General features: G+C 36.7%; 5 protein-coding genes across 5 annotated transcripts; 3 read left to right on the top strand and 2 right to left on the bottom strand.

Annotated features, from left to right (window-relative positions):
• The first annotated feature begins 1,564 nt into the window (after positions 1-1,564).
• LOC137739733 (golgin candidate 5-like) lies at positions 1,565-11,713 on the top strand. The gene is made up of 20 exons (XM_068479418.1): positions 1,565-1,729; positions 1,885-2,039; positions 2,488-3,470; positions 4,463-4,534; positions 5,223-5,297; positions 5,454-5,568; positions 6,650-6,711; positions 6,800-6,847; positions 7,193-7,477; positions 7,560-7,619; positions 7,731-7,814; positions 7,954-8,019; positions 8,095-8,193; positions 8,278-8,496; positions 9,238-9,352; positions 9,435-9,655; positions 9,877-9,936; positions 10,016-10,129; positions 11,200-11,274; positions 11,377-11,713. Exons 2-20 carry the CDS (start codon positions 1,886-1,888, stop codon positions 11,407-11,409), a joined length of 2,940 nt encoding a protein of 979 aa, XP_068335519.1. The 5' UTR covers positions 1,565-1,729; position 1,885; the 3' UTR covers positions 11,410-11,713.
• Positions 11,714-14,069: 2,356 nt separating this feature from the next.
• LOC137740931 (probable plastidic glucose transporter 3) lies at positions 14,070-21,938 on the top strand. Its single transcript, XM_068480737.1, has 16 exons — positions 14,070-14,233; positions 14,817-14,985; positions 15,200-15,305; positions 15,412-15,479; positions 15,565-15,697; positions 16,254-16,353; positions 16,462-16,574; positions 16,721-16,814; positions 17,472-17,625; positions 17,720-17,863; positions 17,977-18,050; positions 18,242-18,330; positions 18,780-18,894; positions 19,947-20,131; positions 21,234-21,339; positions 21,784-21,938. Exons 2-14 carry the CDS (start codon positions 14,871-14,873, stop codon positions 20,127-20,129), a joined length of 1,488 nt encoding a protein of 495 aa, XP_068336838.1. The 5' UTR covers positions 14,070-14,233; positions 14,817-14,870; the 3' UTR covers positions 20,130-20,131; positions 21,234-21,339; positions 21,784-21,938.
• A 22,226-nt stretch (positions 21,939-44,164) lies between these two features.
• Positions 44,165-47,934, bottom strand: LOC137739314 (protein CURVATURE THYLAKOID 1C, chloroplastic). Its single transcript, XM_068478867.1, has 7 exons — positions 47,797-47,934; positions 47,599-47,730; positions 46,415-46,503; positions 45,892-45,978; positions 44,584-44,646; positions 44,464-44,501; positions 44,165-44,297 (listed from the first exon to the last, which is right to left on the bottom strand). Exons 2-7 carry the CDS (start codon positions 47,705-47,707, stop codon positions 44,243-44,245), a joined length of 441 nt encoding a protein of 146 aa, XP_068334968.1. The 5' UTR covers positions 47,708-47,730; positions 47,797-47,934; the 3' UTR covers positions 44,165-44,242.
• A 16,851-nt stretch (positions 47,935-64,785) lies between these two features.
• LOC137739051 (homeobox-leucine zipper protein GLABRA 2-like) lies at positions 64,786-70,754 on the top strand. The gene is made up of 11 exons (XM_068478527.1): positions 64,786-65,016; positions 65,153-65,445; positions 66,087-66,204; positions 66,308-66,502; positions 66,608-66,982; positions 67,085-67,186; positions 67,307-67,516; positions 67,810-67,984; positions 68,085-68,356; positions 68,450-68,536; positions 68,637-70,754. The coding sequence occupies exons 1-11, from the start codon at positions 64,936-64,938 to the stop codon at positions 69,015-69,017; spliced, it is 2,289 nt and encodes a 762-aa protein (XP_068334628.1). The 5' UTR covers positions 64,786-64,935; the 3' UTR covers positions 69,018-70,754.
• Positions 70,435-71,042, bottom strand: LOC137739052 (small ribosomal subunit protein uS17c-like). Its single transcript, XM_068478528.1, has one exon. It carries the CDS (start codon positions 71,021-71,023, stop codon positions 70,562-70,564), a length of 462 nt encoding a protein of 153 aa, XP_068334629.1. The 5' UTR covers positions 71,024-71,042; the 3' UTR covers positions 70,435-70,561.
• Between the last annotated feature and the right edge of the window lie 1,047 nt (positions 71,043-72,089).

Genomic DNA, 72,089 nt, shown 5'->3' on the forward strand with positions numbered 1-72,089 from the left:
AGTAAAACTTGAGTAGTGATCAGATTTGACAAACTTCAAAACTATATTCTTTCACAAACTTAAAATCCTGGAAGCGTAAATGTTGCCAGTTGTGTCTTGTTTTAGGCAAGAAGACATTTCTTTGATAATCAAAACGCTCTTCTAGAGCAAGCCATAAAGCTTGCGGGTCCTCTTCAGCAAGTTACTTGGTATGCAGTGCATTCTGCATATGCCTTCGTATAAAAATCATAGAGGTTGCTTTATCAGCTTCGTCCGCCAGGATAGCTGTCTTTGCTTCAATGATAGCCCTAAGACTCTTTCCGGTGAAGCGGAACTTCACATCTTAGACCCACTTGAGGTAGTTTCTTTCATAGACTTCCAAATCGGTAAAGTTGAGTTTGTCCAGATTTGACATGTAGGGAACAAGATTGTGGTTAGTATTATGGAGAAAAAGTAATCCATACACAAGGCGTAGAACATTCAGGTTCTATTAAACATGTTTTGGCTTAAATTTTCATAAAAAACTTTGGGTTTCATACGTGTAGTGTTTTAAGAAAACTTCAGGCTTTTATGGAACTTACTCGAAACTTCAAGTTTGAATTATGTGAACCACAAGTTCATAGGTAAAGCAAACACAATATATATACAATAATAATAGCAAAATTTCTTTCTTTTGCCTATTTATAACACTCTATAAGCACAAAGTTCTTACCTTAACCATTTTCCATTTCCTTTGAAGTAAAATGTTTTCCATAATTTGTGATCCCTCGCCACCACAATGAAGATCTTTTACCACCATGCCTTATGCATTATGTATTCATTTCTCACTTTTTTCTTTGTATTCATTTCTCACTTTTTTTCTTCTGTATTCATTTTATTTATTTAACACAAATAAAAAGAACAAGACAAAATGATACATTAATCCTACTCTACTTCGATCTCTAACAAATTTTCTCTCTTTTAACTATTTATAATATGAAAGTTATTTTCTAGTATTAAAAAAATGAGGAAATTGTACCAATGGTTCCTTAACTTTAACCCAATTGGAGTAATGGTTATTCAACTAAAAATTCATGACTATTGATCTCTTAATCCATCAAAACGTGCAGCTATGGTCATTTTTGTCAATTCCTTTATAACTTTCGTCAAAATAGTCACATGTCACGCACATGAGGCTAAATTAAGGGCCAAATATGGAAAACCAAATGAAAACCAATTGGAGTAATGGTCCTTTAACTTTAACCCAATTGGAGCAATGGTCCTTCAACTTTAATCCAATTGGAGTAATGGTCATTCCAACATGAGTTATTTTGACAGAATTCTGACGGAGTACGAAAATGACCATATCTGCACTTTTTGATGAGTTAAGGGACCAATAATCATGAATTTTTAGTTAAGTAATCATTACTCTAATTGAGTTAAAATGGAGATATCAATGCTACAATTTTCTCTTAAAAAAGTTTTTTTTTTTCCTTCAAAGAAAATTCTTTTCACAATTTTGTTTTATGTCGGGCCGAAACGGCGCCGTGCATCTTGTCATGGAACTCAGTACTTCGAAATTTTCTAGTTTTTCATGAGCAATCATAATTCGGATCAACCGTCTCTCTCTCTCTCTCTCTCTCTCTCTCTCATTTTATTGGTCCTGAAACTAAACCCGAATCACAGAGAAGCTTCTTCCTTCAGCTCAACTAAGCATACCACCATGATTTGATCCCCAAATCCGCCGGCATTAATTTACCCCCACAACCAGGTTCCTTTCTCTTCCGTTCCTCTCCGATTCCACCCGTTTCGAATCGGATCCTGATCAATTTTTATGTTTTATTCCAATTCCGATAGGCTTTTGTTTGTTTGGTTTTTGGAAATTGAATGTGAATTTAATCTGATTCGGTTTGTTTTTGTTTACAGAATGGCGTGGTTCAGTGGGAAAGTCTCTTTGGGGAATTTTCCCGATCTCGCCGGGGCCGTGAATAAGCTCCAGGAGAGCGTGAAGAACATCGAGAAGAATTTCGATAGTGCCCTCGGATTCGAAGAAAGAGAGAAAGCCAAATCCGGCCATGAAGGTGGTTCTCAACCTCACACATTGTTCATATTTGTATCACTTCGTTTATTATTATTATTTTTTTGTATTCTATTACATGAGAAGTATGGTATTGCTTATCGGGTTGAAATATGAACTACATTCTATGTTTCGCTAAGTAAAATGGTGTTGTGTTCGTGTTGAGCAACTTAAAACTGCTTTGCTCAACCAATCCAAAAGGAAAATAAAGACCGTTTAGAGCTTATATAGATTGCATATTTGGTTGGTAGTAAATTATGATTTCTCCCAGTCTATTTAATTGCATTGTGTTTCTAGGAGATGGGTTTTGTTTTTGGTTGGAAGTCGTGCACGCTATAAGTGGCTAAAAGAGATTTTAAATAATAAGAATTATTCGGTAGTTAGTTATGTTCTCCGAGTCTCTGTTTTGGATGGAAATTGAAAACGAGATGTCCTCTCTATATGTACGACAGCTTCAGGATTATGGCCTTCATCTAGTGAGAGGATTATGTCCTTTATGGGGCAACAAAATGAGGAAAGTAATGTTGAATCATCAGAGAAAGCCGAGTCTTCTGATTCTCCACCTAAGGTTGACATATCACCTGGGGAAACTGAATCTCTACAGCTAACGTCTACGGTTGAGGATAAAGAAGGGGTCAAGGCTGAAACTTTGCAACAATCTACAACTGAACAGATGGCTGCTAGGGAGGAAAATGAAGTTGTAAAGGAAGAAAAAGATGATAACCCTGCTGCGGTTGTGGGGGAAACAAAGACTGTGATAGCAGAGTCTGAAAAATCTGAATCCGAGTCACCTTCAGTGCTGGTTGAAGAACCTGAATCCACTGTTAAGAATGCTGGCCCATCAGATTCTGTTTATTCTCAAGAAGACAACAAGATTTCTGTAGCGGGACCCCCAGATAATTCAGAATCATTGCAGGAAAAGTCAGGATTTGTTGACGTAGATCAAGTTGAGGAAGGTAGTACTGCTCTGCTGGGTGAGGAACATTATATAGTCGATGTGCATGAGAATTTGGATGAACATAAACCACAAGTAGAGAAGGATGGACGTATGACACAGGTTGAAGAGAATGTTGATATGATTTCTCCAGTCAAAGCTGAGCCATCGACTGATAGTCAGCCTGGAGGTTTGGATGAGTCCTCCGTTGAGATTCATACCGTTGGTAGATTATCTACTAATCAACTATCCAGTGTGCATCCTTCTGATGATGCTTCACATACCGTTTCTGAATTGGCTTTGAAAGAGCATAATGCTGTTGTTCAGGAACCTGAAGTTGATCAACGAGCTGATGAGAATGAAGCTGATGTTAAAGAGCAGCATTTGAGCTCAGGAGAAAATGCATCTGACTCATCAGAGGCTTTGATTGAATTGGAGAAGCTAAAGGTGGAGATGAAAATGATGGAAGCTGCATTGCAAGGTGCTGCAAGACAAGCTCAGGTACACAATGAAATGAATAGGTAGCATCTTATTTGAGAGCTTTTAATACTTTAACCATTTGTTTATTGTTGCTGTCATTTTAGTGGATAGACACTTCAGACGCTGCTACTGAACTTCTTGACTGAATCTATTTAAATTTAGTAGTGTCGTATAATGTCGATACGCGCACACACATATAGGGTGGTGCCATCCACACAACCCTTTTTACCGTCCACTCACCCCCTGTTAATTTCTGTCATTTGATCCTCTTTAATTCATTCGAGACGACTGGAAATTGAGTGGGCTGTGTGGAAGGTAAAAAGGGGTGTGTGGATAGAACTACTCTCTATATATATATATTGGTTAGGATCCCGGGACACATGCTTTTGACACACATTTTTGTGGGGCCCATTTCATAATGTATTTCAACGATCCGAACCGTCTATCTTTTAGATCTTCCCTCTAAGATCATATGTACCAAAAATACTCAAATCCGAACCATATAACCGTTGGATTAAATTTAGTGTTTCTTTGTAGAACTGTTTTCTTTCATTTCTTCACTACAAAGGAATGTCTTAATGGTTTTGGATTTGCCTAATTTTTTGCAAGGATGATCTATGATGTACTAAAATATAGACGGTTCGATCGTTGAGACTCATTAAAAAGTGGGCTCTACGAAATGTGTGTCAAAAGCATGTGTCAAAATGTGTGTCAAAAGCATGTGTCCCCGGATCCAAACCCTATATATTTATACATGTTTATGAAAGTTGGATAGTTAACCTGAACACCTCGTAGTTTTAGCTACGTGTCTGTGTTGCTTTAGGGAAAAATAAACATTACCTAATCCTGTATATGGGAACTAGATAAGGTACCTAAAATATGAAAAGCAATAGTAAAATCTCTAATGTTGTCTATATTCTGTGGTTCTCTTGGCGTGCATTTATGTTTCATTGTTAATGTTCATTTCATTATTTGTCTTCTGTTATGACATCTCTATTTTATTCCTTTTCCAGGCAAAAGCTGATGAGATTGCAAAGTTTATGAACGAAAATGAGCAATTAAAAGCTGCAATTGAGGATTTGAAGGTATAAGTATTTGTACATTTTTAATCTTTACGATTGGGTAGATTTGATAAGTACTGTTCATGTATGCTTTTGCTCTGATTTGTTCAGACTTGGTGTATAATGCACTTGTATTCGCTACCATCTTCCATATATACCCTTCTCTTCACATTTAGTTTGGCTGCAACTGTGGGCAATTAGGGAAATTCCCACAAAGTGGCAGTTGCCCCCGTGGCTTGTTACTGAAGCATTTATTGAAAAATGATGGGCGAAATTGTATCAGCCACATTATGCTAATTCTTCTTATCATTACTTATGTTGATTTATTATTTTAAAATTAAATGCATTATTCGTTCAATTATGGTTTATTTATTTTTATGTAAATGAAACTTAAACGCATATATTTATTTTGATTGTTCATTTTGTGTATTGGGAGGCATTCATGATGCTTTATCATTTTCAGCGTAATTATCATGTTATGGATTTATAACTTACCAATTTTTACATACAATCTCATGGTTGTCCTTATTTATATATTTGATGTTTGGACAAACTTCTGGTCTTTCTTGAAACCAACCATGGCTGACTGATTCACCTTGTCATGATCAATTTATTATTTTCCCCCTTGAATTGCTTTATCAGCCTTGCAACAATTATAATAAAGTACTTGTTATAGTTTTTCACATTTTAACTGGTGAAAGTAATTGAACAGAGAAAATCCAGTGATGCAGAAGTTGAGTCTCTGCGAGAGGAATATCATCAAAGGGTTGCAACACTTGAAAGGAAGGTAAGTCTTCTCATAAGTTCTTGTTTATAGTTGTCCTGGGATTGATCTAAAAGTTAACTGTGCCCTTCATGTTTTTGATGATGTGCTAACTTGGCTTCTGTATTGTTTGTTTAAAATTTTGGATTGATCCTTTTTTTCTCCATTGTATGATTGCAGGTTTATGCTCTTACTAAGGAAAGGGACACGCTTCGGCGGGAACAGAATAAGAAAAGTGACGCTGCTGCTCTTCTGAAGGAAAAGGATGAAATAATTAATCAAGTTATGGCTGAAGGTAAGATATTATTTTCCCTCCATATTTGGTTCATTTTACTACACGTTATATATATATTTCTTGACAAAAATGTATTGGAAATATTTATTTTTTGTTTAATATATATGAAGCTATTTTGTTTATGTTTAGGTAAATGTTCCCTTGTTAGTTCCCAGATTTGTCAACAATTTATACCCGTCTGTTAAGTTTTCTTGTACAAGATGGAAATTTATGGTGGTCTTTGTCAAAGAAAAAATAATTGTTAAGTATTCTGGGGAACTGATAATACTCTGGTTCGTATGCTTGGTCAAAGTGATTTGGTTAAGGTTGCTGCATTGGTTATTATGAAAATTTTGAGTTTTTCCAATGATTTACAGTTGCTTTCATGATATTTCTTGAGTAAGATTGGTAAAGTACAGTTTTCAATAATTTTTCTTTTCTTAGTTAGATATTGCTCCATGGATGACTTGATCCGTGTCAGTAGAACAAACAAATTACAAAGTTGTAAGGATGTGAAGGGCGACTTGGCTTTAGTTTAGGGTAGGTATCATAATACAGCGGTTTACAGTTGCTTTCATGATGTTGCCTCAAGTAAGTTTGGTGAAGTACAGCTTTCAGTCAGTTTTCTATTCTTAGTTAAATATGGCTCCATTCTATGTTGGCGGAGCAAGCAAATAACAAAGTTGTGAAGGATGAGGGGGGCCAGTTCGCTTTAGGGTAGGGTAGGAAATGATTGCATAAAATGTAGACAAAGAGCAAATGACAAATCAGACATTAAGTAGGCTTGGGTTGGAAAGATTGTGAATCGTTGCAACACTGATTGAAAGGCTAAAATGATTTGTCCTTGGAGCATTAAGAATTTTTACTGAACTGACTTTTGTTGGAGTCTTTAAGAACATCTCTCTCTCTCTCTCTCTCTCTCTCTCTCTCTCTTTATATATATATATATGTGTGTGTGTGAATCTTTGCATCATATATGTTCGACATATTATATGTGTAATTCCTGATATTGTGTGTTATCTGCTAAACCAGAAGACTTCTGACTAGATTTTATATTTCAATCTTTATGAAATTCTTTCATATATGCCTTCTTACATACCAGGCGAAGAGCTATCAAAAAAGCAGGCTGCTCAAGAAGCTCAAATTAGGAAATTAAGGGCTCAGGTATGACAGCTTGTCTACTTATTGTCTGATTGGTCATTCTTTTATCCTTCATTTCTAGCTATTCTTATCTTTTTCTACTGAATACTAGATCAGAGAGTTTGAAGAAGATAAGAAAGGGCTGAGTACTAAACTTCAGGTAATTCAAGTTAACATCCTTAAAATTGTGGTTCTCTGATTTAATTGATGCTATGCTATGATACTTAGATTGGTCAGCCCTTAAATTGTGGTTCTCTTTCAGTCATCATAAAGTTTGAAATTTCATTGATGCTGTGCTATGACACTTAAATTGGTCAGCCCTTGTTTTTCTTTCAAAGCTGCAAGGTTGAAACAATCAACTATTTACAAAGGAACGTTATTTTTTTAACTCTTATGTTTATATGGTGTTATACATATGGATAATGAGTTTGCATCTAGTGAATTGGTTTTCGTTCTTTGGTGAAAATGGCTGTCATTAGTAATATGTATGTGGTTCTTCCTTCAGGTTGAAGAGAACAAAGTAGAGAGCATTAAGAGGGACAAGATGGCTACAGAAAAGTTGCTGCAGGAGACCATTGAAAAACACCAAACGGAACTCGCATCACAGAAAGAGTATTATACTAATGCTTTGGCTGCTGCCAAGGAGGCAGAAGCTTTGGCCGAGGCACGTGCCAACGATGAAGCCAGATCGGAACTAGAGAGGCGTCTAAAGGAGGCTGAGGAACGTGAGGCTTTGCTAGTTCAGGCACTTGAAGAATTGCGGCAGACTCTAACTAGAAAGGAGCAGCAGGTTTTTGATTTGTCTATTGTCATTGTTGGTTTAAGCTGACCTACCGAAATTCGTTGCTTAAGTTATGTACATATATTTTCAGGCAGTATTTAGAGAAGACATGCTTCTCCGTGACATTGAGGATCTTCAGAAACGTTATCAAGTACGTAAAGCTTCCTTTGATTGTCATTCACTTTTCTTATATAATTTTTTAGCTCCAAGTGTTGCAAATATATTGCAATTTATTCGATTTCTATTGTTTTTTTTTTTCTAGGCAAGTGAGCGCCGATGTGAGGAGTTGATTACCCAAGTACCAGAATCTACCAGGCCTCTTCTTAGGCAGATTGAAGCTATGCAGGTGAAGGAAGAGTTGAATGCTTCTTTGGGACATCTTCTGAGGATTTTAATGCACTTTGGATGCTGGTCTTTAATTTGCTTGAGTCAGGATAATGGAGTTTGATTACAGTCTTGACTCTTGTTTGTTTCCTTGGTAACAGGAAACAAATTCAAGAAGGGCAGAAGCTTGGGCAGCTGTTGAGAGGTCTCTTAACTCTCGACTCCAGGTTTGTGGAATGTCTTAACAAGTTATGATTTAGAATTTGAAATATGCATGTCATTTATCTTTAGTGCTTCTACAGGAAGCAGAGGCCAAAGCTGCAGCTGCTGAGGAAAGAGAACGATCTGTTAATGAGCGCCTGTCTCAAACATTATCTAGAATTAACGTCCTTGAGGCTCAGGTTGGATTTCTTTGGGTTGTATCACTGAGAATTATCAGTTTTTTTGTTATCAATTAATTAACTTATACCAGAAATATATCTCAGATTTCATGTCTTAGAGCTGAGCAATCCCAGTTAAGTAAGTCTGTTGAAAAGGAGAGACAAAGAGCAGCTGAAAATAGGCAGGAGTACCTTGCAGCAAAGGAGGAAGCTGACACTCAAGAAGGCCGTGCAAACCAGCTTGAAGAAGAAATTAGGGAACTCAGGCGAAAACATAAGCAAGATTTACAAGATGCGTTGATGCATAGGGAACTGCTACAGCAGGTGATACTTCTTGGTTCATTGATAAATATTTTATGTCAATTCTATGAAAGTGGCCTTGCTTCTGATATTTATGTCTGATTGTTAAGTGAAATTGCTCCTTTAATATTTGTAATAGCAAGAGTTGATGGATGTATCTAAATTCTAAATGAGGAGTAAGGCAACTGAAAGGAAATTGTTGAACCATATGTGCTTAAATTGTTTAGAGAACTCTCATTGTTTCGGTTCGATTGATTCCTTTCCTAGGTCGCAATCTTTTGATCTTGACAGTAAGAAACAGCATCCATTAAAAAAAAAAGGCATTAAGAAACAGGAACTTCTCCTGATAGTGTTAGACGTAGTCTATTGTTATTACTATTCTCTTTTCGGTTACTAAGTTATGATTAGTATTTCATATTACATGCAAACTCCCATTGTTTCGGTTTGATTGATTCCTTTCCTCGGTCACAATCTTTTGTTCTTTACAGTAAGAAACAGAATCCACTAAAATAAAAAGGCAGTAAGAAACAGGAACTTTATCTGATAGTGTTAGAAGTAGTCTATTATTATTACTATTAGTATTTTCTTTTTGTTTACAAATTATGATTAGTATTTCATATTCGATGCAGCAAAGGAGTTATTCATGCTATATAGACAAAAGCCGTTGATCTAAAACTTATATGAGCATACAAAATTGAGTTCCTTATTCAATATACAATATTAGTGATCATTAGCTTTCCTGACTTAGGCTTTTGATTTTGACAGGAGGTAGAAAGGGAGAAAGCTGCTAAGTTAGAGTTGGAAAAGACAGCTTGCGTCCGCTCTGCTACTGTATCTGAACAGACTACTATAACAAGGCACAATTCGGCTCTAGAGAATGGTGTGATGCTTTGGTTTGTGTAAATTATGTTACATCTGTCAATTGTCTGTCGGCTATGGTATAATTTTGTAACGTTTTGCAGGAAGCTTGAGCCGAAAACTCTCAAGTGCTAACAGCCTGGGGAGCATGCAGGAAAGCTATTTTCTGCAAGCATCTTTGGACTCATCCGATGGTTTCTCTGAGAGGAGAAATGCTGGAGAGGCAACTATGAGTCCGTACTATATGAAGAGTATGACACCTAGTGCTTTTGAAGCTTCTCTTCGTCAGAAGGACGGTGAACTTGCATCTTACATGTCTCGTTTGGTGCGTATTAATTTCCAAGCTCTTCATATACAATAATGCCACTGAAAACTACATCGCATTTATAGTATTGTTTGCTATTATAACTAATATTCCAGATTAATTTAGGCTTTACACCTTAAAAAAATAAAATACCAAATGAACTAGCATGGACTCTTAAGTTCCCTAGAAAATGTTTATTACTGTGCTTTTGTCTAATACGTTTTTCATCAATGTTACTTCAGGCATCCATGGAATCTATTCGTGATTCTCTTGCTGAGGAGTTAGTCAAAATGACAGAACAGGTGAGTTTGAATCTGTAATAAATATTGTGTGGAGGTTTCTTGCTTGTAACTGAGCTTGAGATTGATTATGTTGCTGCAGTGTGAAAAGTTACGGGCAGAGGCTGGCATGTTGCCTGGTATGCGAGCAGAGCTAGAGGCATTAAGGAGACGGCACTCTGCTGCACTGGAGCTAATGGGCGAACGCGATGAGGAGGTACAATTAAGTTTCAATTTGTTTACCTATAAATTTTGATGCTCAGCCTTTAGCCCTCGTTAAAATTCCTTTAAAACTTGAAAATGTAGCTAATGTGTGCATTGACGGGTTAATAAGCTTTCTTGAGGTGTTAGCTTTATCCAATATAGCAGCAGCTGAATTTCCTGAATTATGATGTGGATTTAGTGATCCAAAACTCCTAGGTGATAGAACTCTGAATTCCTAATGTTTAGATAAGGAGTCATACATAAGCCATAAAAAGTTGGTGTCGTAAAACCAATTCACATGTAGTTTTTTCAGTTTATAAACTGTTATTATTATCATTTAGATTCCCTAAAACTGTAGATCAGTGATATGCAATGGACACGTCTCTGCCTTCCAAAGTTACTGTATTGGCATGGAGAATGAATAGGGAAGCAGTTTATTGGTCTCCTGTGGTGCTGTAATATGATTATGTTATGTGTGTGTATACATATAATCATATTATATAGCCACTCTCTCTCTCTCTCTCTCTCTCTCTCTCTCTCTCTCTCTCTCTCTTGTTTTCAATGTTTATAGGTTGGATGGTAACTAGAAGAGAGACAGTGTGAGTCTGAGAGTGCTAAATTTTAGCTCTAGTCGGTTTTTTCTGTTCACTTATAATCTATTCCTACTTATGCTGCTTCTGTTTTACTCTCTAACATTTTATTAATCAGAGAAGTTAACATAGCCTCCTTTGACAAACTTAATTGAGTTGAGACTTGTGCTGTATAACTTGGAGAACGAAAAGAAAAAAAAGGTTTAGATTGGATAGATGGAGGCCTTATTTAATCTACCATCGTATTTGTTTGTATGCTATTTTCTTTGTCGAGAGAAACCCCTTTCAATTTTTATTATTTGAAATATTCGATAACAGTCCACATGAACCATTTTCCTTAAGCATGTATGACTAGTTGCACCAAAGTGAAGATTTCCCTATTCCCATTCCTTAATTATCATTTTCCAATTATTCTGTTTATCTACTTTTAATTTGGGGAGCATGAAAATTGACTCTACGGCCAGTCCTGATTTTAAAGTGGCTGCATGTGTAGCTGGAGGAGCTTCGTGCGGATATTGTGGACTTGAAGGAGATGTACAGAGAGCAAGTGAACTTGCTTGTCAACAAGGTAATACTTTGCACATTGAAGTCCAATTTTTCTCCACCTAAAAAACTCATGATTTTCCGTCTCTAACGTTATGCAACTATATATGGCCACGTTTATCTACAGATCCAGATAATGAGTTCATCGGTTGGAGCCTAGCCGGTATGTTATAGTGCTCGTCTACCAATTCATGATCTTCATGGTATATACAATACACAATGGGTAAAAATGGGAATGGAATTGTCTGTTCAAAGATGTATTCGTGGGTTCCGGGTCTCCTAAACTTTGTTTTGGTCTAAGAGTTTGGTAGCAACAACTGAAATGGTATTACCCAACCGCGCTTGTAAGTAAAACATGTATGTAATTCAACAGGGGGAATTGTTGTATAGCATGAATTCTGCTGTCAGAAGTTTTGTGTTACTGTGTTTTACCTACAAATAATATGAATTCACATTTATTTTTTTATCTCCTTTTTGCTATGGCATGGGCATGGTTGTGTCGCACGAACTTCCTAGTATTTTACGGCTGTTTATTCCCACTTACACCTAGCATTTATGCTTTTCCTCAAGCAAAAGTTTGAGCTCCCATCCCATGTCCGTGTGAGTTTGGGCCTTTTGAAAAATGATCCCGTCACGTTAATTGAGTTGTCAAGTTTGGCCCGCTACAAAAGCATGTAAAATCTTTCTCATCACAATTTTCAGATAATTATTTTGTTTGGTTTACATTTTTGGAAAACTGAAACTTATCGGGTAATAACTTTTAGCTTTTCGTTCCAAAAAAATATATGAAAATTGAAAGTCAAATTTTGAAAATTTAAAAAGTAGCTTTTAGTTTATTTGAAAACAAAAAGTAACTATCAACTAAGTTTATGTGCAGCAATGCATATTGGCTTGTTATGATTTGGAGATGCCAACCACGTAATAATAATAGTTGTTAATCCAAAAATAAATATATAAATAAGTAATATTATTATTGCAACATACCAACCACCGAAAGTCTTTGTCCATCGCTAGAGTGAGTCTAAGGGTTGGTTTGGTATTGCTGTGCTTCCAAAAAAAGCTGATTCTGCTGTGATGTGAGAATAAGCGGCTGTGAAATAAAGCAGCAGAGTGTTTGGTAAACCTTTTTGTAAAAGTGCTTTTGAAAAAAAATAAAACAGTATTATAGTGTTTGGTAAACTTTTATGTAAAACAGATGTGAAAAAAAGCTGATTTTTCAAAGTTGGGTTTTGCATCTTTTTGTTTTTGGCTTTTTTTCACCCAAAACTGTGAAAAAAAAAGCTGAAGCTGAATGTTTACCAAATACAAAAACAGCTCCCAGTTTTTTTTTATACCAACTTTTTTCAGAATCACCTCAATACCAAATCAGGTCTAAAAGTATTCCCATATGGGCACATTTTCAATAACTACATCAATCAACATCCCAGCTATCAGAGACTACTCTAGCATGCCAACCTCAATGTCCTTCTTTAAAGGATAACGACTCTAATTAATTTAAACAACCTTATAATAACCTTATCATAATTAGTTAATGTCCTACATAGAGTTCTAACATTCTTCCAATTTGGACTTCAATACTTCTGTTCTTGAAATAACGTTAAAACTAAACTAATTCTTTAGTGATGGTCATGAGTCAAATTCATATATACTATTTTCTTCCGTATCTACCATGAACAATTTTAACAGAACTACTTTAACGAAAAGCTCTCGGTACTGTTCACTTTCACGAAAAACCATATTTTTACACTAAAAAATCAATCATGGTACTATTCATTTTACCCTTTATTTTGTCCTTATCGTTAAAATTCATTTTCATTAGTTCACCTTAATTTTAAAAAGTAGAATTTTAAAAAACTTTGTACCCAACTACTCATGTACGATAAACTCATAAACAGAAGTACAAGTTGTCGAGCCTTTGTTTTTGCTCCATCAACCATGAAAATTGAAATACTTGAATAACCAAGCTCTCTATTGTTCAAGTCAGTAATGAAGAATTAGTACTTCGGTAGTTGGTTGCTTGTGTGAAGTGTCGACATGCTATTGGTCAAACTAGATTTGTCTGTTACCTGCGATACACAAGATCCATATGACCCGCACAGCAGAGGTGTTGATCTCACGAGCTTTCATTGGTAAATCTCTTTCTTTGCGTGATAGCCAAACCAGCGATACCATGTGCGATTCAACTGAAACTTAAAAATTAATTAAATTAAGGGTTTATAAAAGAGAACTTTAACGAAAACTTCTAATACTATTCACAAAAAATTATATTTTTACACTAAAAAGTCAATTATGGTACTATTTAATTTATTCTTTATTTTGTCCTTATCGTTAAAACTCAAAATTTTCAAATTCTTTTCGTTAGTTGTCCTTTTATAAAAACGTTGCTTTCTTAGACCTTGCATGTTTAAAAGTTACAAAACTCCGCTCTAGCAATTGTTAAATTAAAGTTTATAAACACAACAAGTGATCCATAATAAGAGCGTTAAATGCGACTCTCTAATAAACAATAAAATACAAGAGGTTTCAGTTTCGATGTTCTGACTTGACGAATCTGCTTGCCTGTGGTCAATGACAGATTAAAATTCTCCTTAACCTCTTCAAGTTTGGAAGAAATGAATAATCGTGATTTACCAGTAGTTTTCTTCTTTTTATGAATAAATAAATGCACTTGACACGTATACCCCAAGCGTGCATTAGCATTGGGCCGCGTGTCCCCTCGCTCTCTCTATCGAGAAATTTTTGCCCTCTAATCTCTCCGAATATACAGGGGACGGTTTCGAAAAGCTCGCTTTCAGACTTCCTTGTCTTGAGTTGCAAAGCTGACACTGACGCATGACCAGTGCCTCTGCTTCTCCTCTCACCTCCCACCGGCGGAGTTTAGTCTCCTCCATCAACTCCGCCTCCTCCTCCGACGTCTTCTTCAATCTCTCTCTCTCTCTCCCCTCTCGCTGTCAGATCGTTTTCCACCTCCGCATTTTACACAGGTACTCAATTTCTCTGTCTGTCTTATGTGAATGCATCATGCATGTGTATATCTATGTATATTTGCATTTTATAGCTCACAGTTGGATTCACCAGAATCCTAGAAAATCCTGTCTGCAGCTGAAAGTTTTCTCTTCTGTACTTTTTCTTATTTATTTATTTGAGAAAATGGTGAGTTTTCTGGTTTCCCATTACTGTGACACCCGAAACGCCTCCGTTTCGCATGTGAAGCTCAATTTTCTTCGTTTGTAGCAAGATCTCTCCTGCGTTTGATCATAATTTCTCACATTTGCATGCATATATATATATGTGTGTGTGTGTGTGTGTGTGTGTGTGTGTGTGTTTGATGTGGATGTCGTATGCTTGTTGTATGATGAATGGATGGTGCAAATTTGAAGTTATAGTCCGTGATGTACCGGATCGGATATTCTATCACTCATGTTCGTACTTTGTACTGTGATTTGTGTGTTAATTTGGCAATGCGGCTCTTGGTTTTCCAGATTGGTTAGCACTTAGCAATATATGAGGTAAAAAATGATGAATTAGTTAGAAATTTAATTGGTCAGTTTTGTCTGGTGGTTGCAGTCGGCTGCACAATTTTCTGTGTTAAATTTTGGACAAGGCTTCTATAATTTTGCTATGCGGGGTCGTCATGTCGATGCCTACTCGGCATACAAGCGTGTGGCGTCCAAGGACCATATCAATGCTTATGACAGAGAAGAAGGTGCAGGTACTCACGGATTGCTCTGTCACAGTTTTTTATGTTTTGTTTTTTCTATGTCCGGGGTGCCACATTGCTTTAGCGTTTTCTCTCTTTGTTCTCGGATTGGAAATTCCTACATGGTTTGTACATAATTCTTTAGAGGTTCCATTGAATGGGATTTTAATAAATTTTGAAAGCAGTCTTAGATAATTTGGTTTTGTAAATGGTACATGTGTTCGTGGCTGATTCCTTGTATGGGTTTTAGTAGGTTTAGCGAATGGAAAAGGTATTGGAAACCCTTCATGGAAGCGCTCCTTGCCGCATATGCTTGTGGCAGCTCTTTCTTCGTTCCTATATGGCTACCATCTCGGGTGACATCCCTACTCCTGAAAAACTCAGAATTTTTTTTTCCGTCTTTCTGATTGATATGTCTTTCTAACTTGAATGGTATACTCTTTGTTGGTTTTGCTAATGCAGAGTGGTTAACGAGACACTAGATAGCATTTCTTTGGACCTTGGCTTCAGTGGGAATCCTTTGGCAAGGGGTAATAAGTGTTATTGGATATCAGATCTTTTCTCAGCTAAAAGTATTTCATTATTTGACCTGATATTGTTTCTATTTCAATGAAGGTCTAGTCGTGAGTACATGTTTAGGTGGTGCTTTTGTTGGATCTCTATTTAGTGGTTGGATTCTAGATGGAGTGGGGCATCGAAGGGCATTCCAGATGTGTGCATTGCCGATGATAATCGGTGCATCAATGAGGTATCACTGTTATCATGATATCAATCATGTGCACTTAAAATAAAAAGTAAGTGTGACTGTGTGACCAACTGAGAAATGTTAAGAACTTAAATGGAAGAGTCACACTAAAATTGTGCAAAGAGAAAATTGAACATGGACAAATTAAAGATCAAGAATTACTAATGAGTCAATGACCCCATTTTCATGATCAAAGATTTTCAGGCTTGTCCCTATTATTTCTTGCACTCAAAGGTTTCCAAATAAACAATTACGTACCTTGCTTCAACTGTTCTTATGTTTATGAGGGCTCTAAACCCTAAACCTTATACAAAATACTGAGAATGAAGTTGTCAAGTACTTATGCTCACCTTTTACATGATCCATACTCGCACGTTTTTCCTTCTTATGCCTCTCACTCAAAGTTTTCCTGATAAATAGAAACATTCCCTTGCCAAAATTAGAAATTCATTTACTTTTTTTTACATCCATTACAATAAGAGAAAGGGTCAACGTCACAAATTCCACATGTAGTAAACCATATGAGTCATAGTAAATAATTTTGTATGTGAATTTGCAGTGCAACAACCAAAAGTCTATGGGGCATGCTTCTAGGGAGGATATTCGTTGGAACTGGGATGGGAATTGGCCCACCTGTTGCTGCTATCTATGTGTCAGAGGTGTATAAGAAACTAAATTTGTTGTTTTCTCTGCAACTGTTAGTTGACTTTGCTTAGTTTGCATCATATCTTATTAAATGTTTAAGTATGCTTTGTTTACATGAGCAGATTTCACCAGCTTTTGTAAGGGGTACTTTTGGGAGCTTCACACAAATTTCTACGTGTCTTGGACTTATGGGGTCTCTCTTTATTGGACTCCCTGCCAAGGATATAGTGGGTTGGTAAGATATTCTTATGGGGTCATGGAAAAATCCTGAAGACTCTTCATTTCAAGTTTTGATCCATTTTTTCTTATGTTAGGCATCTTCTTTATTTTCGAACAGTTATCTAATGAATACTATTTTCTATCAACACCGTTGATGCTTAGGTGGCGAGTTTGTTTTTGGGTATCTACTGTTCCTGCTGCAGTGCTAGCTGTTTGCATGGAGTTCTGTGCAGAGAGTCCTCAGTGGCTTTTCAAGGTTATGTGCTCTCATTCCTTAATCATCGACCTTTAAAACATTTGGTCAAGTTAGTTCTCGTGTTTGTACTCAATATAAACTGTCCTATATGTGGTCTTGATTCCTGAATTGGTTGAGCTCTATGCAGCTTTAGTGAAATTGGCTTCTTATTAATTTCAGGCATCTAAGATATTAACATATTATTAGTTATATATAATATTATGTATATTTCGGTATAAACGTACCTGTTGTGTAGTATAATGCACATACCATATATATAAATCTGCAATGATCTGGATTAGTAATTGTGCTTCATTGTCCAGTTCTGGCTCAAAGGAGGATTTGAAATTTGTTCTCTCACTTTCTTCTTTTGTCTTTCTTTCTTTCTCTCTGTTGTAGCCAGTAGAGAAAAGGTTCATTTTCTCTTTGTATTGCAAATGTGTGATGTTAGTGCTCATTATTACTCCTTGGGGCAACTGGCGTCTCTTTGTTCTTTTAGCTGGTTCTTTTCTCCCATATGTATACATGCCTTTTGGGTGATATTATCCAAGGATTATAAGAACTTTCATCAGTTACTCACCTTCCACTACTTGGTATGAGTATGCTTCATTTTATTTTTGACCCATTGAAGGCTACTTATCAATATTGATGCTAACAGTTGTTTTTGAATTGGTTCAGAGAGGAAGAGGTACTGAAGCTGAAGCTGAATTTGAGAAACTTTTAGGAGCAGCACATGTTAAATTTGCAATGGCAGAACTGTCAAAGTCTGACAGGGGGGATGAACTAGAGACAGTAAAGTTTTCAGAGCTACTGTATGGCCGACATTTCAAAAGTATATTTTCAACTCCTTAGTATATGAGTTGTTCAGGATTGACATTTACATGCTTCCTTCTGCATGATTACCTTATCGCCTCCATATTTTGCAGTGGTTTTCATTGGGTCTACCATTTTTGCTTTACAACAGCTGTCAGGCATAAATGCTGTGTTCTATTTCTCTTCAACTGTCTTTAAAAGCTTTGGGGTGCCTTCAGATCTGGCAAACACATGTGTTGGAATTGCAAATCTATCGGGTATGGTTGGGTTTATTCTCAAGTATCTTATTTGTCCATATTTGAGATTTGCTTATATGTTTCCTTATTACTATTCTTCTTATTTTTTGGTCCATCTCTTTATACTATTCTAGGGTCAATTCTTGCAATGATCCTGATGGATAAGCTTGGAAGAAAGGTACTTCTTCTTGGAAGCTTTTCTGGCATGGTAAGCTCCTAAAATACTCTGAATATTTGATGCAAACTTTTGAGCTAAAATATTGAATGTTAGTTATGTCTGTTTTATGGAATCAGTGGTACCCATATTCCATGTGGTCCAACTGAGGTTCTCTCCTTTTTGTTTGCATCAAGTAGACAGTATGATATCTTATCTAACCTTTCATGCATTTCTTGATTTAGGCAGTGGCAATGGGTCTTCAAGTAACTGGAGCAAGTTCTTATACGTCGGGATCTGGAGCATTGAGTCTATCTGTTGGCGGCATGCTGCTGTGAGTAGTATATCAGCTTCAGTCTTGTTTATAGATAGAGAAAAGCTATGTTATTATAAGTATAAGATAAAATAACGAAAAAAAAATGCTGTTAGAATAAGACAGATCCTTGAATAGTTTTGGAATTTTAAATGGGTCTTGCACTGGGATAATTAATAGGGTATAAGTGAATTCATTTTAGTTAGCCATTCTGGTTTCATTCTTTTTCTATATTTAAACCCAATTCTTGCCTAATGATACTGTAAAAATTTGACACAATTGAGTGAATATAACATATTATAATGCGATGCGCCATTTCTGCATATATTTTTTACTTTAATGCATTGTGCATGCATATCTATACTTCCACATGCCAATATTTAATGACTTTGAGATTATAAAGAAAATATGCACTGAAGATTTGGGTGTTGGTTGTTATGATAATCTAGATTATGAAATGGTTTTTGCAGGTTTGTGTTGATGTTTGCTCTTGGAGCTGGTCCAGTGCCTGGTCTCCTCCTTTCAGAAATTCTTCCTGGCCGTATTAGGGCAAAAGCAATGGCAGTTTGCATGGCCGTGCATTGGGTAATTGTCTTCTATAGTTCTTCAAGATATGACTCATTGCACCTTTTATTTTCTCCACTGAGGGAGCTGACTGATGACTTATCCTACTCATACCAAACATAGTTTTATGAACATGATATCCGATAAAACTTTGCTACTTGATGATCAATTTCAGTCTATGAAAGCAAGATTTTGGTATTAACACGTTGTCATGGCTGCAGGGGCAGTCAGTCTAAAACATCCTACGATTTAGTGTAAACAGCTCCTCCAAAGTCCACCCCCTTTATCCGAAACAAAATTTTGACAACCCACCATGTACATTGAATTCGACTATCAATTACTACTTTTTCACCTTAATGATAAAGTGTAGGATGCTTTTTCATCTACAGTGACTTAGAATCTCTGCATAATAATATTCCTTCTCAAGTTCTAATCTTTAATTACATAACTTAAAATTGTAAGCTGGTAAAAGACTTTGAATTTCAAGACAAATATTGAACAGGGGTGAAGGTCTTAGTATCCTAGCTTAATTTTTGGAATTACGTGAGAACATATTTAGCTTTAGAAAATGAGAGTTAATGGGATTCTACCGAAATCCGAAAGAACTTTTTATTGAAAAAGATCAATTATCTTTTCTTTGGAATCCAGCCCAACAACTGTCATGGCTGGGCCATCGCATGGTATTTTTTTTTCAAACTGGGGCCATTGCATGGTTGATAAAGTAGTATTGTGATCTTGAATTTGGAAGTAATTCAAAGATTAACCTTGCAAGAATGAACTCTCTGTTTGTATACTGATAGTCTATTATCATTATGGCTTGCTGCAATTATATTTGTTGAAGGTGGATGATTCGGATATTATAGTCTTTGTTCATAATTAATTTATATACTTTTCTACATGGTGGCTGTTCTTGTAAGAATCCGTTCTTGCGAGTTGAATTTGAGGTCTCATTGATATTGCTTCTGTTTGCTTGTAGTGAATGTGCTACTTTCTTCTATAAACAGAAGTTTCATTCTCTTAAACTTCTAAATTTTAATGCCATCTCACAATAATGAATTTTGTGCCTTCAACAGGTGATAAATTTCTTTGTTGGCCTGTTGTTTTTACCCTTGCTGGAGCAAATCGGGCCACAAATTCTGTATACAGTCTTTGCTACTTTTTGTTTACTGGCCGTTGTTTTTGTGAAGAGAAATGTAATAGAAACAAAAGGAAAGTCCCTCCAAGAAATTGAAATTGCACTTATTCCGCCTCAATGAAGGTATTTATTCTTGTTATTTTATTTGGTGGTTCTCTATCTCTATTATACCAACCCGTTAAATATCTTGGTTTCGTTTAATTTCATAATAAGTGCTGGCAATTTGTACTCGGCATTCCCTCACGTTACCTGTATTCTAATCATATAATTGTTTTCTCAGTATCTCATAATTTTTAGCAATTCTCATAAAAGGTTACATTTTGAGGGTAGTTCTCGGATCTAAGGAAACGTAGTTTCTAGTTGCTTCTTTGCAGCCAAATTTTGACCCTTTTGTCAAACCCCCAATTAAAATGAGTTAAAACCAGGTTTAAGCTTAACTGCTGAAAGTATCAATAGGGCCTAAACAACTGCCCCAAGAAGTGTAAATCCGGAGGTCAAAACCTAACTTGTGTAATAAGCTCTCTGGGGCTACCCCTGGCTCACAATTGCTGGACGCATGTGTGGATGGGGGGATTATATGTGTGAGGCATTCATCAGACCCTAATATGCTCCAGAAGATAATTTGAAAATTTGGTCAGTGTTTCAATAATACTTGTGTGCATGCTTTATGGAAAATACTCATATTGTCTGTATACCTTTTCAATTTAGGGAAAAGGAAGCGTGCTTTAATTTAAGAAATAATGTAGAGTGCACATAAAATACATGCACACTATTTTTGTCATGCACTATAAAGTTATAAACAGATGGATATTCTGTGCTAATTAGATTCTAAGATATCATTTTTATCTCATCAAAATTATTTTCTAGACACAAATTAACTGTTTTCTTTTCATGCTTATTATCTTAAAAATGATGCTGTATTTTAGATTGCATGTCATGCATATCTACTGAATTTACAAACTTTCCGTTTCCATACCTTTTATCCGAAAATTTCATCCTATTTGAAGTGTTTTTTTAATGATTATGCCAGTGTTGGTTTGGCAGAGCTATGGTTCAGAGTTCGGGTTTTGTCTGCTCATTGGGCTTCCATTTCCCCTGAGTTCAGGGGAATCGCTCTTTCCTTAATTTGTTCAGTAACCTTAACTAATATCTCTTTATTTGATTTATCATTGGAAGACTAAGTCAAGATCATTTTTCTTTTCGAATTGTTTGCTTGTCTCTGTAGGTTCTTCAAGAAAACTAGATTACTCTTACACAAAGCTGAAGTCCCTTTACTAATGATGGAACTCATGACTCACTTTTGCCCGTAGCGTATTATCATGCTCAGCTGAGTTGAGTTTCCACTTACCGTTTTTCCTTAACATCCTTGATTACCTGAAAAACTTTTGTAGACTATCAGAAAATGCTGCTTTCTAGAAAAGTGTATGGGTAACGACTCCGGGAGGGGTATAGTGAAGGTGATAACTTTAGTTTATGTCTCTTCAAATTTCGTCTGTCAGTTTCCTTCAAGATTTAACTTTCAGAATAGTCGTCTTTAATCTCCAGTTACTCCCCATTCTTTTTCCAACTAGATGATTAGTCACAAGAATTTTGTCAAGTTGTCCTAAATCTCTAGGTTACCGATATCTGCTGTCAAATTATTGAAGTTATTCACGACCTCGAAGTTGATTCTCTAGTTCAAGCTATGCCGCCTTCAAATGGCAGAAACAAAGTTTATTTATTGATTGGCGTGTATTTTATGTTCATCCAAATTCATGTATTGTGTTGATTTTCAGGGAAATAGTGAAGAATAAGGTAGTATGGAAACGTCTGCCCGAATTCCGGTTGAAGTTATCATCATCGTGTTGGCTGGGAAGTTTGGGAACTAATTACCAGGTGCTCACTCTGAAAGGCGTATGTAAATTATGAGAGCTGTTTTTTTCCCTGAATATTTGTGAGCATTTAAACCTGCAATACAGTGTAATATATGAAGGACCTGACTTCCCGAACAATATATATAATACAAGTGTTCCATCAAAATTATGACATGATAAAAAAGACTTGAATTTGGTTAGGTTTGAACTAGCCTGCTGAATTAAAACCCTTTTTTTTTGGGACTTTCGAATCAGAAAATGCGAAGATTTGTACAAGCCTTGGCTGATGTAGCCTTTACTTGGCCCTTTTTTTTTTTTTTTTATTTTCTTTCTTTTTTAATACATCACTTCATTTACGCTTATGAATAGGGGACTGGAATATGCCACACAATGTGCAAATCATAATAATTTGATTCAAATTCTGAATCGAACTTAACATAAATGCCTTAGCAAAATGCCTTAGCAAAAGTCCCTTAAAGTAATAAATTGTTACACGGTGCGATACTTTTAATTTCATATGGTTTTTTAATTTTTTAATTTTTTTAAGATGAGTTTTTTATTTAATACACATGGCATCGTATGATTGGTTTTGTGCCCCCACACGATTGTCAGATCATCACACTAACATATTTTCTAACAGACCAAACTGATGAGTTGTCAAAACATAAAGATCAAACTGATGAAATGTCAAGTTGTGATTTCTAAGGTGCGGACAGAGGTTTGAGGACGGTGCATGTGGACGGAATGTGGGCTATAGGATTAAATTTGAACGGTTGAAAATGAATCCATCAGAGAGGGCTTAGTGTGAAACCAGGTTAAAAAAAGGCCTGTGAGTTAATGAAAATGGTGTCCACGAGAATTCAAAAAATAGGGAATTAAACTCCCCCCCCCTCCCCACGATAGCAATCGTTGAAACTAGAAAATTTTCTTCTCCTCCCAAAAATCTCATTCTCACCCTGTCATCGTGCTCATTCAAAACTTTGGCAGTGTTTGAAAAGTTCGTTGCCGTTCGAAACCCAATTGGATTATTGTTGTGGTGTTGTCTCTAGGCTCAGTGCACTTCGACATTCTTGCATCTTTTGGTTTGAGGGTGACTACTTACACAAAAAAAGTGGGTGGTTCCTTGATTGGAGTAGGTTTAGAGTCGTTGCTTCCGCGAAAGTTGACAGCAAACTTGATTTCGGAAACTAAATTTGAAATTTGGAACCCTAGAAAATAATTTTGTTATGTATGTAAAATTTGACAGCAAATTTAGTGTTTATGGTTAATCTGCAAGTGGGTTGATGAAATTAGTTGATATGGAAGTATTTGGAAAATTTGGTGAGATATAGGTTTATGAAATGTGGTTGAAAGGTTGTGTACAAGATATATGTGCTTCAATTTGTTTTGTTGAATTTATATTGTTCAGTTGGGAATGATTTTTATCGATGAATCTTTGTTATTTTATGAATTAATTTGGTATTTCTTAACTCATGAAAGTATAGATGTATGTATAGCTATGAGAACTTGTTGATAGGTTGTGTCAATGATAAACATTGTTGTATTTGGTTGTTATCAGGTTATATGTTCTTCACTTTGGTTGTGATGAATGCTTGTATTGTTATGTGTATAAGAGATGGCAAATCATTGGATTGAACTCGCAACAAAAGATGAAGAATATTATAGAGGAATGGTTAATAACCTTTCTCAAGCTAGTCATGTACTATGAGACTTGCATCACAAGTTTAATGATGCACAACTTGCTGATTTTAAGGCCACATGCTTAGATTAGCCTTTAGTGAGCAGCAGGTGCATGAATTGTTGATCCATAGAGTGGCAAATCAGGGGTGAAGGACCTAGAGGGACTCACATATTTAATAGACTGTGAGGTCACCGGGTTCACGAAGAAGGACTTTTGCCTTATTATGGTGCTTCGTTGTGATGAACCCTATGATCTAGAGGTTGAGCCTTCCAACATTAGGATGTTGACTAAGTATTTTCCTCAGAAGTTTGGTTTTGTTAAGAAAGTAGCAAAAGTAAGGGTGTGAAGGGAAAGGTAAAGTGAAGACCGCCCCCAAGAAAGATACAAAAAAGGTTTAAGTGACATGTGCCGAGCTTCAAAGGGCGTTTAAAGAATGCGATGATGAGGATGATGCATTGAAGATAGGGCTGGTTTACTTCACCGAGGATGTGTTGATAAGGGCAAATAGTAATATGGGTGTGAACCTAGAGTACTTAGACCTCATAGAGGACATGTATATCTTCAATAATATTTATTTTTTATCTTGTTTCATTAGAATTTTATTCCACTCGATCAAACCTATAGGACTTAAGGAATGATGAAACACTTATTAATGGGGTGCGGTATTTCGAACAACTACAGGATAGCCTCTATTTTGCTGATGCTATGAGAGGGAGAGGAAAAGGGGATGGTGATGCTGAAGGAGATGAGGATGATGAAGATGAACAATCGATGGGAAGTAATAGGAGGCAGAGATCCGGATGGGGCTGCAAAGGGTTCAGTTATGCCTTTCAGATACAATTTGTTGGTTTGATTGAGTACTAATAAGGATCAAATTGTTGTGATAGTGATGAACACTAATTAAATGTACATGCAGGTGTGGGCATACGAAAAAATTGCGCAACTGGAGAAACCATTATGCTATTGTAAATGACTGATTCGGCAGATATCCCAAAATTCTTCGATGATCGACAACGAATAAGTAGCCGATCCATGGACAAGTGTAGATGTACATAACTGAGAGTCGAGATGTATGACTTTATTTCAAAAGTTATTAACTTTATGAAGGATTGTTAAAGTATTTGATTATCTGTGTGAATTTTGATGAATATTTATGAATTCTTGTTTTGAGAAATGCCTATAAAAGCAGAGAGGTATGACCTTATTTCAAAAGTTCATAACTTTATGAAGGATTGTGAAAATATTTGAATATCTATGTGAATTTTGGTCAATAGTTTTGAATGTTTATGGATGATTATTTTGAGAAATGTAATTAAGATGGCTGGCGATAAATGGCAGGCGGTGGAGATTCAGGAGATAGTGCCCATTGAAGTAGAGCGAAACTCAGGCTACTAGACATAGGGCGATGATGCTAATGTCATGATGCCAGAAACCCTAACTCAGGATAAAAATGATGTCAGAGAGCTTAAAGTAGAAATTAAGGAGTTAACGGTGGATGTGGGGTGTTTGGTCCACAAGAAGGATATTTTTCAAAGGAATGGTGATGAAGAAAAAGATGTAGAAGATGATGATGATGAGCGGGAAAAGTAGGTAAAAAAAAAGGACCAGGAAGAAGATGATGGTGAAAGCTGCGGCGGTGTACAAAATGGTGTCCAAGAAACCAAAGAAGAATCAGAGGGTGGTCAAAACGGGGGTAGAAGGGGGGGTGGAACCGAGGGTTCAAGAGGGAATGAGGTTATGGGAGGTGTGAAGGAAGTAGGTTTCCATGAACTTGTAGGGACTGTTGATTTGGAAAGTCCCGCAGAAGTGTGCGATAAGGTGCTTGCACTGGTCAGAGAAAGGATAGTGCACGAGCACGCAGAAGTCCAAAGTTCGGATGATGATGATGATGTTGCTATTTACACACTTGAAGGTGAGCACATTGGAATGAAGAGGAAAGCCTGCTACATTAGGGCGGCGGCAGCAAGGATTAGGGGCACCAAATGAGAGGGCAAAGAACAAGATGAAAGTGGTGTGTCACACGACATTGACATTTGACAGGACAAAGTGCAAAAAACTCCAAGACAATGAGCCGAGGGAGCATGTTCTACAAAGGGGAGCAGCATTTAAAGCAATCGACTCAGGTTGTGTGGTTGAGGCACTTCATTATTTCTATCAATTTCATAGTTTGAAGAATGCCAGGAACAAGTAAATGATCATTGTGTTTTACTTTTGGTGCTTTGGAATTTATATTCAGTAAACGAGTAGAATGATGACAATAATATATATTTTTTTTTTTTGTAACATTGTTAGTTTGGTTGTTCGGTTGGAGAATATGATAGTTGGAGACACAGACTTTTGGAGATGCCTCTTTGACAAGGCGTGGTTGTCAACTGATGTAAATTTGTTAACCTTGTTCTTGATGGAGTGTTTCCATATCATCAGGGCTCGTCTTTAACTTAACCTCAAGCTCGTCATTTTGTATGGTTCCGACATTGTGGTGCAAATGTGTAGTGGAAGAATTTTGGTGGTGTGGTGTGGTGTGAATGATTTTTTTTTTTTGGGGGGGGGGGGGGGGGTGGTTAGATGATTCCCGTAGACTACATAATGGAGGGTGGACAGGGATGGGTTGGTCAAGGAAGATGGGTGTTTGGGATTGGGAAGGCCTGCACTTTGTTTTTTATTTTTAAATAATAATAATAATAATAATTTGGAATAATATTTTTATAATTAAACCTTTTTATTTGTTTTTTATTCACATAGTACAAATTTGATAGTCATATCATCAAATTATGCCACTTATCTTTGCTACATCATCACTTAACTTAATAGTTAATTTAACGGATTGACTAACAAAAGAATGACACTGAAACGAATTCGCAAGATGATGTATAATTAGGGGTGGGTTTGGTTTCAATCGGTTCGGTTATTTTCCAAAACTAAAACCAAACAGAAATTTTGGTTCGGTTTGGTTCGGTTCAAATTTTTTTTTCAATTTTTATTTGGTTCGGTTTTGATTCAGTTTGATTTTGGTTTGGTTCGGTTTTTTATTTTATTATAAAAACTTCTTCTTTTTTTTTTTTTTTTTTTTAAAAATTTGAAAATTGGTCTATGCTCTACGACTTTGCTTACAGTTTTTCCATTTCAAAGAAAGTAAAGGAAGAAAAAAAGAGAAAGAGAAAGAAGATGCAGGGAGGGTCGGGTGGGGAGAAATAAAACGAAGAAAGCAAAGGGTCGGATGGGGAGAAGAAAAAAGGAAGAAAGAAGAGGGTTGAGTGGGGAGAAGAAAAAGGACTTGGATTATGGGTTAATGGTTGGCCTAAAACAAAAGCTTAAAACTTCTAAACTTAAATTGGGCTTGGAATATAAACACTCAAATATTAAATAAATAAATAAACTTAATTATATTTAATTCGGTTCAGTTCGTTTTGGTTTGATTTTTGAATCACCGAAACCGAACTAATAACTTTCGGTTCGGTTCGATTTTCTTACTTCAGTTCAATTTTTTTCGGTTCAGTATTTAGTTCGGTTTTTGTTTTTTCCAACCCACCCTTATGTATAACATCACAATGTTTAAAAAAAAAAATGATGTATGTGTTTGTTTTGTAATCCAAAAATGAGGTTGTAAAATGTTATTTAACTTTTAATTATATTAACTTGATTTTTTATTTTTAGAAAAGGGATATAGGGTGGCAAGTCACGGTTATCCACCATTTTCAGGTCTGGAGAGGCTGTGAAGAATTTTACCCTGCCCATGTCAAAGGTCTGTTAGTCTTATAAGGTTATACAATTAAAACACAAACAAAGAAGTGACTGACCTGATTCCAACGGTGGTCATAGAAGTCGAACACGAAAAGAAGTGGGCACGACAACACCAAGATCTTCTATAAGCTCTTAGCCGAATACAACTACTCTATGGGAAGCATTATGTTGTGTGTTCTAGGGCTTATAGGGACCGGTGTTTTATGTAGGCTAAAAGCTAAGGTCTCCATCCATAAGGGAAACCTAAACTTTACTTTCTTAGCCTCCAAGTCAAGTATCATAATCATATTCAATTAAGGATTTCATCAATCCTATTTCCAATATAAGACACCTTACATAGAATTGATATCTTTAAGAGATCAAATCACAAGCAAATTATTCTCCAATATTACATTCCTATTACATGTAGTAGACCACTTAAAGGTTGATTTATATTGGATAAATCCAATATTCTCCCTCTTGGTCTACAAAATGTAATATTCATGTTTATACTTGAGATTGGAGACTAATGTCACTTTAGTGGCCACGTAACAGTGATTACATCTCATCCTTAATGTAGTTTCTGTCAAATGCATTTCTTAACATGGAACTAACAAGGTTGTAGGATTGACACAACCCAGAACCTTCATAATCACACATGCTAAGATCCTCATTCACATGAAACACAAATTATGATCAAGAGATGAAACTTTATATTAACCAAAATGTCTCAGGTCCACCTTATTGTAACTCACAAGTTAAACTTTATGCTTCTTTGAAGCCTTAAATCTGCCAATGCAAATATCCTTCATCTAATGAAACCACCATAACCTGCAGGTGTGAATACCAAATAGGCACATATCCAAGTAGAATACCAAATAGGCACATGTCCAAGTAAAATATCCCAAAAACTTCATAAAACAAATTAATTCAACACTTGTGAGCAAGATGAATTAATATATTTTTGACACTGATCCATGCACCATACCAATTACTTTCATAGTGATTTCCAACACCTGCGAGCAAGATGGAAATCCTCACAACTGAGGCAGTGCACAAACCATGTCATGCCATTTAATATGCAATTTGATAACAACTTGATATATGATATATATTTCATCAGATAATTGACTAGCACATGAAAAATGTGACTTAACGAATCCAACTGGAGATTAAAATGAATACATGGATTCTATACATACCCTATAGGTCATCTGCAAATGTAAGGCATTACTAACACGAAACTCAAACTCCCACTTATCTGCAACATCATTACTTAATTTGCAAATCAATACTTAAATCATACTTTTGAAAGTATGCCTTTAGGAATAGCCTTACTTAGTCAATGAATGCGTATTACCTCAATGAAAGGTACAACTAAGCATGAAAGCATTCACTGCTGTTACACAAAAAACGTGCATCCAACAACCATCTTATATGTATTAATAATAAGTCCACATTTATGCTAAGTCCTTATGAGCCCCAAAACAAAATGATCAATCAAGAAATCTAAATGATTGCAAGTAATAGAAATATATACACATGTACTAAGTAGCCATTCGTGCAACTTAAACATATTATTGTTATTCGAGTAACACAAATTCATGGAAAATAGAATAACGCTTTAATAAATTCATGCAAATCCACTTAATGCTCAAAATTTTAGAACAACTCCCACTAAGTTTTCAGAGTTTATACTTGCAAATAAGTTAATGAGTGTGAAGCCCAATTTTCGTTCACTAATTCTCCCACTTGGGCAAACACTTGTTAATATATTCTTTCAAAGATGTACCTAAAGAAAATTGCTCTATATTTTAGACATAATAAATTAGACATCTCAACCAATATAAAGTTGTCAAACAGAATTTCAGCAATGAGTTACACTTACTTTAGAATTTATCATAATTAATTTACAAGCTTGATTAGTACCAAAGTTATACTGACCAAAATAGACATACTAATCTTCATAAGATAAAAATATGGAACTGTTTTGGGTCAAAATTATAGTCTAAAATGACGTCTCAAAAAGACCAACACAATCTGTCAGTAAAACCTGTCTATACGAGCATAGGTTACTAGTAAATTCACCATAATTAACGTACATCGCAGAAAATTACGAAAATTTGCAGACACATCGTAGACATCTATATGTTGAACATAACCAAAATTCAGGTCATTTGGTGACCATTAGACGTGTCGTTCACCTGATTTAAATCAAGACATGCAATCTGCCAGAAACAATTATGTGCATCTGTCATGAATTTATGCATCCATAACAAATTCAATTTCATATCATATCAATTTCGATGTCCAAAGGAAACTTTAGTAGTCAAATTTCATCCTCTAAACCGACATCATAGTTCAAATTGAAAAGATTTACAAGCATAAGATTTAAACAATGCGTACCTTAGCAATCCTTGATTAAACTTCATGGGTCCAATACTTTGCATCAAGAAGTCTCATGAAGAGACACAAAATACATCATGATGCAACCGATTTCCATGCCTTCAAACCACAACCTTTTATGGGGTTCATTGTGGAAATATTTGTCACTAATGGCATGGAACTTTATCCCAATAAACTTAATGAAACTAAATTAATTTACACCTGTAGGCAAGAAAATTAACTAGTTTGTAGTACTAGATTTTATGTCACAAAAGTACCTTCGTGAAAAACTTCAACACCTGTAGGCAAGATGAAGATTTTCACAACTTCTGTGAAATAAAACCCATACTATGCCATCTTAATTAAACTAAAAGAAGTAATCCACACCTGTAGGCAAGAAGATTATCCCTTTTATTCTAATTAAGATGCAAAGTTAACCGGAGTTGACACACCCCGAACAAAAATTGGAGCGTGCTGGCCGTCACGTGAGGGTGATGTAGCCAATGCGGAAGCAAAGGAGTGAAAATATGAGAAATATAAATCGACAAAATAATTTACAATAAAAAGATCAGTGAGTGCTAGTGACAAACACGGAAGGAAAATGCAAAGTAGAAGTTTAAGTATCCTAGAAGCAATCTAGAATAAACAAACACTACACAATTGATAACTAGAAAAATCCTACATGGAGGGTGCTCTGTTAGAAATGCCTCGATGCCTCTTTCGTCACCCACGTCCTCGCTACCTAAAACCTGGAGGGGCGCAAAACAGAAAACGTGAGTGGGCAAAAACAAAGTTTGTTTTTCAAACCAATTCATTCTTAAAGTCATAACCCCTCTTTGTAAAACCCATATACTTTCCAGAATATATTACACATACTCGTAAATCAAATCATGCTAAAAACGATAAAGCTCAAATATGCCATGCTGGAATATGCCATGTCAGAAATATCCATTCAAACAGTATAAGCATCAAGCAGGTGAGATAAAACCAATCATAATATGCCAGTGATATCAATACGTCAGCCGGAGTCACCTAAAGTGACCTGTACGGCTGAAACTATAGCTCCTCAACCACTATCCTGCACACGAGTCGGAACTACCTATAGTGGTCTGTACGACAGGCTGGGTGTAAATAAATACTCTCTAGTGCTATGATCACGTGAAGGCTGTGTGAAGTATCGCAAGTCACCTATGAGTCGGAACCACCTAAAGTGGTCTGTACGATAGGCTGGCACCTGCCTTAGATCCAAGGTGAGTGTACTGTACGGGAGGTGAACGATCACGTAAAGGCTAGATCCTACTCTGGCGGAGCACAATCACCGAGGTGTAGGACTATAAGCTATAACTCAATCTCATTAACACCACATCTATCACTAACAACATACACACTTGACTCACCTGAGCGTCCGCGGTACCAAAGCATAACTAACACAATCACAATAATAATATCGACGATATTTGACATGGCATTTCAATTATAAAGCCATTTAAAACGTAGTTTCTGGAAAGATACCAGTCAATATATATATACACACACACACACACACATACACACATATTGAAAATAAAAGCCCACTCACTGATACGTAGAAGGGTCGTAAGGCCCGAGCCTCACATGGCTGCGTTCTTCCTCCAGATAGTCCTCACCTATATGTGAAACAACTATAAAAACGTCAATTAACGCACATAACCAACCTTAGGTAATAACTTCTCATACATTGCTCAAATGGGGTGTTTGAATATACCAACATGCTCTACTCAACCTCATGAACATCCCCATATTTTTAAAATAATTTTCTAACCTCCCACGTGCCGCCACGCGCCAGCCACTCGTGGGCACGTGCCGGCCACGCGTGGGCACGTGCCTGGCACGCGTGTGGAACCCTAACGACGTTAGGGAATATTCAATGGAGTATTTTGTTAAAACCCTAACAAACGTTAACGGCCATTACCTTACACTGTTAGAATATTCCGTTAACTCTAACGGAATATTCTCTTCTTTCTCCGGTGAGCCTCGCCGATCGCCGCCATTTGCAACTCGAATTTCGCTGAACACTGGGAAAATTTTCAAACTTCAATACCTTCTTCATTCCTCAACCAAATTCCATGAAATTTGTACAAAAATGAACCTTACAACGAGTAGAACAAAACCTTACCATTTTGGGGACCCAAAACCAACGGAATCTCGTCGGAAAAACTCACGATATTCCGACCAAACCTACAACTCACTGAAACTGGGCTTTCCGACGTCCAAAGCACTTCAAAATTGTTCCCCAAGCTTTGTAAAGACGTCCTAAAGCTTCCTAGAACCTTAGAAACTTCTAAAAATCTCACGATCACGTGTGCATGAACAGTGCACCAAGACTGGGTTCTCGGGTTTCCGAAGGTTTCAAGTCCTAAAAATGGTATGGATGAGTTCCTGGACTTGCAAGGAGTCCAAAAATAACCTTCAAACCTTCGATCCGTGCGTGGAAAGTTAGTTTGAAGTTCGTCCATACAATGAGGAGGAAAATGAAAGGAGTCCGAGAGAGAGAAGAAAGAGAGAGTCACGGCAAAGAGATAGGTGTGTGTGTGTGTGTGATGTGTGGTCCAGATGAGTTCAGAACCAAAAACAAAACAAACCAAACACCCTACAACACAAAATACGTCCAAGGGCAAAATCGTCTTTTTAGACCTACGGTACAAAAAAAATCGGGACGGGCTGTCACAACCTACCCACCTTAAGAAAATTTCGTCCCCGAAATTACACAACAAAACAAACCACTAGTAATAAAAAAAACAAGCGGGGATACAAATCTCTCATCCGATCCTCCGTCTCCCAAGTAGCCTTCTCCACCGAGTGATTCCTCCATAAAATCTTCACCAAGCGCACTGTCTTGTTCCTCATAACCTTATTTTTCCAGTCTAGAATAGTCACCGGCTCCTCGTTGTAAGTCAAATCAGGATTAACTTCCAACGGCTGTGGAGGTAGCACATACGATAGAGCCGAGACATAATAACGAAGCATCGAAACGTGAAGTACATCGTGCACTTGAGACAACTCTGGAGGTAACTCAAGTCTATAAGCTACTTCGCTGATCCGCTCAGTGATCACGTACGGTCCAATATACCTGGGATTCAATTTACCTTTTTTCCCGAATCGTACAATACTCTTCCACGACGACAGCTTCAAGAATACCCAATCACCTACTTTATAGGTTCGATACGTGGCATGTCTGTCCGGTAAGCTCTTCTGACGATCCATGACCGCATTTAGGTTAGACTTGATTACTTGAATATTTTGGGTAGTCTCATCCACTATCTCTGGGCCCTCCAAAACTCTTTCTCCTACCTCTGACCAACACAACGGCGTACGACAAGATTTACCATATAATGCCTCGAAAGGTAACATACCAAGGCTGGAATGGTAAATGTTGTTGTAGGCAAACTCCATCAGATCCAAACGTTTATGCCATGCATCGCCAAACTGCAAAACAGAGGATCTTAGCATATCCTCCAGTGTCTGAATAGTGCTCTCAGATTGCCCGTCGGTTTAAGGATGATATGCCGTATTATACAGTAATCTTGAACCAAGAGCTTCTTGAAATGCTGTCCAGAATTTAGAAGTAAATCTTGGATCTCGATCATAGATGATGCTGACTGGTACACTATGGTATTTAACGATCTTCGACACAAATAGCTCAGCTAATCGTTTCAAGGAAAACTTCTCTTGAACCGGAATAAAATGTGCGGACTTGGTGAGTCGATCAACCATTACCCAAACGCCATCATAACCATTCCGTGTATGGGGAAGATTATACACGAAATCTATGGTAATATTTTTCCATTTCCACTGTGGAACGGGAAGTGGCTGCATCCGTCCAAACGGTTTCTTTCTCTCAGCTTTAACCTGCTAGCATACAAAACATCTGCTAACATACTCGGCAATCTTTCTTTTTATACCTGGCCAATAGTAAAATGGTCGTATGGTATGATACATTTTAGTGCTCCCCGGATGCATAGCATATGCCGATACGTGTGCCTCATCCAAAATATCTTTCTTTAACTTCGCGTTGTTTGGTACAAACATTTTACCTTCTAGCATGAGCATGTCGTCTGATTCTCGAATCCGAAGATCTCTCTTTTTCCCCTCATTTCTTAGCCAAATCAACTCTTGAGTTTCATCGTCATCCAACTGTGCCTCGAGTATACGGTCGATCAAAATTGGCCTAACTTGAAAGTGAGCAAGTAAGGCTTCCTCTCGAGCTTCCACTTCTAACTTCACTCTGATCGACCTCAAATCAGTAAAAAGAGAAACACGACTTGCATAAAAAGCGTCAATTCTGCCTTGAGATTTCTGACTAAGTGCATCAGCTACCACATTTGCATATCCCGGGTGATACTCGATCGTGCAATCGTAATCACTTAGCAACTCTAACCACCTCCGCTAGCGAAGGTTCAAATCTCGCTGAGTAAACAGGTACCGGAGACTCTTGTGATATGTGAAGATCCTACATCTCTTACCATAAAGATAGTGTCTCCAAATCTTCAGTGCAAACACGATCGCCGCCAACTCAAGATCGTGAATAGGATAGTTTACCTCATGAGGCTTCAATTATCTCGAAGCATAAGCGATAACCCTGCCATGTTGCATTAGTACGCAACTCAAACCATTCAACGACGCATCACTTTAGATCTTAAAGTTACCACTATCGTCTGGAAGTGTTAACATCGATGCATGGGTGAGACAGTACTTTAATTCTTGAAAACTCTGCTCGCAACTATCGTCCCACTCGATTCTAACATTCTTTCTGAATCTTGAACAAACAATCGATAATAGCCTACCAAACCAAGGAAACTCCATACCTTAAAGACGGTTCGTGCCTGCTCCCAATTTTCCACTGCTGCTACTTTCTGGGAATCCACCTGAATACCCTGAGCTGAGATGACATGTCCCAAGAACGCAACTTGATCTAACCAAAACTGACATTTACTAAACTTAGTGTATAACCGATGCTCCCTCAGTTTCTTCAACACTAAAGTAAGATGTCGCACATGATCTGCTTTGGATTTGGAATAAATCAAAATGTCATCGATAAAAACAATGACAAACTTGTCCAAGTACTGCCTAAACACCCGGTTCATCAAATCCATAAAAGCAGCAGGTGCGTTAGTTAACCCGAACGACATCACTAAAAGCTCATAATGACCATATCAGGTTCAAAACGCCGTCTTAGAGACATCGTCACTCTTAATCTTCAGCTGATAGTAGCCAGACCTTAAATCGATCTTCGAAAACACGCAAGCTCCTCGTAGCTGATCGAACAAATCGTCAATTCGTGGCAAAGGATAACGGTTCTTAATCGTCATCCGATTTAGCTGCCGGTAGTCTGTACACAACCTTAAGGTACCACCATTTTTTCACACGAACAAAACTGGAACTCCCCTAAGCGAAGTACTATGTTGTATAAAACCTTTATCTAATAACTCCTGCAACTGAATTTTTAGCTCTCTCAACTCAGCAGGAGCCATCTGATAGAGAGTCAAGGATATAGGGTTTGTACCTGGCAATAAGTCGATAGCGAACTTTATGTCATGATCCATCAGCAATCCTGGTAGATCATCTGGAAACACGTCGGGAAAATGCCTGACCATTCTAATGTCTTCCACACGGCTATAAACGTTATCATTTAGTACAACATGTGCCATATATCCCTGACAACCCTTCCGTAGCAACTTCTTGGCTCTCACTACAGAAATAATGTCATGTCTCACGCCGCTACGCTCGCCAACAAACGTAACCATAGGTAGTCCCGGGCGATGAAACGTAACTTTCTTCTCATAACAATCAATATTGGCTCGATTAAAGTGTAGCCAATCAGTGCCCAAAATGACATCAAACTCAACAATATCCAACGGAATGAGGTTAGTTGGCATAACCTCATCCTCCACTAACACTAGGCACCCAGGGTACATCCAACCCACTTGACACATCTCTCCTCTAGGCATTGAAAACTCTAACTTAAACCTGAGAGGTGTGGGATTAGGTTGCGTCAATTGAGCAAATGTATGAGAAATAACTGAATGAGTAGCACCACAATCAATCAACACTCTAGCAAAGTGACCAAGGATATTTAACGTACCCATGATCAAATTTGGGTTGCTCTGGGCATCCTGCATTGTGAGGTTATGAATACGGCCCTGAGGCTGCTGCCGACCACCTCGACCTCTACTCGATAGACCACTACGTCTAGGTGTACTACAACCCTGTCCAGTCTGTCTTGATGACCCTGTGCTGCTAGAAGCAACCTCCCTCTCCTGAGGCTAAACTCCCGAATACCACTGCGATCCGCTGGCTGGATAAAAAGGATATGGGGTATACCCTTCAGGTTACTACTGATATCCGCTCTGGTAGCCACTCGAATAATATGGATCATGAGGATACAGGTACGGCGCTGCTAAATAAGGAGTAACATCTCCCTGGTAATGGTAAGTACCCCCACGACTTGTCTGACCATAGCCGTTCGGCGCTGGAGCCTGCTGAATAGGAACTGGTGATGGTAAAGAAGGCATTTGGGGCCTCTGCTGACCCTGTGGACAATTTGCTACCCGATGTCCTACCTGTCCACAAGTAAAACATCCTTGACTGCCCTGTCTACACTCGCCAAAGTGCCGGCTGTTACATCTCCGACAAAACGGAGCTCCTGAACCACTAAAACCGCCAGCATTTTGCTGCCTCTGAAAACGTGGGCCTCCAGCAAACCTACCACCACTACGTTAGCCCGTAGAACTCATGCCTCCATTAGACGAACTAGAGCTAACCCCACTTCTCTTAAAACTTTGAGTCTTCCTGGGTCCCTGAGATGCTTGACCTCTACCTCTATCATCTTTCTTTTAATTGCCATCATTCTCTTCTTCTTCACTTTCACTAGGCATATGCTCAGAATCCTCAATCCTCAACAAAATCTCGTAGAACTTCTGATAAGTATCGCAAAGACTAGTGGTCGCCATAGAACGCCACTTCTTCTTAGTACCCAATCTGAAATGACGAAGCATCTCAACCGGATTAGCACCACCTTCCAGATGATAACGGGACAAATCAGTGAATCTTCTGTAGTATTCATTCGCCGACAACTTCCCCTGCTTCAAATCAGTAAATTCCTGTTTCTTGCGATCAATATACTTAGGGGGAACAAACCTTTTCCGAAACAACCGTTTAAACACTTCCTAGTCAGCAGCTTCCTCAAGGGTCAAATGACGAGCCTCATGTACCTACCAGGACGTCGATTCTTTACCTAAGAACAATGAAGTCATCTCTATCCACCTTTCAAAAGGAAGATTTCCTTGACTTTGCAACACTAGAAAGGTCTTTTCAATATGCTCAAGCCACCGCTCAGCTCCCTCATAACCTTCATGACCCTCAAACTTATCCAGCTTTAGATTATACATGGTCTCCAGAAGAGTCCTCTGAGGAGGGCAGAGCGTAAACTGAATCGCATGAGCTATAGCTTCCCCCAATTGAGCTATATCGGGGAAACTAGGCTCAGCTGAGCGACCTGGTTCTCGACGAAGCGACATAGTTCTAACAGAAAACACCAAGAATAATTAGAATACTCACAAATAATGCAGGACTACCAAACCTAGGCTCTGATATCAAACTGACACACCTCGATCAAAAATTGGAGCGTGCTGGTCATCACGTGAGGGTGACGTAGCCAAGTGCACAATGCAGAAGAAAATGAGTGAAAATATGAGAAAAATAAAGTCGACAAAATAATTTACAATAAAAAGATCAGTGAGTACTAGTGACAAACACAGAAGGAAAATGCAAAGTAGAAGTTCAAGTATCCTAGGCGCAGTCCAGAATAAACAAACATTACACAAGTGATAACTAGAAAAATCCTACATGAATAGTGCTCTGTCAGAAATACCTCGATACCTCTTTCGTCACCTAGGTCCTCGCTACCTAAAACCTAGAGGGGCACAAAACAGAAAGCGTGAGTAGGCAAAAAAAAAGTTTGTTTTTCAAACCAATTCATTCTCAAAGTTACAACCCCTCTCTGTAAAACCCGTATACTTTCCAAAAAATTATACATACTCGTAAATCAAATCATGCTAAAAACGATAAAGCTCAAATATGCCATGCCGGAATATGCCATGTCAGAAATATCCAATCAAACAGTATAAGCATCAAGCATGTGAGATAAAACAAATCATAATATACCAGTGATATCAATACGTCAGCCGAAGTCACCTAAAGTGACCTGTACGATTGAAACTATAACTCCTCAACCACTATCCTGCACACGAGTCGGAACCACCTATAGTGGTCTGTACGACAGGCTAGGTGTAAATAAATATGCTTTAGTGCAACGATCATGTGAAGGCTGTGCGAAGTATCGCAAGTCACCTACAAGTCGGAACCACCTAAAGTGGTTTGTACGACAGGCTGACACCTGTCTTGAATCCAAGCGTATGGTGCGGGAGGTGAACGATCACATGAAGGCTAAGCCCTACTCTGGCGGAGCACAATCACCAAGGTGCAGGACTATAAGCTATAACTCAATCTTATCAACACCACATCTATCACTAACAACATACTCACCTGACTTACCTGAGCGTCCACGGCACCAAAGCATAACCAACACAATCACAATAATAATATCGACGATATTCGACATGGCATTTCAATTATAAAACCATTTAAAACGTAGTTTCTGGAAAGATACCAATCAATATATATATATACACACACACACATATACTGAAAACAAAAGCCCACTCACTGATACGTAGAAGGGTCATAAGCCCCGACCTTCGTGTGGCTGCGCTAGTCCTCCGGATAGTCCTCACCTATATGCGAAACAACTATAAAAATGTCAATTAACACATATAACCAACCTTAGGTAATAACTTCTCATACATTGCTCAAATGGGGTGTTTGAATATACCAAAAGGCTCTACTCAACCTCACGAACATCCCCATATTTTTAAAATAATTTTCTGATCTCCCACGTGCCGCCACATGCCGGCCACGTGCAGGCACGTGCCTGGCACGCGTGTGAAACCGTAACGACGTTAAGGAATATTCCGTGGAATATTTTGTTAAAACCCTAACAGACGTTAACGGCCGTTACCTGACGCCATTAGAATATTCCGTTAATTGACGGAATATTCTCCTCCTTCTCCGGTAAGCCTCGCCGATCGCCGCCGTCAGTGCCGCCTTCTGCAACTCGAATTTCGCTGGAAATTGGAAAAAATTTCAAACTTCAATACCTTCTTCATTGCTCAACCAAATTCCATGAAATTTGTACCAAAATGAAGCTTACAACGAGTAGAACAAAACCTTACCACTTTGGGAACCCAAAACCAACGAAATCTCACCGGAAAAACTCACAATATTTCGGCCAAACCTGCAACTCACTGAAATTGGGCTTCCCGACGTCCAAAACACTTCAAAATTATTCCCCGAGCTTCGTGAAGACGTCCTAAAGCTTCCTAGAACCTTAGAAACATCTAAAAACCTCACGATCACATATGCATGAATAGTGCACCAAAACTGGGTTCTTGGGTTTCCGGAGGTTTCACGTCCTAAAAATGGTATGGATGAGTTCTTGGGGTTGCAAGGAGTCCAAGGCTAACCTTCAAACCTTCGATCCGTGCGTGGAAAGTTAGTTAGAAGTTCGTCCGTACAATGAGGAAAAAAATGGAAGGAGTCTGAGGGAGAGAAGAGAGAGAGAAAGAGTCACGGCAAAGAGATGGGTGTGTGTGTGTGGTGTGTGGTCCAGATGAGTTCACAACCAAAAACAAAACAAACCAAACACCCTACAACACAAAATACGTCCAAGGGCAAAATCATCTTTTCACACCTACGGTACAAAAAAAATCGAGATGGGCTGTCACAGGAGTAATTCAAAAACATAGTCCCATCAGCAACTAAGCCGTTGTGTCTTGCTTAGTTCAAAAGTCATTGGTCAACTCCGCCTTGAAACAATACAAGAAGTCACATGGATTAATTAACTGTAAGTGACAAAATTATGATAACCTGGTTCGAGCTTCGAGTCTTGCCAACAAATGGCACTAATTCCTTCATGACTCCCTTTGACATTAAATTAATCTCAAGAAACTTGACAGCATACTTGAAAGAGATTAAGCACATATAGAACAAGTTTTATTTCACCACAAGAATGTCAATACTTATCATTATGGAGTCAATTACTTAATAGAAATACTTTATGCAATGGGAAAGAATAATACATTCCTTTAATTTAAAAGCTAAATCGCTCAAATGTTTTCTTAAGTCAAACATGTTCCTTTCCTTTTATATATTTCTTTCCGTAACACAAAACTACTAAACATAGCATTAAAATCATGCATTAGCTTTGTAAATACCAAATTAAATAAAAGCAACAACCAATATTATTTTCTTCCATAGAAAACATCTCCAATATGTGCCATACATTAGCCTTGAAAAATTTCTTTTCTTCTCCCCTTATGACACATAAAAATTTACTAATCAAGGCACTGTTTAAATTCTTTAGGCATAGGAAAAACCACAAACAATAATACATGTTTGAAATGCATGCTTATCAATTAAGTCACATATTTTGAATGGATTACATACCTCATGCCTTCATATGTTCACCACTTCTTTGTAAACATATATATAATCACATGACCAACCATAATTCTTATATAAGAATAGATAAAAATACAAATAAGAATTGTCACATTACTACAAACCTTATTCATTTGTATAATACCCTTGTTCTTGTCACTGGATGCTTTATGTCATTCTCAGTCAATCCATAAGTTATTCATCAATTTCATAATTAGCTAGTCATGTACAATTAAATGACTATACTGAGATAGGAAAGCAAAATTGTAGACAAACCTGATTGATTAGTCACGCATATTTCTTGTGCTATTAATGGCATAAAAGTTCATTCACATCTCGTGAATATTAGTGGAAACAAAACTACAATTCATTATAATCCAAAACCCACGGCAATATTAAAAATATGTCATCTCATGCTTGAACCAAATTAGCAATATAAGCAACACTATACACACCATTTGCTTAACAAATGTTGCCAAAATATGTATGACTTACTTTCATGTATAGGAATTTTATTAAAATTCGTTAACAGACATGTATATAGTTGACATGCATAAGACTTAGCATATGCTTCCCTGCAACACAACTGTAATATATGTTATTACAATCATAGGCACAACATATCCTAATAGTATTGATAAATTATAGGATATGACTAATTCCATCTCCTACAATCAGAAAAAAGTCACGACATGGTTGAATTTTGCAGGAACAATTTAACACTTCATGAATCCAACACAACCATTCCTTATATAATTTATCATGAAGACCAAAAGAAAAGATCATACCAGAATTTCATGTACTGATGTATATACGAACCTCTTCATTGGGCTTGTTCGACTGAGGGATCTCAAGAAATTCTCCAATGAAAGGTTAGAACAAATGTAAATTTGTACATATGCTTACACAACTTGAGAACACATCGGCAGTATATGGTAAAACATTCTAATCAAACTTTTCCTTACATCCCTTTATCAGAACTGAATACGATAAGAGCTTTAACAATGGCAGGCTTGCCAAATTTAAAATCCAAATCTAATTATTGATTAAGTAGTTTGCATTCAATCTCTAGGTAAATTAATTAGGCCACAATTGTCTTACGACTTGAAGCAATTGACATGAATATTCATGTAGAATAGTTAAAAGTGATATGGCAATCAAACCAACATGTAATCACAGGTTCACGATGCAGGCTCAAATTTTATAAACTTTACACCCCATATGCAGAAAGACCAACTTTTACAATAATTTCATTGCATATTTGCAATGGGCTCCAAACCTCTTTTAGTGCACAAGCACTACGCATGAGCATAACCCACTTTCCTTCTTTAAAATTGAATGACTCAACACTGCATAATTTCTAGGAATAAGCCGATAGGAATTGTTGCATGCAAAAGAGATCCCAATTCCGTAGAATATTATAGGACTATAACTAATTTGATGCACTCTACAAGTGCATATATACAAGCCTAAATCATGTCACAAATCAATAGCAAGGTATAATTCTTAACTATTAATATGCCAAAACTTCATACATAATGGTTTTAGCTGAAACTATCATGAATGATCAGAGCTAAATGCAATTGGTTGCAAGAGGCATGCGGTCCTAGGAAGTATGTCATAACGACAATATATTAATTATACAATTGCTCAAGAATTATCACTGCAATGTATGATTTACTCACGGCAATTGATGGGATGTGAGAAATTGCACAAAATTTCAAGAAAATTGTATGTACTCTCAAAACGGTGCTTAAAAAAAAAAATAAATAAATAAATAAAGCTCAATTCTTCAATTTTCTCGACAACTTTAATCAAACTTCAATCTTAATAGGTTTTAATTATATAACCAATGGCTCTGATATCAACTGTTAGTTGTATAAGGTTATACAATTAAAAAACAAACGAAGAAGTGACTGACCTGATTCCAACAACGGTCATAGAAGTCGAACATGAAAAGAAGTGGGCTATGAGTTTTTGGATTGAGCTCAGATCTATGAGCATAACATGTGCATGTCATGTGGATGTCATGTATAAGTCGTGTACGTACAATATATGAGCGAGCTTAATATGAAGAGAGCGAATTAGTATGTGAAACAAACATCGATTCCAAATATTTTCAAACAAACATTGATTCCAGATCGAACTCACAAAAATTTGCAAGTTCATAATAAAATTAACAAATATTGAGCATTCTGTAACAAACCCACAAAGCCAAATCCACCAATACAACTCCAGGAATCTTCAATACCCTAAACAAAAATTAAGACACAAAACTCTAAGATTGAAACCCAAAAATTGAAACCTAGAATTTAAAATAACAAAACCCGAAAACAAATAAAGATTTCCATGACACATTCCGAGCCCTCTCTTCCCTATCCCACTTTTCTTCGACTTCCCATTTCTACAAATCCAAGAAACCTAATTGAAGAAACAAGTAATTTGTTTTAGAAATGGAGACAATGACCGAGAGAGAGAAAGAGATGAGTGAGAGAGACGAACCGAATGATTGTAGAAATATGGCTACTGAAGTTTTACTGGCCGAAAAAAATGGAACTTTCCGGCCAAAAAGCAAGATCTGGTACAAAAATCATATCTTTAAGGATGGAACTCTAATGCAAATGAGAAACTCTCATTTTGAAGCTTCACTCTCGACTTCACTCTCTTCGAAATCGGAGCTCAAAGATCTGAACTCAACCTATAAACCCATAGCTCACAAAGCTCTCTCGGCATGCCTCTCTTCCAAATGACAAAAATGAAGAAATGAGCTGAGGGTTTTAGTATTTATATGTGGGCATTTTAGTAATTTTGATTTTGTGCTTGGTGTGCATGACTTGTGCATGGCCTGTTTGTCCTATTTCAATTCCAAGATTAAGCAAATGTCCTATTTTTGGGTATTTCTCTAAAATTTTTGGGTGGCCAAAGTTTGCTAGGTCATCGTTTAATGGAGAACTTAATGGCTAGACTAATAGAATTAGGATTTTGGAAGCTAATCTCACTTTTATACCTAAAGTTACGTTTTTCATGTAGATTCATACTTCTGTTTTGTTAGTCTATCAATTCAATCCTTAGTTAAATGATGTGGCAGGAATTTGGCCCCACCAAAATTTAAAATCAATCCAAATTTTTTTGTCTTATTACTAAAAAACATAAATATTGAAAAGTTCAAAAAAAAAAAAAACACACACACACACAAAAGAGGGAGGGGGGAACACATTCCCTCTACCACTTGCCTCCCACCCGTGCAACCTCCTGCACATCATCCCCATCACCTCTCCCCCACTCCGCACCGACCCGACCCACTGCAAATCTACACCAACACAGCCCCCTCTATCTTTATCCTGGTGGGTACTCCTCTCACCCGCTCCATAAGTGGATTGAACATGTTCATGTAGTTCATCTGTGTTGTGTTATCCAACACGTTGCTGTTTGACTTAAACATCCTGTAGCCAAGTAATTGGTACAAATCCAAAGCGGGTATGAATAGATTGGAAATGGGGTCTGGTTTGGCGGTGGAATTCGAGAATCGGATTGTAGCCGGTCCGGAATCGGCTTTGGCCCGGTTGGTGCATGGTGCGGGCGAGTATGCCCATAGAGTGAGTTGTTGAGATCTGAACGGTGGAGATTTCAGCGTCTTGAGCGATGAGAACAAATGATGTGCCCACTCTCTAGAAGAAATAGACGAACACTACGTTTCATGTAAAAGAATTAAATGTTGATGACGGTAATCAAACGGTTAAATGTTGATGATGATAATCAAACAGTTAAATGTTGATGATGATAGTTTTCCACTCCTTTTTTATTGGATGCTTTCTTTCCCTCTTAAATATGGTATTTTAATAATAGGACTGGAGGAAATGATTTCTCAAAGACGTTGATTTAAGACCAACTTGAGGTTCTTGATTGACTCGGAATAACGAGGCTACTGTAATACATATTAAGTTCCTGCCAATCCCTTCCTCAAACTAAAAACACTCTCAGAACAATTGGAATAACAATTCACTGGCCCAAGATATTGGATATTGATTTGTTCACGATTTGGAAAAACTCTTCCCTGCAAACACAAACACAAGAAAACACAATGAGAAAACTTGACGGAAACAACACATTCTTGCATTCCAACTTAAGATGCAAGAAGAATTCCGTCCCAAAAGCCATGCTCGAGGTAATCTTCATTATTTTCAAAGCAAAATAAAATTGCAGTCATCAGGTTTTCTCACCGGTCAGGCTTGAATAGGAGATATCGATATATAAACCACTGAAACAAGAACATGAACAAGTTAATATACATTTGAGCTCCCATAGCAACCAACTACAACATACATGTATCACGTACTTACCAAAGAGAAAAGTATTCCGACAAATTCTAGCACACTTGGGATAAGCGGCAACTTGTCAATGGCCTAATCACATAAACGGGGAATCAAGGACAATGAGAGGGGTATTAAACCGTTAGAACTCCTACTAAGCTGAAAGCAAGTTCACTGATGAAAATAGTGTATGTGTGTGGCAATTGGCGAAGTTAAAAACTCTACGAATAATACATTAAGATTTAGACAATTGCAATTGCTCTAAATTGCTATGATGATTGTCGTCCTAAAAATCTATCACATATTGGAGAAGTAACACTAGAAACTTTGAATTTGATTTCTCAAGTATACCATCCCAAAGGCATCAGAAAATGGTCTAGTAAATAATTCCATACCCTTTAGTGAGAAGAGATGAATTTAAACTTCACAAAGTTTGAATCTGTATGTCTCGGTTAACAATGTATACCATACACTCTTTACCAAATTACTTAAGAACAAAATTGATCAATTATGTACTTTTTTTAAGAAGCAGAACGGACACATCTTAAAGTTTGATCAAACTATATACTTTGTAAGATTAACTTCTAAATCCTTAACATAATATTAACAATCAAATTCAAGATCTCATCAGAATAAAAGAAGAGGACCTACCACCTTGTTTTAAAAGAAGGGTACGAAATCCTACTTTTAGGTTCTGTTTGGGTAAGGGATTTCGAAGCCCAAAGGAATTGAGGTCAAGTTATCAAGGAATGAATCACAAAATGTAAGATAAGAGGGATTAGAAATGCCCTTCATGGGCATTGCAAAGCCATCCAATACAAGAAGATAAATGTAATCACAATCACCTCTAACAAGTAACATGAAAATCTAGTAAGATTACAAGAGATTTCAAACTCGTCATGAGACATACACAATATACACTGTCTAAATGGGATAGCTTTCTCTATTGCGAAGTACAAGATCATTACATATAAAAACAAAGAAAGAAACAACTAAAATATGATTATAAAAAATGAATAACCTAAAATCACTAAAATTAAGAAAATATTGTGGGAAATAAATGGCAGTGGTAAATTTTTGGATAATGACTCCAATTGCTCTCCATCTAGCCTCAAAGGCTGATAAAACTTTTGTGATATTCTATTTTCTACTCTGGAAATAAAAAAATTTAAGAAGTTTTAAGCTTTGACAGTGTAACTTGGTCCCTACATATGAATGCCACAGAAAGTGCCAGATGTTGATAGTTGGTATTAGTACATACAAGCTCGTATCAACTATTGCAACAACACTTTGCATTCCTTTCAAGAACTGAAAAGAACAGAGAGATAAGAAAATTACTGTAATCAAATTCGTTGATGTCCATAAACCTACTACAGCTGCAAACCCCAAAGCAACAAGAGCTGGCCGATCTTCAGAATTATCCCACTGTTTCAAATCAAAGCGAGAGGAAGAAAATAGTAAGCCTGATATTAAAAAAAAAAAAAAAAAAAGATCAAAATTAACTTGTCAATCTATCGAATGAAGAAGAAAGAAAATATTGCATGCATTTCTTCATTCCATAGAATGACAAATTCTTAGGACCAAAAGTTGGCTAAAAAACAAAATCGTGTGTTATCCATATCACAGCCCATTCTCATAGCTAAGAAAAATGCACGCTTTTTCGAAATTTACTGAAGGGGGAATTCATAAACTTTGCACACAATTGAAAACCATTAGAGGAATCAAAAGAAGAAAGGAAATATTGCCTGCAGATTCAGGCTAGCCAAAGCATAACGTGAAACCCTCTATAGTTCTTTATGTACTGAGCACAAATCATAAATATAAAAATTTGATCATGAAAGCGCAGAGGGGAAGAGCTTACCACATTCTGAACAGATTTCACAATAGATGTTGAAGACTCGGAGCTTTCCCCAGTAGCCTTCACCACAACAGCAACACGATTCTGTCTCTCTGAAAAGTCAGAAAATTACGCACCTAAGTTAGGAGAGAATAGTGCAACCAAGGCATTGAAATGTGCACTCAAATTGCATTTCATATGACACTTCAAACACGTACCCATCAACCTCTAAAACCCTTGATTACTTAGAGAACGTTTGATAACCATTTCGTGTTTTAGTTCTCAATTTTTGTTAAAGTAGATGAAAGGATGAATGAATCAAGAATGGCAAGGGAGTGTAGGAGGAAGGATGTGGAAGAAATGCACATGGATGTGGACGGTTTTGTTCTTCTAAATTTTGGTTTCTTACACATCCTTCCTACTACCCTTCCTTTATCCTTATTTATCCATCCTTTCTTAGTATTTCCTCTTTATTTACAACCAAAGAGTGGAAAATAAAACAAAGAAAAAAAGCGAAATGATGATCAAGTGGGGCCTTACGCCTTCGAGTTTCACGTCTCAACACATGGATGTGGAAGGTTTTGTTTTCTGATGTTGCATTTAGCCTTATCTTATCCGAGTTTCCAATCCTTTTAAAGTTGATGTTCCATCATAAAACTAATTGACTATACGGTGAGTAGCCCAACTACTTATAAGCACGTGTAAGATCCCTCCAATGTGGTTCAAGCCTAACACGTGGACAACACAATAAGGTGACGCTGAGACCGTGTGGTTGTTGGATTTCACACATGGGACAACCTGCTCTAATACCATGACCATAAAACCAATTAGCGAGTAGCCCAACTACTTATAAGCATATGCATGGTCCCTTCTCCCATCAATATGGGATTCATTCTCAACAAAATCATATAGTCAAATACATACCCTAATTCAAAAGATTCTTCAATAAAGCTCAATCCAATTGAAAACGATTATTAAAATAAAACACAACTTTTGACCAAATTGCCAAATTCTCTCAACTAAAGTAGCTGAATTTCAGTTTCATCCTTCACTCAAAACAACCCAACCAAACACTCTGAACGAACAAATTCAATATGCTTAGTCAAATTAAACATACTCTGTTTAATTGCAATTCAAATTTGAAAGAAATAACGAAAGAACAAAAAAACCCAAATAGCAGCTTTAGTATTTATGACCGTGAGGCTCACCTGAAACGGAAGAAACGGGGAGTTTTGGAAGAGCTCTGAAAAGGGTGGTATTTGTATTTCTGCTATGGGCCAACAGTGGTGGAGGCGAGCTTGCAATGATGGAAGCCATGCTATGCTACCTGAACGAACAACCTTCAACAAAATTGTGTCAGAATTTTAGTAAGTAAACAAAGAGAGTTTCTGAGAAATGGGTTTTACTTTTGAAGTCCGAAGTGTATCAGAAGATTAAGAACACACTGAAATAAGAGACCAAAAGAGATTGTTGTGAAGGAGAAAGATAGTGCTCCGGGCACCACTCAATTTTTCGTTTTATTTTCGCTTTTTAAAGTTCAAAACTCTTATTATCAAAAATAGTAATTGGAGCTGTGGTCCCTCTGTGGCTCCCGAGCTAAAGAAATCGTAAGTACTAATTCTTAAACTTGTGTTGGCTACTTTGTTAGAATTTTTTTTCTTTCCAAAATATATTATTTAAAGAGACAAAAAATGACTGAAAATTCTAATAAGGTTAGTTAAAATGATCATTGTTCTACATTGAAACAAGTTTAAGGACTACTATTACTCCAATTTTTTCTTATCAAAACACTCAACCTCCTTTTTTTGAAAAAAAAAAAATAAGTACTTAAAAAAGTTATTACTTAATACTATAGTTTAGTAGTATTCTGAGAAGTTTTAAATTCGATTCTCGTAAAAAACGAATTTAAATCACTTTATTGATAACTCATTATAAAGCTTAGTTACCCTTCACCTTCCTTAGTGTAGATAATAAGGGTTTTTGAACATTAGTCCTTGCAAAAGATTAAAATTTAAAAAAAAAACATGGTGCTAGATTACATATTCAATTTAATCTCTTGAAGTGTACTTTTATCAAAATTTATATTCAATTTTTGTTATTTAATGTGTATTTTTATTTAATCTCTCCACATTTAATTTTAATTTTATTAATATGCACATATTTAGTTATTTAATTATAAATGAACATAAATGAGGAAATATTAAAAGAAATTTGTGATACAAAATATATAAATACATGATTGTTGTGACTTCTCACATCGTCCAGGGGAGTGATCCTTATATGCGGATCACTTCCCGGGCCCGCTTCACCACCATAGCACGATATTGTCCGCTTTGGGCTCTGACGATGCCCCCACGGTTTTGTTTTTGGGAACTCACACGAGAACTTCCCGATGGGTCACCCATCCTGTGAATGCTCTCGTATGCAACTCGCTTAACTTCGGGGTTCCCATGGAACCTGAAGCCAGTGAGCTCCCAAAAGACCTTGTTCTAGATAGAGATAAGAATATACATTTAAGCATCACTCCCCTGGACGATGTGGGATGTTACAATCCACCCCCCTTAGGAGCCCGACATCCTCATCGGCACACGTGACCAGGGTTAGGCTTTGATACCAAATGTCACATCCCAGCTCGAGGCGGATCACTTCCCGCCCCCGCTCCACCACCGTAGCACGATATTGTCTATTTTCGGCTCTGACCACGCCCTCACGGTTTTGTTTTTGGGAATTCACACAAGAACTTCCTGATAGGTCACCCATCCTGGGAATGCTCTCGCGCGCTACTCGCTTAACTTCGGGGTTCCCATGAAACCCGAAGCCAGTGAGCTCCCAAAAGGCCTCGCGCTAGGTAGAGATGAGAATATACATTTAAAGATCACTCCCTTGGGCGACGTGGGATGTCACAATTGTATTGTGCCGAAATATATATAATTGACTTTTTTGTACCTACATGATTGTACTGAAATATATTATAATGAACCTAAATGCATGTACCGAAATGTATTATATTGAATTAATGTACCTAAATATCAATACCAAAATGTATGTACCAAAATATATGTACCGAAATGTACGTACCAAAATTTACGTACCGAAATATACGTACCTAAATGTACGTATCGAAATATATATACTGAAATGTATGTACCGAAATGTATTATATTGAATTAATGTACCTAAATGTCAATACCGAAATGTATGTACCAAAACGTACGTACCGAAATATAGTATATTGAATTAATGTACCTGAAAGTCAATACTCAAATAAGAGGTATTAGGGTTGAATCTCGTGGATGGCGAATTTGATACCAAATTAAGTTGTCCATTGTGTGGCTTAGCCGAACGCTCATATCCTTAGTATAAAATATATCGTTGTACTCAAAAAAAAAAAAAAAAAAAAAAACTCAAATTTGTGTACTAAAATGTATGTACCGAAATGCATGTATATGTTTGTATTGATGAATTAATGTGTCTATATATTTGTATCAATGGATATACCGAAATATTCAAATATATTAATGTACCTAAATGAAGAACATACAAATTTGTTATCACCCTATATATTATAAAAAAAAAATTAGTTTCCTAAATGTAGACATTAAAATATATTATGATAAATGAAATGAAAATTAAATTTAAATGTAATTAATACATTAAAATAGGAATAAAAAGATAAATAAAACATCAAAATATAACTAATAAATGAGATGATTAAATGTACTAGGGACTAAAATTGGATTTTAATCTTACACAAGGTTATAGTCTAAAACTCATCTTTTTTAAGGATTAAAATGAAGTTTTTTATAAATAATATCATTTGTTAAAAAAAATTATTTTAAAATGTTGAAATAAAAACTTTTTGGAAACATTATAGGAGTCAGTAGTTTAATTTTAGAGATAATGCTTAATTTCAACCAAAAAAGCGATAATGTTTAATCAACATAATTTCATCCGGTTATATTGTTATTAATTTCAAAGTAAGATATCTTTAATGATCTAACTCACAAGATGACATTATATAAGCTTCAATGGTACAACATTTGCCCATGTTACTCTAATATAGTTATAATTATTGTTTTTAACCAGTTTTGTAATTGTTAGGTTTACTAAAAAACAAAATAAAAATAAAAAATCTTAACATTTTAGGAGAGTGGGAAGCAAAAGAGGGTCTAAGGCCCATGGTCATATAGAGACCCAAAATATTGGACCGAGGCCCAAAGCATTTGTTCAGGGCGGTAAAGTTCCGGCCACACTGCCATCTGTTGAAATCTCACACCTATCTCTGAAAAAACAATAAAAAAAATATGTAAATATCGTAATTTTACTCCAACTAATATAGTAATCCCACATCAATTAATATCGATGTCTTTTGTGATAATATCATACATCTGACGAAATGCACACCTAATAATTACCAAACAATATCAATATTGTTAGATGTTCGTATATAACTCGTTTCTCTCATAATTCTATATAATATCAAATCTAAAACTCATGTTAAATATCGTAACCCTACTACAAAATCCGACACCTAATAACTCCACTTCAAAATCCTACTCCTGACTGACAATTACTAAATTAAGAACCGGTGGGCCGTCTCTTTCGTAATTCTACACCATCCTCCCCAATTCTACTAACGGACATGTGGAAAGAAAAACCCTAATCTCTCAACAATTTCAAAAACCTTCCATCACCGAAAGCTTAGATCAGTTAAAATTAGTTAAGATAGTTGGAGTTCGAAGTTTTGATTTTGCATTTCCTGCATTTTCTCGGTAACCAAACAGACCCACTTCACAATGTTGTCTGTTTTCCGACGCGATGTGTAAAAACTGGCTTCTCACGTAAAGAGGTAGGCATTTTCTTTAACTACTTTGTTCGCTTCATCAAAGGAGGATAAGTGTTACTTTTTAATTGATTATAATATTAATTTTTGTGAACAATGTCTCCTGCTAGGTAACTGTTCTTCCATGAGGATTGGTCCTATCTTTTCTGGTGGAAGGAAATCGTCAACAATGTCGAATTCGAGGTCAACAACTGCAGGTAAGTCGTTCTTGTATTTCTAGTGATACATTTTTTTGGGAAAATCTAATGGTATTGTAAAGGAGATCTTAAAGTGTCACGCATACGTTCTCAAGAAGCAAATCGCCCTGTTCTGTTGTAATTGCGATGTTGATGTCCTATGGCTGTTGAAATAAAGCATTTCTTTCTAAATAAATAAAATACATCTTTTGAATTTGAAGAACTTAACTTCCACGCAATCGTTTATTAAACTTTATTCTTCTGCAAGTAGGATGGCAGTGTCAAAACTACTTACTCTATTGGTTATTGTATTTACATTTCTCCTTTCTACTTGCTGAATTTGATTCTTCCTTTGATAGACACAGGCATAATAAGTTTGGCATTTTTAAACATCTGTGTTTTGATCTCTTCGTTGCGCTGTTTAAGTAGCTATCCTGATAAAAGCTGAGTTCTGAAATATCAGAGATTCGCTCCGAAGCTTTTCTGGAATTAGTATTAATTTGGAATACTGGTAGATAGAACTTTGAGGGTTATAAAACATGTTTAAAGCACATCACTGCATGTTTCATGCCGTACCACTGGTAGATAGAGCTGTAAGGCTTATGTAAAAACATGGGTTTCATGTGGCAGCACCACTTAGTGCATAGAGTGGGCATTCAACTGGAATCCGGTTCTATAAGTTGGTCCCATTGTACATGGTGAGGCAACACATCATCAGTTACCTAAGGGTATGTTTGGATGAGGGACTTCTAAATCTCTAGGGACTTAGGCTAAGTGACGAATGTTTGGACGAGGGACTTCTAAATTCCAAGGGATTTAGGCAAAGTGATGAAGAAATGGATCACAAAAAGTTAGATAAGAGGGATTAGAAATTCTCCACATGAGAATTGCAAAAGCATGTGAGAGGGATTTGCAAATGATGGGTTGGAATTTAGAATGGATTTGCAAATCTCATGTGGAGAATTTCTAATCTCTCCTATCTAAATTTTTGTGATGCATTTCTTCATCACTTTGTGTAAATCCCTTGGAATTTAGAAGTCCCTCACCTAAACAGTAAAACATTAGATAGATTAGATAGGAGGATTATAAATGCACTACATGATTATCAAAAAGTTATGCAAGATGGATTTATAAATGACTAGTTCCAAGTCGTTATATGCAAATTCCTCCCACATGCCTTTGTAATGTACATGTGGTGCATTGCTAACCCCTCCATCTAACATTATGTGATCCATTCTTTACTGACTTGGCCTCAATCCAAACATGGCCTAAAAGTGATACTCCAGCTAAAGGTCTTTTCTTTTTTAGATAGATGCTTTGCCATGCTAATTTGAGGTACTACTGGACATTATAGGAGTTGGTTGGATAGAGGCCTTTATCTTTTTTCAGTAGACAGCTTGTGACTGTCCTTGTATATATACTTTTATCATATGAATAAAACCCTTATTTTTCTTACCTTAAAAGAAAAAGATAAACCATGTTTCAAGGTTTACGGGGGTTTTAAGTGAGTTAAGTGTTGATTTTGAGACATTACAACTTACAAGTTCTAAGCTTTTTCATATACATTTTGATTCGAGGTAATCTTTTCTATTGTATGAGGACTTTCATTATCAAACGTATCTTCCTTGGCCGAGGATTTAGACTTTTCCTTGAATAAATTTGCCATAGGTCTATATTTGCATTGTTCTTCTAGTTTACTCTGAGTTTTTGTTTCTGCAGATTGTTTCTTCATTGCTTTTAATTTTCTTGAAGAACAATGACCATCGGAGATTGTGAAAATATGGCATACATTGGATCACATTTGAGTTACTTGTAGACTGGTAGTTGATTTCATCCCTTTGTTTTGACTGATATGAACCATCGAACTGTTAGGGGAAAAGGCCAATTTTAAAAAACAATAACCAACCATTCGACAATGATGATTATATTCATTTCAGATCAAATTCTTTGCATCTACTTATAGAGTTGTCTGGATAGTGTGAGGGTTTTGCGTAACATTTAGCCTGCTTGAAATGATTAGTCTGACTATATTAGATTATCTTGAGTTTAGGAAGACCTGGCTAATTGATCCCTCCATTTGTTGGTATTCAGTTAACGTATTCTAGTTCGATGAAACTTGAAAACCAATCTCGAATTATTAAGTCCATATTTGGACTTTACCTTGACGAGATAGAGAAGGGTTTGCTGAAAGAAAGGCATATTTTTCGGATGGGATTGAATGCTAATACTTTAGAATGGTTGGTTGATGGAGGCTTTGTGTAAAATTCGAAACTTTAGTTTTAAATGGAGAAAAATGATAACAAATCCAACGTTGTTGTTTAAGATTCCAATTTGATTTGATTTTTAAGTTTAGTGACAATGGTTTTACATTGCAGGGAGTGACATCGATATGCAATTTAGTGTAGCTTATGTAATTTCTGCCAATCATTTTTGCTCACCTAACGTCCTGTTTGTGCATGCATGAGTCTAAAATTATGTGGTAGTTCAATTAATAGGGGACAATTGTCGTGGTAAGTCTATGTTTTCATTTGAATTGCCTCAATGATATAAATATATGCTTGTGCTTTCATTAATGATTGCATAAATTGTTCAGAGCTAGTGCATATTTCAAAAAAATGTCCGTAGCATTTATTTCATTTCTGTATAATCTATTCATTTTTCTTGGCACTAATTGCTGGTAACATTTTCACCTGACTTCCAAGACCACTATTCCATCTACTCTTCAATATCTAACTGCCTCTCAAGGTTGGATATGAAGTCGGCTTTATGTGCAGATATTATAAGCTTCCGGTTAATTGCAATAATTGAGCGGTAGGTGGTCTTTTTTTACGTGTCATGGGCCTGAGTCTGCCGCCAAGTGGATTGCGTGTCGTGTTAGTTTGCTTGGTGATTGGGAATGTATTACTAAATCTCACTAGGAGTTGTGATTGGCAATCCAAAAAGGTCATCTTGCACTCCTCGAAATGCAGTTTCTACTTTATGTTTCTGTAAGAGAGGAGTGCAGGATGAATCTTTGGAGTGCTAATTAATAACATCTCCCTCATTTTATTACTCATAGGAGATGTTCATTGATGTTCTAAGCAGGTTCTTTCCGATGAACGAAAGACTTGGGAGCCTAGGAATTGTTAGATTAGACCATAGAATTCCATGTGATAGTGAGAGGTAGGTTCTTTCAGCTGTATTTATTTGAGTTTTACTATATTGTATTAACATTTCCCGCGATGGCTTGTATCGGGTTTAAACCAAGTTGTGATTGTTTAATGAAATTGAACCCTGATGTTTTTGAATATGTTTTTAAGTGTGAATACATCGAATGGCTGCTTGGCAGCATGTCTGCAATCTTTCATATATTTATCTTTTATGCAGACTAATTAAATGATAAAATTATTATATGTTGCAGTTATGAATTTCCATAAAGTGAATCTAAGAACGATATTTACGCACGAAAGAGAATAATTTATCTATATCGTAATTCCGTATGATTGAATGTGTATACAAGAAACAAGTACTCAAAGTTGGAAGGAAACAGGACATACAAATATTGCTGCTCATTTGCATATCTCTCCAGGTTGTTAACTCTCTCTTACCAAGTTTAATATTCTAACTTTAAAATCTTCTTCTTTAATCCTTCTTTCATTTGTTTTCCCCACCTCAAATTTATCAAAGCTTCAACTCTTTGCCCCCTTTTTTCCTTCTTTCTTTCCAAGTTGGAATGTTTTGCACTAATGTTGTGACACCAAAACTTGGACCACAAGAAATCCGGAATTACTTGAAAACAAAGCAGTGAGACAAAGTAGAGAAAGTAGAGAGAGACCCAAACGGAACCTCAGGCCAATAACCATCGAGTATTTTAATTTTAATTTTTTTTTAAGAATAATGTGATTGCTACAAACTATCTACCGTTCCAAACTACCAAATGTTGGTGGGGGACGACAGTGGAGAATTTTTGCAAAGGAGGAGGTGATGAAACAACCAAAGTGTTTTTATAATTTCATGAGTTAAATTGCAGATGAAATTAATCATAACCCATATGCAACCAAAACTATAATTATTGATGGTGATGGCTGGCTCATGATGCTGCTGGTCTCTTTATTTTACTTTATTATTTATAAATAAATAATAAACAAAAATAAAATTGTCTGGAGTTTTTATTTTTTATTTTTTAAACAAAATAATATAATTTACACTAAGAGGAATGGGTGATAGCTTAGTCTCACGATAGACTAGTAATAATGTGGTTCAAATTCATATTTGGCGAGAATTGAATTTAAAACTTCTTACTTACAACTGAAAAAAAATATCATTACATCGTAGTAATGAGTGAGAATTTTCTGAAGCTCTGAATCGTATGCACAACCAAAGGTCAAGGGGTATAGGTGTGTCGATGGAAGATTTGATGGGAAAGTAACAAAATATAACAAGCTCACATTGTGAATTGAATCAAATGTTGCCTGCATGCCACCTAATATTCTAAAATATTGAACTTACTCTGATATACAACTAGTTGTTTATATTGGAACCTTAAGGGGCTAACTGCATTTTGCATTTTTTAACCTAAAGGCATTTTAAAAACTGGTTGTGAGGTTTTCATTTTTTCACATTATATTATTGAGTTTTGAAATTAGTTAGGTATTTGTATATGTTTAAGTGTCTAGTAATTCACTGAATTAATAATGAGGTAAGCATATGTGACTCATTTATAGATTGATTTGAAAGCCGCACTTGTATTATATAGACTTAAACTAGTGGTTATGGAGTTTCATTTTCTCATCTATCAATATTGCATATTCCAATATGACAAGCAATCATACAGTTTGGTCATAGTAGTGTAAATGTGACTTCTGCACAGCCTAGAAACTGGTTTCACATCATTATGACAAAGGATAATATGCTCAAATAGAGGGGAAATATACATTTCAAACATTAGGATGCAATGTAACGAAATTGGAACTTAGTAAACCATTCAGAAAATCACCTCAAATGTGGAGAGAGGTAAAATTTAGTTAGCTCAATCATAAACTCAAAGTACCACTTGTAAAATTGATACATAAACCAAATATTACTTTACCCTTAAAATTACATGTGTGGCTTAACCACTCATTCTTCAAGAGATACTTATATACAACTATGAGGCCAAAGGTAGTAGTAATCTCAACTTTTCACTTGTTGTCATCTATATTTTATATTATTAAGAGAACACAGCTTGTCAATCTTTTTGCCCACTTTTTCCAATTTTACCCCTCACTTTTGAATACACAATGTTGAGATGAGGAGGGCAAAATACTAATTTTGCACCTTTTGACAAAATGACAATCATATCCCCTTTTTTTCTATTTTGCCCTTACTTTTGATGCATAATATTTACATAAGAAGGCCAAAATAGTAATTTTGTATTAAAATATTTACATGAGATAAAAATATGCACTTATTAAGAGAAATTGTTCCACCATCATTTTTTCATACAGGTAAGTGAAATCATGATGTTTTTTGAATAGTTTGAATGAATTGAAGAAGTTGCGCTTGAGGAGAACGTGAAAGGAGGTGTGGTTGTTCACATTATCACATAACATTGCGTTATTGGTTTGAGATACCTTTCCAAACAATAAATTTCTTTGTAACCCTAACCCTTTACCAACGGTAAGATCCAATATTAAACCAGAGGGTGTAGGTCCCAAAGGACGAGCTTACCTTGTTGCTTAGCAATTTGGGGTTTCCCTTACTCCCTTGCAAACTCCACTTTCCTTCTGTCCTTCAAAAGTTGTAGTAATAGAGGGTAGGAGAAATTTTTTTATTTATTTTTTACTTTTCCTTTGTTTATTTCATTTTTAATAGAACTAAAAGCAACCATAACTTTCAAATAAACCCTTTTCTATTTTCATATTAATATCAATAATAATTAGGTGTCCTATAAGAAAAGAAAAATAATAATTGAGGTGCAAATTTTAATTAGAAAGTTACTATCAAGGACAAAGAATTGAGTGCCTCGACATGCGATGCAGCGATGGTCTTGTTTATTTCCTATCAAGTCCACATGAGAGTAAATTGATTAGGTATTTGACCCAGAGAAAGAACGTGTGTGGATAAATAGCCATGCAGTGCAGATGCAGCTGGGCTTTATTTGGTAAATTATTAATAAATAATTCGAAAAGCCTGGAGCCAATTTCATTAATTGCATTCACTCCTTTCAACCTTTTAAATGACATAGGGACACAAACAAAAACTAAAATACTAGTAAATCCATAAATAATAATTGATAAAAAATAAAAAAATAAAAAATAAAAAAGGAAAATTAAGGTCACTCACACTCGTATCACGTACTTCCATCAGCATGTGCGTGTGCTGGTTGTTCGTGACTTATGGCTGTAGGTTTTGACCTTCCTTCCTTCCAACCCTTTTTACTATTTGTTTTGTTAGCTCCCTCCCCAGCTTCCTCTCGTATCTTCTTACTATACGGCTTGGCTAACCCTAAGCCAAAGCTCATTTATCTTCTCACACAAGCTCTTAGCTCTCATCCAACCTATTAATCACATAATTTGAGATTCTAACAATATATATATATATATATATATATATTGTCAAACAATAGAAGATTTGATTAAATACAAATAGAAACGTTTACATTAGAAACTAGAGTGTTGAATAACCACTCTGGCTCAAAATAACCTAATCTATGAAGGCCACCATTTTTTGAAACAAAAGAAGCCACTAGATGCGCTACCCTATTACAATCACAAGGAGCAAACAGAAATTCTACCAATGTAATATGGTAAAGCATCTATATACTAGTTGTTGAGAATGAATCTCACATTGATGGGAGGAGGGGCTTGCATGAGCTTATAAGTAAGTTTGGCTATTTTCTATATTATCAATTGGTTTTATGGTAGAACCTTAACTTTCTTCACTGGTACACTACATCATAATAACTTATATCTAGTCACAAAATAATTTCATTTTCAATGGGCTCATCGTAGCTTTATTTATTTATTTTGAACAAACGATATTATCTACATGAAGGGGGAGGATGGGTGGGTTTAGCCTCACAATGGGCTAGAAATAATGTAATTCAAATTCACATTTGGCAAGAATCGAACCTAGGACCTCTCACTTACAAGTGAAGAGGAATACTACTTGATCGTAGTACTAAGTGGCTGTCATAGCTTTTATTGGACTTGACAAATTATCACTCAATAAGTTTAATGGGTGATTCAATTATCCCGTTTATTTTGATATCATCATTAATACCAACACCACCATCTAAACTACCAAGGCCAAAATCACCACCTTATTAGTGTGATATCAAAATAAACGGATTGCTCATTAAACTCATTGTGTGATAATTTATGACGTCTAGGGTCCACATTATCCTAATAATTTATCAGTTTTTTTAAGTCCCGCATTAAGAAATTAGAGTTGTCTCCATATTGTAATTAACATTACAACCTTCAAGATGACTCTTTTACGTATCGTCTTAACCACTATATACATGCTCCAGCTAGACTAGGTCTATATCATTTTTCAATGTTTACATCTTGGAAATTAACTTGCTAATGATGCTATTAGTGTAGTACTTTGTATCTATACAACTTTAATTATTTATGAATAACCAAGTTTTTATCTTTTTATTTTTTTGTCAAATGATAGATTTTGTTAGATGTTAGATTAGCCACCGACGGAATTCGAACTCATACCGTCATGCAAGGACTCAACGTCTTTATTAAGTACCTCTATTAAGTAAAAACCTTCATACAATAATAAAAGTAGTTTGTCTAACAAAAAATTATCTCTTGAATTTTGAAAGATAAAATAGTTAGGTGAAAGAAAATTGTACGTTGAAAGTTTCGTGAATCCGAAACAGGAAAATGCTTTCATATGTACATCATACATTGAAATGAGGATCCTGTCTGGATCCTCTTTGTGAGGATCTTGGGGATTCATTCATTGTACATCATGCGGCCAATTTTCGCCAAGTATTGTTTGTGTTTAATTTTAAATAAAAATATTTAAAATAATTTATGACTGGACGATGTACGATGGAAGGACACGATGTGAAGATCCCTAGGATCCTCATGAAGAGGATTTGAAGAGAATCCTCATTCCATACATTGCATAGGTAGAAATGTGAGAATGCCACGTCGGATTAGGAAAAGATGGTTGAGATGTACATTAACATCTAATTTATTAAGGGAATTGTTCTAATATGAATTTAACTTAATTATAATTTATAAGGCAGAGAGGAAAGAATGGTGTCAAGAAACGTTATTTTAGGTTTGTGAATGTATGAAAGAAGGGAATAGTTTATTGAATTGAATCCAAAACAACTCGCTGATGAATAGTGAAGATTATGACCATTAGGTGCTAATTACCGTAATAAATAAGACGGATCATCTTTATAATATTGAGAATCTTGTAGAACAAATATTCAACTGAGTTAAATTTGAAGAAATAGTATTATTAATGGACATGTCATCCCACTCATTCAAGTTAAACTTTTTTAAAGTGTTGTTGCCGGTTGTGAGTTACGTTAGTTGTCTAAAGGTAACGTCGATCCTTGACATGATTGCATTCAACTGTAACTCATTCTGATTCTTGTGATTTAATGTAGTTTAGAATATTAATCTGTAAAAGTAAAGCTTCTTAATTTTATACTATAACGAGCTCTTTGGAGTCTAAATTTTTTTACAGAATATTGAATTGCAATTTTTCTTGTTTTTGGCACATAATCTACATTCTATTGTTAATCTCATTCTACTGCGTTGTTCTTGAGCTAAGCTTCATAACTATATATTTTTTCAAATATTTAAAGGAAAGAGAGGTTTAACATTTTTATTTTATTTTTAACAAACGATATTATAGGGAGTGGGCTAAGCTTCACAATCTACTAGCAATTATATGGTTCAAATTCGCATTTGGTGCGAATTGAACCTAAGACCTTTCACTTTTAAGTGAAGAGGAATATCACTAGAGTATAGTACTAAGTGACAAGAGAGATTTAACATTTAAAGACTTAAGATGAGAAAATCTTGTGTACGGCAAATAGAACATAAGAAAAAAGAATACAGGGAACCTTTATTTAAACTATTTATGAAAATTCTGAATAATTTTATTTTTAACCAATTTAAGGTGTGTTTGTATATATAGGAATTACAAGAGTTAATTTACAAGTATTACACTGATGCAGGATAAGGAAACTATTTACAACTTAACTAATATATGTACAATTCAAAGCACTCCCTCTCAAGATGGAACATAGATGTCACTCATGCCCAACATGTCGAGCAAGTTGGAAAATGCACTACTAGATACAGCTCTAGTAACCACATTAGTAAGTTGACCTTCAATAACCACAAATGGAAAGGAAATGATTCCAACGTCCAATTTTTCCTTGATAAAGTGTTGACCAATCTCAACATGTATATAATGTGATCATGCATATTGCACTAGATTATGAGAAATCTAAATAGCTACCATATTATCACAATGTAGATTCATAGCTTCCTTAGGTCTAACCCCAAGGTCTCCCAATAATTTCTTCAACCATAACAACTCATAAACACCATAACACATACCACTAAACTCAGCTTTTGCAATCAACCTTGTTACCGCTTTCTGTTTCTTTACTTTTACTACAAAAACAAAGTATCTAAATGTGGACCAGCGGTCAATGATGGTGAACAGAGCCCTTGAGATGGACATGATACTCGATGAAGCAGCAATTGTCGAGATAGCCATCGGCTCAGACTCAGACTTTGATGAGGAAATAAAGTTTTCTAGCGAGCAAGTAGTAGCATACCGCCCAGTGACGACTCTGACTTCGCTTCCTCCGATGAAGTCGAAATGCTAAAGGTATCTTTTCTAACTCCGACGACTCCCCTGAGGAAATGGAAGCTCCTGACAAGAATTGGGAAAATGACCCCAACAAAGATTGGGAAAATGATCAGGACAAGAAGTCTAAGGTACACAAGAGATACTTCGGTTTCTACCTATGGTCCTCTTCGAAACACAAATTGATGATGAAGATTTCTCGCAATCGAACATTTTTCCTCTGCCTCAACTAGTGGTTTTGGGAGATAAGGATGGTGTTGTGGTCTCAACGATTAGTTATGTCTCACTTTTTTCGACGTCTATGGTCAAGGTAAGCCCGACACCACCATAAATTGCGACGATCGATATTTTTATAAGGTCGGGGCAGTCAGCTTAGCCCCACATATAGTCATGGTTGTGGAGGCCCCATCACAAATTGGCATGGCCCCATCGTAGATCGTGACAGTCGATCTTTCATTTGAGTTCACTGTGATCAGTCAATGGCAACATAAACCTTATAAGTAGGAGATAATTACACTTGTAGCCTTTCTGATTAGTAGCATACCAATAAACACACATTGAGAGCATATGGATTAAGTTTACTCCGTTGATGAGAGTAAACATGCATATATGCCACACAACGAGATAACTTCTGAGGAAGTATTTTAACACATAAACAAGAGAGGCATGTGTTTTTTTAGCAGAACATCAAGTGGCGTCTGAAAATCCAGGACTCAACTTGGAACACGATTGACTAAGTACACATCAACCATAATTGTAATACCAAAAAAATGATCGAGAACAAACTTATCCAGCACCAAGAAGCAAACAACCTCCATTATATGATGATCCTTTCATTTAGACACACTATTTTGTTGAAGTGTAAAGGGAATTGTCGTCTGATGAGTAATACCTTGATCACAAAAGAAGCAATCCAAGGTGTTATTTACATATTCACCTCTATTGTCAAACCTAAAGACCTTCATTTGAGTCTGAAATTGAGTAAACACCATTGCACAAAATATTGAAGAATATAGAAGACAACCTCTTATTTTTCATCAAAAGCACCTAAGTTAATTGAGTACAATCGTCAATTAAAGTGACACCCCAGAGGAATCCATTAGAAGTAACCTTAGTAGGACCTTGTAAGTTGTGAGTGTCAAAGAACATGTGCTCACTGTATCTTGACATACAAGTAACTTGGTCAATCCTGGTTAATAGTTAAGAAAATTATGGAGCCTTATTTAGTTAGGTTTAGGAGTCATTGTTTAGTGCAATTAGTCTTGAAAACCTTAATTAGTTGACATAGAATTCGTTACCGTTTAGGACTATTATGATACCCTAATTGATATGGAAAATCCCATGTAATCAGTTAATACGCTGAATTATAGGAATAATTATCAGTATATTAGGAGGTCCCTGCACTCACAGTAATCATCCTTGTTTTGTGCTAAACCCTATTCACTAGCAAAAAGACTTTCGACTGCTTGAGTGGAGAAGACTCTCCTAAAACCCTAGCATCATGTCTTCCTCTTCTACATATAAGTTTATTTCATTTTCATGTCGATTTGGTTATCGCATTCGTGATCCTAATGTCTTGTTGTTGTGATTTTAAAATATGTCTTACAGAGCCCACACATCATAATGTACCAAATCAAATGGCAAAGCAACTTTAGAATCACTTATTGGGAAAGTAGAAATATGACTTGGCTAAGACACAAGTTTCACACTTGGACTCGGAATCATGACAATTAAGAAACAAGGAAGGAAATAGGTGATGAATGATGGATGTCCCAAACGACAATGCCATAACCAAATTGATCTTTGTCAACCACTTTGCCACTTAAAACTTTATGATTACTTGGTTTTAAGACCGTCGCATCCCCTAGATCAAGATGCAAAACCCCACAATTATTTCACTACGACCAATAAACTCTTGAGCTTTAAGGTCTTGAAAATAAAAATATGTGAGGGTAGAAGTGAGCAGAACAATGTAATGTATCAAGTAGTTTTCTTACCAATAGTAGATTGCACTTCATATTAGGGATAAGTAGAGCAATGATAAACTCGGAGTAAGAGATAGCGCCTTCAACCTTCATAGGAAATTGTGCCCGATTACCACTAGTAATATATAGATTACGAACGTAATCACTTAATTCATCAAACGCTTTATAGTCACCAGTAGCATGATTAGTGGCCCCAGTATTAATTATCCACTTCTTTGTTTCAACGAGATGCATAACCACACTATTATTAAATTGGTCCATTAAGCAAAAAAGAGAAATTGACATGGAGAGGAATTGCAGGAATTTTTTTACCAAAAACACTATTCACGATACCGTGGCAGAATCGCGGTTCATGATACTGCATGTAGCACACTACCAGCAATTGTTTCTTTTAAAAATATCTAAACAGAAGTTTGGTACGAACACAACAGATCACAGATCAAGACAAAGGTATCACGAGCTGGTAAGATGAACACAAGCAAAACCCTAATTCAAAAAATTAGGGCATGACAACACAACTTTTTAGACAACCGCGGGCACAACACAAAGGAAAAACTGGGAACGAGATTAGGGCAAAAAGATCATCAAAAGAGAACTGCTATGATGCCAAATTAAGCTGTATTTAAGAAATTTCTGAATAATTATATTATTCTCCAATTGGAGGTGTGTGTGTGTGTGTATATATTTGAATTATATGAGTTACTTCACAAGCTTTTCACTGATATGGACAAAGAACTATTTACAACTTAACTAATATATACAACTCGCAACACTCTTTTTGTGTGAATGTGATTAAACCACCTTACTTGTGAGACAGACGAACACTAAAATTTATTGTAAAAGAGAAGAAGTGAGAGTAACAAACTCCACATAGCATCTATCACTTCCATACTTCCTCTTTTGGGTATTATTATGCTTAAAATGACAAATGATGAGTAGTTATTCAAGGAAAAAGATTTGAGCATAGACACCCAAGAAGAGGAGAAATATGAGTCCCAAAACCACAATCATTCAAAATATCGACATTACTCTTTTATCAATATTGTTTAGAGCTATTGCGGTCCAATCTAAAACCCTTTCATGACTTCATTCGTAATTGCTTTGTTGTGCCATCGAAGAGGAGAGGTGGTGGTTGTTTTGTCATTTTTGAGTCATATATGGAGTGAAAATATAAACACTTCCATCCATCTTTATATATATATATGTGTGCGCGCGCGCGCGCGCGCAAACCCTAATCCGAAGTAACAAATCCCTTAATTTAATTAGTAGTGTATGAGCCAGCCGCCAAACCCTATCCAATAAGCTAGCTAGCCATTAACCTCTAACATTTGAAATGAGGAGGAAACAGAAAATATCGTTGAGGCGTTAGATATATATTCAACTGCTTCAAGTCAAGTTAGCTGGGGTTTCTTCTTTCACATTCCATTTACAAAAGAATATCTAACGGTCAACCCCTACCAGCCCTCCTCTCTCTCTCTCTCTCTCTCTCTCTCTCTCTCGCATCAAATCAAACCCCTCCATTCCAACAGCAAAAAACTAGAAAAGAGCAACTCTTTCACTTCGTTTTGTTTTATATCCTTAAATCAACTACACCCGCCCACCTCTCTCTCTCTCTCTCTGTGTGCGCAGAGCTAGCTAGGTAGAGCCACCATTGCCATCCCATAAAACAATCCCATTGGTCACTGTCTCCTAATACTGAGAACATGCACTACGCTTGCCATGGGCGTCGACATGTCTAACAATCCACCAACTTCTCGCACCAAGGACTTCTTTGCTTCCCCAGCCCTCTCCCTCTCCCTCGTACGTACTTCTTCACAAACCCTCATCCATTTCATTTCAACTAATTAACCCTTTTAATCTTAGCTTTCAATAGTAAGAAAGTTTTTGTTTTGGGTTGCATGCGCTTAATAATGTTTTTTGTATTTGGGTTTTGAAGGCTGGGATATTTCGTGATGCTGGGGCGGCGGCCGCGGCAAGCAGGGAGGTGGAGGAAGGAGAAGAGGGCAGCGGTGGAGGCGGAAGCGCAGCTGTAGGCAGTGTTCGCCGGAGAGAAGACACAGCGGAGATTAGCAGTGAGAACTCCGGGCCAGCAAGGTCGAGATCAGAAGATGAATTTGACGGAGAAGGAGAGCACGACGAAGATGATGCTGATGGAGACAACAAGAACAAGAAGAAGAAGAGGAAAAAGTACCATAGGCACACCACTGAGCAAATCCGAGAAATGGAAGCGTAATTACACGTTCCCTCTATTTATTTATTTTTTAGTACAAGCGAAATTGGAAGACGGTTTAACGAGTATATATGTGTTATGACTAGGAACTCATATGGCCTAGCTAGTCACAACTTCGTTGGAACACTTGAATTAATGGATCGTTTTTTGCAGAAGGAGAATGATTTTCGCACACTTATTCTCTTCTTTCGCACATTTTTGTTTGTTGATTCATTCAACTCCAAGGCAAAAAATTACCACTCTTCCTGTGCAAAATACCATGTTCTAAAGGAAATTGGATTAATTAGGATTTTGGAATTTGAACAATGCACATGGTTTTGTAATTGGTCGGTTTAATCTCTTTTAATTTGCATGCAGCTTTTTTGAGAAAGAGAATGATTACTTTACAATGTACGATGTAAAGATTCAACGAGAGTTGGTGACATTTATTTGCTCATCACAAAAGGAAACATACAAATATTAATTGAAAAGTTAAATTGACAACCCTTTCGGCTCTTTGTTTTACATGCAATTTTAAAGTGCTGATTAGTTTCCTACTTGCAGTGATTTAATTATTAATCACAAGTCAGCATCTGCTTATCAATGTGTTCGCTCTTTAACCAGAATGTGTTAATTAATTGGGAATGTTATTAATCTGCAGGTTGTTCAAAGAATCACCACATCCTGATGAGAAGCAAAGGCAGCAACTGAGCAAGCAATTAGGCCTTGCTCCAAGGCAGGTCAAGTTTTGGTTTCAGAATCGTCGAACCCAAATCAAGGTACTTAATTTAATTAATCTTCTGATAATTGTGATCGTTTCACACCAGCCGTCGGATTATTGGTAATCAAAGAATGGGATATTTGTTGGTCTATTTTACACAGGCTATACAAGAACGCCATGAAAATTCTCTGTTGAAAGGCGAAATGGAGAAACTCCGCGACGAAAATAAGGCAATGAGGGAGCAGATAAACAAATCTTGTTGCCCCAACTGTGGCACTGCAACCACTAGCCGGGATGCCACCCTCACAACCGAGGAGCAACAACTGCGAATCGAAAATGCCAGACTCAAATCCGAGGTTAGAAGTTGGAGCTATTTCTTCAACAACATGAAGACGAAAAAAAACGATCGATCAAATATTATTTGACACATAGTTTGGACTAATTTCAATATATGCATGTAGGTCGAAAAACTCAGAGCAGCTCTTGTAAAATACCCTCCCGGGACATCCTCTCCTTCCTGCTCCGCTGGTCAAGACCAGGAGAATAGAAGCTCTTTGGATTTCTACACTGGAATATTCGGAATTGAGAAGCCGAGGATTATGGAGATAGTGAATCAAGCAATGGAGGAGCTTAAGAAGATGGCTACTGCAGGGGAACCACTCTGGGTTCGGAGTGTGGAGACTGGCCGTGAAATACTTAATTACGATGAGTACATCAAAGAGTTCAACATTGAAGTTCCTGGCAATGCGCGGCCAAAGAGATCCATTGAGGCCTCCAGAGAGACCGGGGTGGTGTTTGTGGATCTTCTGCGACTAGTTCACAGTTTCATGGATGTGGTACACACTAGCACCTTTCATGAAGCTGCAATATACAAGTCTTATTGCTTTGTACTTGCAGGAACTGTAAGCTAACGGTCTCTGGTATTACATTGTTTGCAGAATCAATGGAAGGAAATGTTTCCATGCATGATCTCAAAGGCGGCAACTGTTGATGTTATTAACAATGGTGAAGGAGACAATAGAAATGGTACAGTACAATTGGTAAGCTGAAAATTTTCCTTTTTAACGTCAATACGCAGATCAACCTGTATGCAGCATAAACCAGAATATTCTGCAGATGTCTGATTCCATTAAAGAAAACTCAGTTGAGTTTGACTGCAGATGTTTGCAGAGCTGCAAATGCTTACGCCCTTGGTTCCCACTAGAGAAGTGTACTTCGTTAGATGTTGCAAGCAATTGAGTCCTGAACAATGGGCTATTGTTGATGTTTCGATTGACAAAGTCGAAGATAACATAGATGCGTCCTTGGTGAAATGCAGGAAGCGTCCCTCTGGCTGCATCATTGAGGACAAATCAAATGGCCACTGCAAGGTACGCAAACATGTTTCCAAATTTGATTGCACACTTAGTTACAACTTATGAATAGAAAGTTTTGGATATCAGAATTTAAACACCTAGACACCCCGAGTGAGAAAATTTTGGATATCAGAATTTTATATGAGCAGTGAGTACCTATATGAGTATTTCTTTTGACAATTGACTTTGGCCAGGGAATGGAAAACAACACAAAAATCAAAACAGAAACACAGAGGTGAAAAGGATAGAATCATGCATTGATTTGTAACGGTGCAAACCGGGTTATATGATCTAATGATGGTCTGCAGGTGATCTGGGTGGAGCACCTAGAATGCCAGAAGAGCACAATTCAGACCATGTACCACACCATTGTCAACAGCAGTCTAGCATTTGGAGCAAGACATTGGGTAGCAACGCTGCAACTGCAATGCGAAAGACTTGTTTTCTACATGGCAACCAATGTTCCCATGAAGGATTCAACTGGTATGTCGAAGTTAAACAGACTTAAAAATGCATCTAGTACAATAACTAAATGAGGGTAATAATCGAAATTAAATGCTTGGAATTAATTACTGAATATTAGGTGTGGCCACCCTTGCTGGGAGAAAAAGCATTCTAAAATTGGCACAAAGAATGACAACGAGCTTTTGTCGTGCAATCGGAGCATCAAGCTACCATACCTGGACTAAGATCTCAAGCAAAACAGGGGACGACATAAGGATTGCCTCCAGAAAGAACTTGAACGACCCAGGAGAGCCTCTCGGTGTGATTTTGTGTGCTGTTTCTTCAGTATGGCTGCCCGTCTCTCCTCATGTGCTCTTCGATTTCTTAAGAGACGAGACTCGCAGGAATGAGGTTAGTAAATGTGAAACAACTCTACTAATCTATAATTAATCATGTTATAGCACCACAATTGTTAATTAAATTTTCTTGTTCCCTAATTGCTAGTGGGACATTATGTTAAATGGAGGACCAGCTCAAACAATTGCAAACCTATCCAAGGGACAAGATCGTGGCAATGCTGTTACAATCCAGGTGGGTTCTCTTTCTTGATACACAAGTTAACGACCCCTTATTGTTAATCCGAAATCTTTATAATTTCTGCTAATATATATTTTGCATTCCAAATGTTCAGAGCATGAAATCAAAAGAGAAAAGCATGTGGATACTACAAGATACCTGCATAAACTCTTACGAGTCGATGGTGGTCTACGCTCCAGTGGATATCACTGGAATGCAGTCTGTGATGACAGGATGCGGCGCGAGCAACATCGCCATATTGCCTTCAGGGTTCTCGATTCTTCCTGACGGGCTGGAGTCGAGGCCGATGGTCATCACATCCAGGCAAGAAGACAGGAGCAGTGAAGGAGGAACTCTGCTGACAGCAGCATTTCAAGTCTTGACAAATTCCTCCCCCACAGCCAAGCTAACAATGGAGTCTGTGGAGTCTGCCAACACACTAATATCATGTACTTTGAGAAATATTAAAACAACCTTGCAGTGTGAGGATGGCTGATCGGAGTAATTTTATTAATTAGCTTTAGACATAAGTTAAATTAAAAAATTTACGGTTTTCATATAATTTTATTTCTTTCTTTCTTTCTTTTTTTTTTTTTTTTTAATTACCAGTGGATTTAGAAATGAGTCATTTGTGAGTTTGTCTATTCGTTTTGGTTGGAATGGAGGACTTGGGACTGAAGGCAAGATTTGATTTATAGTCTTTCAGTTTCCTTGGAAATAACTATTTATCAATGCAAAATTTGGCAAATTTAGTTACTATTTGCATTCTTGCAATCTGAAATGACTCGGTTTCTTATTATTTAAGCGCTATTTACTCTAGCCTAAGCTACAGAGAGGCGGATTCAAACTTGAGTTCAAATGGGAAGGGGGGCATTGCCATGGCCAACTTAGATACGCTCAGATCTGCAAAGTGAAACCAAACTGGGTCGTCTAAATTTAACTAGAAGGCCTTTTTCGCCTCAAGAAAAACACCAACACTGCTGGCACAGAATGATTACAGACAATATACGTTGAAGAACTGGAGACACCTTTCTTACTGCTATGAATTTAGCACAAATTTTCTTTCCATCTATAGACTTGCAGCAATATACATTGAAGAACTGCAATTTTGATAAATTCCAAATTAGGTTCCCAAATGCCATGATTAGTATTCCCTTGACAAACAAATCTGCACTTGTCCAGGTTAACAAAAACAAAACCCGTATTCGGTTCTGTAGCATGAACATTAACCTTGGTTTTTATGATTATCGTATCTTTAGCAGTAGTGGCGACTGGAAGAGTAACTAATTCAAAACTCAAATGTAACAGAAGCAAAACAACTCCGGGCAAAGGCACCTGCTCACATGAGCCGTCTAACTTGACAATAACACAGCTCGGGCTTGCAAATAGAAACACAAGCACCAAGAAGAATTAGGCGGAACACTAACTGAAATCCTACATTGCACAGACTTGCAACAAACCGGCAAATTATCAAAGTCACCTCAAGGTAATCAAAAGTGCACTCCTATCCTATGGCTTGGCTTTTTTTATCAAAACCCAAATTCCTAAAGCCAGAAAGTATCAAACTTTACGACTTCCCCCAAAAGCATATATGCCTAAAAAGTACCAATTTTTCACATTCATCAGCAAGCACGAAATATTCTTTCATATTTTCCAGTGAATTTCAAACCCAGAAATCTTCACATTTAGGCCTTCTTTTATTTACATTCATCCCACTTGTTACCCTACTCTTGTATCTGTTAATCCAAATTCATTCAAGAAGCACTCGTCGAATCCTCGATAAAATTTGGCAATTCAAACAAATTCCACACAATGCAGTACTCACGACAATCCCCAACACCAACATTTTAAAAATGCAGTGAAAATTAAGTGCTGCTTAAGGCATCTCATCAAAAACCCATTGATGATTGAGATTACACTAATTCCAACCAAAGGAAGCTCAAGATTTCATTAATTTTCACCAAATTACACTAAATTCGAAACATTCTCATTAGCCCAACTCACAAAATGCACAATCAAAACGACAACATAGACCCCACTCTAAACCTGCAGAGACTCCAAAGGAATCCCGAGCTCATTCGGCACGTCGCCTTCACCGGACTTGCCTTTTGAATTCTTGGCAGGGACCGGCACAGCAAGAAAAGTCTTGGTCTTGCTAATGGGTCTGCATTTTTCAAGCTGGACAACGTCCCCAACCTGGAACTGGTTATCCGGGTCGTGGGCCTGGTACTTCTTCTTCTTCCTGACCCGCCTCTTGTACTTGGGGTGCGGAGCGAGGCGGGTGACTTCGACGGCGACGGTCTTGTCGCTGGTAGCGCAGACGACGCGGCCTTGGAGGTACTTCAAGGCTCTGATGGGCGGGAGGAAAGTAAGGCGTTGTGGGGTCGGGAAGGCGAGGGAGGAAGTGGGTTTGGAGAGGGGGGAGAAGGGGGTGGAGGAGCCATGGAGGAAGGGGGTGGAGAGCTTGGGAGAGGGGTGGAGTAGCGAAGCAGTGAGTGACATCTTTGCTTTGGTTTGACGTTTGAGTTTGGAATTTTGGGTATAAACGTGTGGAGGATAAGGGAGATTGGATGAGGTGTCTCTCTACGATATCTTTTGGATTGGGATTTTAGGAATTTTACTCCTCTATGTTGAAATTTTTCTTTGGAAAAACTGAAAATGGTGTTTGGAGTTGGATATAGAACTCGTTTAGATGTACTTTTAAAATGACTGAAAACGTTTTTTATGAAAATATTTTTGGAACAAGTTCTTAGTAAAAATGCAAGTAAATTCTGAAAAAACACTTAAAGTGCTTTATGAAAGATGCACGTAAACGGTATTTCTTGCATAAAGCACTTGAAGTACTTTTAGAATTCAAAAATATTTTCTCTAAAAGCGTTTTTAGTCATTTTAAAAGCATATCCAAATGATCTCATAATTATCACGACACCATGTTTATATTTTAGATCAACAAATTATTGATCAATTAAGAGTTCGTATTTAATTGGGATTTTAAATAATTTTAATGAGTTATAAAATTATGAAATTTGATGGAATTTTAATGCAAATTTGATAAATTTTATGTGAATTTTGAGTTATTCTCTTAACTTCTCATGCAGAATTTTAATAGACTTATTCGTAAGCATGGACCATATTCCGGCTCTTATCAATCAACCTAGATCGGGACGACACTTGATTTTCCGTGTTATTGTTATTGGGCTGTACGTTGGCTTTCTAGTTGGTGGACTTTGGACTTTCTTATTACTAGCCTTCGTGCACAGGATGAAGCGCGTGCAGAAGATTTTTTTTTTTTAATCATGATGTGTTACGTGCGATTTAAACATTTTAAATGTATTTATATGTTTAAATTAACAAAAGGAAAGTCAAATATTTAAAGTAAATGGATGCTGGAAGAAACCTCTCATAAATCAATTAAAACAGTTGAATTCGTATAATAAAATCGGTCCCTATAAAATTTATATTAAGAATAGAGAAAATAATATTTAATAAACAAATTATTGAATCACATAATTGTTAGCCCATTGTGAGGCTAAGCCCACCCCATCCCTCTTCGTATAGATAATATCGT

Source organism: Pyrus communis, chromosome 7, assembly GCF_963583255.1.
Source record: "Pyrus communis chromosome 7, drPyrComm1.1, whole genome shotgun sequence".
Lineage (NCBI taxonomy): Eukaryota > Viridiplantae > Streptophyta > Magnoliopsida > Rosales > Rosaceae > Pyrus > Pyrus communis.

What these genes read in the sequence shown, in the direction of transcription:
- LOC137739733 (XM_068479418.1), top strand. Translation starts at nt 1,886, where the DNA reads ATGGCGTGGTTCAGTGGGAAAGTCTCTTTGGGGAATTTTCCCGATCTC. An exon ending in CATCTTACATGTCTCGTTTG is followed by an intron (nt 9,656 to 9,876) that starts GTGCGTATTAAT and finishes ATGTTACTTCAG; the next exon opens with GCATCCATGGAATCTATTCG. An exon ending in TAGTCAAAATGACAGAACAG is followed by an intron (nt 9,937 to 10,015) that starts GTGAGTTTGAAT and finishes ATGTTGCTGCAG; the next exon opens with TGTGAAAAGTTACGGGCAGA.
- LOC137740931 (XM_068480737.1), top strand. Translation starts at nt 14,871, where the DNA reads ATGCGGGGTCGTCATGTCGATGCCTACTCGGCATACAAGCGTGTGGCG. An exon ending in TCACGGATTGCTCTGTCACA is followed by an intron (nt 14,986 to 15,199) that starts GTTTTTTATGTT and finishes TATGGGTTTTAG; the next exon opens with TAGGTTTAGCGAATGGAAAA. An exon ending in TTTGCATGGCCGTGCATTGG is followed by an intron (nt 18,895 to 19,946) that starts GTAATTGTCTTC and finishes TGCCTTCAACAG; the next exon opens with GTGATAAATTTCTTTGTTGG.
- LOC137739314 (XM_068478867.1), bottom strand. Translation starts at nt 47,707, where the DNA reads ATGGCTTCCATCATTGCAAGCTCGCCTCCACCACTGTTGGCCCATAGC. An exon ending in TGAAATCTGTTCAGAATGTG is followed by an intron (nt 45,979 to 46,414) that starts GTAAGCTCTTCC and finishes GATTTGAAACAG; the next exon opens with TGGGATAATTCTGAAGATCG. An exon ending in CATCAACGAATTTGATTACA is followed by an intron (nt 44,647 to 45,891) that starts GTAATTTTCTTA and finishes TTATGTGATTAG; the next exon opens with GCCATTGACAAGTTGCCGCT.
- LOC137739051 (XM_068478527.1), top strand. Translation starts at nt 64,936, where the DNA reads ATGGGCGTCGACATGTCTAACAATCCACCAACTTCTCGCACCAAGGAC. An exon ending in CAGCCCTCTCCCTCTCCCTC is followed by an intron (nt 65,017 to 65,152) that starts GTACGTACTTCT and finishes TGGGTTTTGAAG; the next exon opens with GCTGGGATATTTCGTGATGC. An exon ending in CAAATCCGAGAAATGGAAGC is followed by an intron (nt 65,446 to 66,086) that starts GTAATTACACGT and finishes ATTAATCTGCAG; the next exon opens with GTTGTTCAAAGAATCACCAC.
- LOC137739052 (XM_068478528.1), bottom strand. Translation starts at nt 71,023, where the DNA reads ATGTCACTCACTGCTTCGCTACTCCACCCCTCTCCCAAGCTCTCCACC.